General features: G+C 33.1%; 4 protein-coding genes and 1 pseudogene across 4 annotated transcripts; all 5 read left to right on the top strand.

The window, feature by feature from the left end:
* Positions 1-2,113: 2,113 nt before the first annotated feature.
* Positions 2,114-3,776, top strand: LOC115950640 (heterogeneous nuclear ribonucleoprotein 1-like). The gene is made up of 3 exons (XM_031067863.1): positions 2,114-2,289; positions 2,564-2,746; positions 2,908-3,776. Exons 2-3 carry the CDS (start codon positions 2,600-2,602, stop codon positions 3,280-3,282), a joined length of 522 nt encoding a protein of 173 aa, XP_030923723.1. The 5' UTR covers positions 2,114-2,289; positions 2,564-2,599; the 3' UTR covers positions 3,283-3,776.
* An 11,982-nt stretch (positions 3,777-15,758) lies between these two features.
* On the top strand, positions 15,759-20,718 carry LOC115950260 (uncharacterized RNA-binding protein C660.15-like). Its single transcript, XM_031067486.1, has 5 exons — positions 15,759-15,872; positions 16,823-17,053; positions 17,231-17,264; positions 17,339-17,836; positions 20,477-20,718. The coding sequence occupies exons 1-5, from the start codon at positions 15,759-15,761 to the stop codon at positions 20,716-20,718; spliced, it is 1,119 nt and encodes a 372-aa protein (XP_030923346.1).
* Positions 20,719-23,448, top strand: LOC115950259 (heterogeneous nuclear ribonucleoprotein 1-like). The gene is made up of 3 exons (XM_031067485.1): positions 20,719-20,874; positions 22,885-23,076; positions 23,290-23,448. The coding sequence occupies exons 1-3, from the start codon at positions 20,719-20,721 to the stop codon at positions 23,446-23,448; spliced, it is 507 nt and encodes a 168-aa protein (XP_030923345.1).
* Positions 23,449-34,152: 10,704 nt separating this feature from the next.
* Positions 34,153-34,987, top strand: LOC115994409 (annotated as a pseudogene).
* Positions 34,988-47,464: 12,477 nt separating this feature from the next.
* On the top strand, positions 47,465-51,477 carry LOC115950934 (AP2-like ethylene-responsive transcription factor ANT). Its single transcript, XM_031068214.1, has 9 exons — positions 47,465-48,159; positions 48,282-48,948; positions 49,181-49,263; positions 49,433-49,441; positions 49,535-49,623; positions 49,715-49,788; positions 49,888-49,938; positions 50,059-50,135; positions 50,527-51,477. The coding sequence occupies exons 1-9, from the start codon at positions 47,859-47,861 to the stop codon at positions 51,141-51,143; spliced, it is 1,968 nt and encodes a 655-aa protein (XP_030924074.1). The 5' UTR covers positions 47,465-47,858; the 3' UTR covers positions 51,144-51,477.
* The last annotated feature ends 20,612 nt before the right edge of the window (positions 51,478-72,089 follow it).

The following is a 72,089-nucleotide window of genomic DNA, read 5'->3' as shown; positions in this document are numbered from 1 at the left end:
AGCTCTAAACTTGTTTGAAGGAATCTCCTCTAATGTACTATGTGATGATTTATAAAATTATTTATGTGTATTATTTAAACAAGTCATATAACTCATTAAAAAAGTCATGTGATTAAAACTACACGTAAATAATCACTTTAATCGCCACATAATGAGTCGGAGGATGATAACTCCAAATTTGGAGCTAAACTTTTTTCAATCACAATACCCTATAGGTTGACCCCTTTGTCCAATACTATTTTCTTTTTCCAATAGGAGCGATCATAATAGGATGCCCATGTAAACTAATCGTTTGGGTTAGGGCTGTAAACGAGCCGAACTTTGTTGAGTAATGCATGTTCAAGCTTGGCTCGTCAAGAAAAATAAAAAACTCGAGCTTGGCTTAAGCTTTTGACAAGCCTAAAAATAGTGTTTGAGCTTGAGCTCATGGAAAAGCCAAAAAATTTGAGCTTGGCTTGGCTTGGCTTGACTTGATTAATTAGTCAAGTCAAACTCAAGTTTAATATCAAGCTCAAACTCGAGCTTAGGTCAAGTTTTTGAGTTTGAGATCTAAAAAAATTACATTATTAACTGCTTAAATCTCTAAAATTAAGAGAAAAGAAAAAGAAAATAGTATACTCATTTTATCATGCATCTAGTCTTGCTTATGATTAGCTATTATTCAAATTAATAATTTACATAATTAAATTCATTCATTCATCATTTCTTATCTACAGTTTCAGCAATTGTTCAAAACACAATTTTTACATTCATGTTAGATGGTGAAGGACTAGAAAAATGCCTGTTTGTAACTATTATGAATGAGAAAATACTAACATGTTTCATAACTTTACTTTAGATAATTGATAGGGAAGGATCATATGTGGCCTATTTAATTATTTTTATTTTTATTTTTAAATGTAACTATAGTCTAAAGTAGTTCTTGATCAATTTAAAGAGAAGGAAAAAATTGAGGTAATATAAGTAGTGGTCTAATGTTGGCCATGTTATTATTAAGTTATGTGTAATGAGTATATTTAGCTAACACATATAAACTTATAAATGAGTCTATACTTGAATTGTTGTGTATTAAGCTTAATAGCTCACGAGCTTGTTCGTGAACAAATTTTTTTGCTTGGGCTCGGCTTGTTTATTAAACGAGTCTAATGTTATGTTTGGATTGGGCTGAAAACCCACGTCTGCGTCTGCGTTTTTCCCTTTTTTTTTTCATGCATTTGTGAGACTTGTGGCTACTGTTCATGCACTGTTCAATGAACAGTAGCCGCAAAGTTTGACTTTTCTCACTTTTTTCAGCCAATCAGTGCACATCGTGTACTGTTCATGGACTCACAAATTTCACTTTTCAGCAACTTTTTCATTAAAAATGGGTTCCACGGTATTATTCATACATTTAAAAATTATTTTGCTACAGTGTTTTTCAGTTTTTAGTTTTCAGTTGTATCCAAACGTACCCTAAAAGTAAGACTTAAGCTTGGCTTATTTATAAACAAACAAATATGAACAAGCTTTTTATCGAGCTGAGTCGGAGTTGTTTATGATCGGCTTAATTCATTTACAGCCCTAGTTTTGGGTAGTCCCCCCACCCCACCCCCCAAATTTAAGCTCTAATAAAATACAAATTATATTTCTTGAAAAAAAAATTGTAATTTATATTAATGTAATATGCAACACCAACTTGAATAAATCCCTATAATTTGAGAACACCCTCATGGTTGTGTGATCAAACCAAATGAATGCCCTCGAGTTTGATTTTGTTTTAAACCCCACTCAGACAAAATATTATAGTAATTGTCTAAATTGCATTCCTTTTATTTTGGAATGCTATGCCAAAAGAATAGAAGGATTTGAAAAGAATAACTACATGTGCCTAATTAACTCAAATATATGCAGAAATAATTATATATGTATTTGGACCTACTTTCTCCAAAAAAAAAAAAAAAAAAAAAACTAAAACTTGATTAAATTGGATTTAAAAAAGCAAAAACCAAAAATAAATAAAAGGAAGTGCTTGCCACTTAGGTTAATAAACTTCAAGGGTGTTTTCGTAATATTAACCCTAACAATAAATTAACGATAAAAACCTTTTCTCTCGCATTTTGAGCTCTCCCTCACTTTCTCTCTCTTTCTCTTCCCATAATCTGTTTCTTTGTGCTTGTGCCGGCGATCTTTCGAGACTCTTTCGATGATTTCAATTCCCCTCAACTTCTTAGGATTAAATTTGCTCAATTGGGTTTCTTTGAATCCATCGTCATCCTTTTTTTTCCAAGAAAAATAATCAAATACGCACAGGTACTCATTGATTTCTCATTCCTTCTCTCTTTCTCTCTGTCTACGTAACTAGTCAATCTTTATGTTCTATTTAATTCTTTATAAATTTTATTTTAATATTTGAGTTTTTGAATACTATGTTGGACTACATACGCACTTATTTTCTTTCTTGGTTAATTGTAATTTTTATATACAGTACAGGGCTCTCTGTTTTTGGTTCTTTTAGTATTGTTCTTCATTTGATTTTGTTTTAAGTCCCTATTCTAATGTTCCTTGTGTTTTCTTTCATTCTCAGTTTGGATTTTGAAAATGTTTCTGGGGTGGGTTTTCCATGGAATCGGCGAACGGAAGGTTGAGTGAGGATACTCTGAGAAAACACTTCAGCAACTATGGTGAAGTGGAGGAGGCTTTGATTCTCTCTAACAACGATAGGGGTAATGAAAGAGGGTTTGGCTATGTTACCTTTAAAGACCCAGCGGTTCGTTTCTTTTTTCTTTTTTGGTTTCTTTCTGCGTTAATTGTTTTTATTTTTATCCCGGTTTTGATTTCTTTTTTCTATTATTATTGGCTCTTTTCTTTTTGTCTTTCGTTTCATTGAATGTATATATATCACATAGCTACGCCCATTTGATTTTATAGTTAGATGTGAAACCAGCCTTGTGGATAAGTAGTGTGACGAGCCTAAATAGGAATACACCTCCAACGGTTGAGATTGCTGGATCTAGTGATAATAATAAGAAGATTTATGTAGGAGGTCTACTATTACATTTGACATATCGGGAATTGGAGTACTTTGAGAGTATTGGCGCGGTTACTAATGCTAGGGTGGTATATGATGAAGAAAATAAAAAATCGAGGGGCTTTGGATTTGTTACTTTTGATTCCGAGGATGTTGTGCATAATGTGTTGCAGAAAAGTGATCTCGAGATGGAAAATAGGCTTCTAATGGTTGGGAGGACTGACTCTGACAGGAATCAAGGGCTGATATACCCTTACGATTGTAACAACACATGATTGGGTTCTGGTCGTTCTGATTCTGAGACTTATGGCCCTTATCCTCCACCTGCTCCTCAGCCTCCTTATGCACCACCTTATGGGAATTATTCATGGCCTAGTGGGACATTCCCAGATGTAGTTTCTTGGAATGGACTTTAATCTAGTGGAGGTCTGTTGCCTTATGCAAACCCTGCACCCCATGACAATTCAACTAAGGATGACAATCAACCTCAGATGGAGGATAAGTCAAGCATGGGAAACAGTGATGTAAATGACAAATAGAAAGAGAGTGACAATCAAAGTAATGTGATTCTTGTCCATGACCCATTGGTACAATTGGCACCTCCTGCTTTTTTGGTAGTGGATTTACCATTGCCAGAGTTAATGTAGGAAAGGAAAAAGCAATGTGATGCATAGCATTTGAGACTTGTGATGATTGTAAAGGGAAGTTTGTAATTTTTCTACTTGTTCAGTTTCTTCAATTCATTAATCCAACTTTCAATTTTGTTACATTTTTGAACCCTGCTCATCGTCATTCACTTTCTTCAAGTCATTAATTTATCTTGCAATTTTATAACATTCATGTTGATCTCCAATTATTGTTTAGTTCCTAACATTATTTATAACTAGCTGATGTGTGAGTATGTTATACTTGTATATTCATTTTGAAATATTTATAAGAAATTATCTTTTACGACCCATGAATAAGCCAATTTTGCTTTATAATACATTTTTAAATATTATTTAGCAAACCCTACAACCTAGACCTGCTCCACCATCCTGATTTTCCTCAAGTTCAACCTCTCCTAGGCTTATAACAGGTTTGAGGTTTGAATCTAAGAACATGAATCAAAGGCTGATATACACTCATGATTGTAACCATGGCAGCAATCATATAGTATATACATCTGTATAGCTGGTCAAATGCATGTACTCTGTTGTGATGATGGGGATCTTAATTTTATCCAGGTTTCAGACCAATAGAACAAATCAAACTGTAATTAAAGGGAGTAATTGAATTGTATAAAATAGTGACCTCATGTTTGTGCACAGTTGACTGCCTTCAAAAATATTTTGCCTTTTTAGCTGCACTAGAGTTCCACAAACGTCCACAGATTTGTTGGAGTGAGAGGATTTAATTGCCAGAAAAATTGTGACACCATTTTGACAACTTGGAGTAATTGACAGGGTTCTTTAGTTTGTTTAAAAGTTTATTCCATTGTAAAATTGTTCAAAGCCTTCAAGCTTTTTTTGATTTTTTATTTTGACTTGGTTTTTTGTTTTTGTTATTGCTTATTGTGATGTCTTATACTCTTTTCTATAAATTTTTATTGAGTAAAAGAGTATATATTTTAAAATATTGGGAAGTCGACTTCACTTGCCCATGTCTGCTTCAACTTCACCTTAGCCTTGTCGAATGAATTTATGAACGAACGAGCAACTGAATCATTCATAACTTTCTATTTTCTTATTCTTCCTCCACAGGTGAATGAAGTCTACTATACCACTCTGTTTGTTTCAACATTAACATTTTCTGGAAAATAGTTCATTTTCTAAAGAGCATTTTCTGGTAAACTATCTCATTTTCTGGTGTTTGGTATCCACAATTTTATAACATTTCTTGTATAATTTAAAACATGTATAATATGTGTATTGTGTAAACCCACCTAATGTAATCAATATAAATAAATAAAACCAAGAATGAATTTGGTTTTCAAACTAAAATTTTGACAATGGATACAATCAAAATTAGCTATCCAATTTTCATGATCTCAAATGCTCATCTTGTTCCTGTATATGAGTAGTATTTTTGATAAGTAACGTAAGAAATTTTATTAGAAAAAAACCAACGAAGTACATTGGAAGTGTACTATAGTTGCACAAATCAACAGCACAATATATATATATATATATATATATATATATATTAACCATACTTCTCATAATTCAAAATAACCATTATACCCATAAGTTCCATTTTAAATAGTTCAAAAATGCCACATAGGCCAAATGGTTTGATAAATACCAAAAATTGTTATAGAACTGTTGACGGATTTGTGAGGAGAAAAAAAAAATCTTATTAAAAAACAGTGTTATAGAGGGGAGAATAAATAGAGAGAAAACAAGAGAGAAGAGAGGCAGATAGAGAGAGAAATTTGTAGGAAGAGAAGAGGCTAGAGGGGGTGATAGTGTGGGCGTGAGAAGAGAGAAAAAACAAAGGGAAGAGAAGAAATGAGAGAGTTTATTGCAAGAAAAGCTGAATAAGCAAAAGAAAATATTGTTTCCTGAGTCAGAAGAAGTAATATTTATATGAATTATGCGCTGCATGAGAAAGAGATTGTTTTCCATTTTTTTTTTTTTTTTGAAAACAATCTATAGAAAATAAGCCTTATTTTTATAAGAGTTTTCCGTTGACCATTTTTTTTTTTTTTTTTTTTATATTACCAAACACTGGAAAATGTAGAAAACTATCTTTATAGAAGATTTTCCAGCAAAACAAACAGAGCGACAAGTTTGTTGGCTTTTTAATTATTCTTTACTTTAGTTATAAACCCAATGGGCCTTCAATTTGGGGGGGGGGGGGGGGGGTTGTTAATTTAAATTAAAACTCAAAATACAGAAGAGAAGAATAGATATTTCAAGTAATTCAACCACTTCTCTACAATTCTTGTCAAGTGTAGAAGGTCATTTTGTATATAGTAGGCATATAACTGCGAAAGTTGTAAATGTTGAGAACTAAATATCAAGCACCCTTCGTTAATGAATCACAATATCCAAAGACCAACTCTAAACCAATTTAAAAGAATCTCTTTTGACCTATTACATGATGATTTATAAGACTATCTAAGTGTATTATTTAAATAAATCACATGCATGGATGGTCTCTTTAATCGTCACAAAATGGGTTAGAGGACGATAAAATTTTTACAATCACAATACCTTATGGCTTGATCCCTTTTTCCAACTCTATTTTTTTCCTAGTAGGAACGATCCTAATCACACAATTCATTCTCTCTCTCTCTCTCTCTCTCATGAAATGCAAATTATATTGATGTAATTTGCAATGATGTCACGGAAGTTAGAAGAAAGCACACACGATACTCTATTTGATGAACAGAAACTAAACTATTAGTTTTCTGGTAGTGATGTAGGATACGGTTTAATATTTAAATTTTATAATTATTTAATTATTTTTTTATGTAATTATTGTTATTTTTGGTTTTAGGTTATTATTTCCTTATTTTTAGGTGCTTTTAATGTTTTTTAGGTCAAATTTGGTTCCTATTATGGTTAGGTATCAATTAGGAGTTATTTTAGAATATATTTTTTTGTCTGTCAAAAATATATATCTCGCATCAGTTGGTATCAGAGCCTTAATTTACCCCAGTCTGATGGCTAACCGGCAAGACAGTGACCACCACAACAATGACGGCGGCGATGATGTCAACAACCCAATCCTCACTAGGACTGAGTTCCTTAATTTTCGTGATGAGAATCACCAATTTTGTGAAAAGAGTCAGCAAATTATAGGTGAAATCAAGCAAAAGATTGCTACTCTTCTTGCTAGGAAATCATCTCACAATAACAATAATCAATCTATTCAAAGACGCACTCCTAACTACAAGAAAAATCTATTCTTTGATGGAGATATGTGTAAGTTGGATTTTATTGACTGGCTTCTTGATTTGGAAGAGTATTTTAATTTTTGGAAGATTTGTGATGAAGAAAAAGTGTGGCTTGCATCTAATAAATTGGATGATGAAGCAGAGGAATGGTGGGAAAAGATTCAAATCGATGGAAAGCGACGAGGTAAGCATCCAATCTACTCTTGGCAAAGAATGAAAATGGTATTAATTGATTTGTGGTTTCCTAATGACTATTATGATATACTTTATTATACAAGTGTTGATTATAAATCTATATATTCATATGAAAAGCAATATATTCAAAAAATGAAAAGTCAAAACCAAAATTATCACAGCCAAATCTATGTGTCAAATAAAGGAAATGGTTTGCTGGTTGAGAAGAAGCAGCCTATTTCTAAAGAAAATTTTGAAGTGGTTAAAGAAGATCAAGACTTGCAACAAGTTATTGAATTGAAAATTGAAGATACCACTTGTCAAAAGTTTGATGAAGATGTCAAAGAAAAGAAGGTTGTATTGGTTGTGGGTAATGATAGAAATCAAGAGATGGTAATTATTGAGAATATTGTGGAAGATCCAATTGAGGTTAAATATGATGATAAGTCCATCATCCGCAACCCTCAAGTTCTGGTTGATTTGTTAAAGATGACTGCACAATATGTTGATTTTCTTGGAGTAGAAAATTTTAATTTTATTATCAACCATTTGTTGATTGATGTTGCAAATAAATTGAAGGTAGATGAAAAGAAATTTTATGCTACATTTTATGAAAAATTCAAATTTCAAAACCGGATCAAGTTATTGAAGCATTCAAAGTATTTGTTTATTTGGAGTAGAAGATTTCAAATTTCGACCATCAACTCAAGCATGAGTTTGTTTCAAGTGGAAGGGTCTGATGTAGGACATGGTTTAATGAAAAGGCACGTGTGGAAAGTTAGTTACTTTTTCATAAAGCGGTTAACAAAGATTGAAACCTCTTTAATCTTTTTCAATAGTCACCAGAAAATTCTAGAAAATTCCAGAAAATTCAGATTTCAAATTTTCACTTAGAAAATTCTAGAACTTGAATTTTCACTTTATGAAACCATATTCTCCAAACTCAACCATCATTATTACAACATTTCCTTTTATATACCTATATATACAACAATCCCCCACTAGGTTGTAATAATATATGTTTCACTTGATTGATATCCTATCATGCATAATGGAATGTGTCTTTCAACTTAAACCTCCCTTTAGTGTAATTGCTCAAAAAATCATCAGAGTTAATGGTGGCTTGGTGTTTAAACCAAAACTCTTATGTGTTGAAATCGGAAACAACACACATGAGGACATCCACAACACATTTAGAAATCCACTGTTGTTAGCACTATTATGGCCTTGTGCTCCTCCCGGTTTAGTGAACATGTACAAAAGAAAACCCTTTTACTCTTGCTAGAAGCGGCACCACTTCTATGTTCACAAAGGTGAAGTTCCTTCTTATGTCCCTGTTACACGACATTTATACTTTATGAACTTCATTAAGAGTGTAAAACTCATCTTCAATTTCATCATAACAGTCTGCACTAATCCATCTTGAATGAGACACAAATTTAGTGCTCTTACTAACCACGTATCAATAACTTGTTATCACCCTTTAAACCTCTTTAGATTAAATCAATTCGAGTTTGGGTTCCCACTATTGGTGATTCTCTTAAAAGAAGGGTTTTAGTCTCATTCCAATGGATGTTACCCCAACCATATCTCGAGACACTGCTTTGGTTAAAGGGTTTGCCAAATTATTATTTGACCTTATATAGAAAATTGAAATGGTATCAGATTCTATTAATTGTCTTATGTAATCATGTCTTAGACCTATATGTCTAGACTTACCATTATACATTTTACTGTACGCTCTGCCCAAGGTGGCTTCACTATCGCAGTACACCGAAATGGCTAGTATTGGTTGTGGCCACAACTCTATGTCTAACAACATATTTCTTAGCCATTCCGCTTCCTTGTTTGCTGCCGCCAAGTTTATAAATTCTGATTTCATGGTGGAGTGAGAAATACACGTTTGTTTCTTTGATACCTAAGAGATGGCACCCCTCACCAAGAGTGAATATCCAACCAGACGTGGATTTGTTATCACTCACACTAGTAATCCAACTAGCATCTGAATAACCTTCCAACACAGCTGGAAATTCAGAAAAAAAGAGTCCCAAACTTATGGTTTTCTTTAAATAACCAAGAACTCTACCAATTGCTTTCCAGTGATCCACACTTGGATTACTTGTAAATCTAGAAAGTTTGCCCACTGAAAATGATATGTCTAGTCTTGTACAATGCATAGCATACATCATGCTACCCATAGTACTAGTATACTCAAGCTGTGCTATTGCTCTTCTAGTGTTTTCACCCAACTTTATACTCCGATCAAAAGGTGTATTTGTTTCCTTTATATTAAGATGTTCAAATCTTTGAAGCACTTTCTCAACATAATGAGATTGACATAGCGCAAAACCCTCACTATGTCTTTTAATTTTGATTCCCAAAATGGTATCTACTTCATTTAAATATTTCATTTGAAACATAGAAGAAAGATACTTTTTGGTTTCACATACACCTTTCATATTCGTACCAAATATGAGCATATCATCCACATAAAGGCATACAATAACTCCATATTCCTTTGTGAATTTGGAATACGTACATATGTTAGAACTATTATGCATAAAGCCATCCAACAAAATTACTGAGTCAAACTTCTCATGCCATTGTTTTAGAGCTTGTTTTAAGCCATACAAACACTTGACTAACTTGCAAACTTTCTTTTCATTTCTAGGAAGTACAAAACCAGGTTGTTCCATGTAATCTTTCTTATCAAGATCACCATTTAGGAAAGCTGTCTTAACATCCATTTGATGTACAATCAACTTATATATGGATGCAAGTGCTAATCACACACGAATAGACGTGATTCTACCCACCAGTGCATAGGTATCAAAATAGTCTACTCCTTCCCTTTGTTTAAAGCCTTTTGCCACTAACCTTGCTTTAAAGGTTTGAATTGATCCATTAGTATTATATTTTCTTCTAAATACCGATTTACAACCAATTAGTTTAGAACCAGTAGGTAGATCCACTAGGACCCAAGTATTATTGGATAATATTGAGTCCATTTCAACATTTACAACTTCTTTCCAGAAAGCTGAATCTCTAGAAGCCATAGCTTCCTCAAATGTTTCAAGATCTTCCTTTGTATTAAACACTAGGGGTATTTTATTTAGGACCACTTGTCTATTATCTTCAATTAGGTACAATTAAGCTTGATAAGAAATGAAATCTGGACCAAAGCCCTTTACTTTTCTTATCCTTTGACTTTTTCTTTGTTTACTTAGTGAACCACTTTCAATCCTTTTAGTACCACTCAAAATAGTATTAGGATTAGAGTCACCTTGATGTGTTTGAGTAGGTATCAAAATATCCATGGAATCTTTACTGAATTTATCCTTAATAAACTTAACATCTCTTGATTCCACCACTGTATTAGAGTTTAAGTCTAATAATCTATATGCCTTTGAATTTTCAGCATAACCTACAAACACACTTTTCATAGCTCTTGGTCCTAATTTTGTTCTTTTAAGATCAACCACTCTATAAAAGGCTAAACACCCCCACACTTTGATATAATCAAGGTTTGGTTTCCTTCCATTCCATAACTCATATGGAGATACTTTAATTTTCTTGGAAGGTACTCTATGTGCACATGACATGTTGTAAGCAATGCCTCTCCCCATAAATTAAATGGGAGCTCTGCACTTAAGATCATGGCATTTACCATGTCTACAAGAGTCCTATTTTTCCTTTTAGCCAAACCATTTTGTTGGGGGTGTATAAGGGGCTGAACTTTGGTGTATTATACCATGTTCCTCACAAAATGTAGAAAAATCATTAGGAAAATATTCACCACCTCTATCACTTTGTAGGATCTTAATTGTCCTATCCTGATTTTCTACTTCAGTTTTATAGCGTTTGAATATGTCAAAGGATTCATCTTTATTTCTCATTAAATACACATATGTAAATTTAGAGAAATCATCAATGAATGTAATGAAGTATCTTTTACCTCCTCTAGTTAATACGCTGTTCAATTCACATACATCAAAATGTACAAGTTCAAGCATAATAGAATTTCTATCTAACTTAGAAAAAGGTTTTTTTGTCATCTTTGGTGGAATACAAATCTCACATTTCTTTTCATCATCATGCTTATATGAAATCATACCATACTTTGACATAAACTTCAAGTATTTGAAATTTAAATGTCCTAATTTAGCATGCCACAAATATGAAGAATCAACAATATATCTTTATTAATAATACTTAGTTTGTACATGCCATCAGTAGCATATCCCTTTCCTACAAATATCCCATTCTTGGACAAGATTAACTTGTCCGATTCAGGTACAGCTTTTACACCACTCTTACATAACAAATTGGCAGACACAAGATTCTTCTTGATTTTGGATACATGAAAAACATTGGTCAAGATCATCATCTTGCCGGAACTCATCTTCACTTCAACGGTGCCTTTTCCAAGAACCTTTGCTTTATCATGGTTGCCCATTAGCACTTGTTGTTCTATGGAAGACTTATCATAAGTCTTGTATTTCTCCTTCTTGTTGCACACATGCACCGTTGCACCCGAATCGAACCACCAATCAAAAGGATTTGCAATCACAGTCATATGAACTTCAGTGATCATATCAATATGTATGCCACTTACCATAGCAACAATGTCCTCAATGACATTCCTTTCAATGGCATTGCCTTCTTCATCCTTTTACTTGTTCTTTAAGAGTTTACATTCACGAATGTAATGGCCTTTCTTTCCACAATGGAAACATACTCGATTCTTCTTGTCCTTGTTGGGATTCTTGGAGTTGTTCTTCTTGAAATTACTCCTGCTTTTGTTCGCTTTCAAGTGCTTATTGGTCTTACTCGAACTCCCACTTTGAACATTGCTCACATTGTTCACATTCACTTTAAAATCGGTGTTAGTCACATCTCTAACCCGACTTTCCTCTTCAATTGAAAGATGTTGTCCGAATTTTTCTAAAGTGAGATCTTCCGACATATGCAGAAGCTTCTTCCTAAAATTATTCCAATTTGGTGGGAGTTTTGCAATGATTGCACCCATTTGGAATGATTCAGGAATATTGATTAACGAATCACGGAGTTTATTGACCAAAATCTGTAACTCATGCACTTGATCTAAAACTAAGACATTATCAAGCATTTTATAATCAAAATACTTTTGAATAATAAACTTATTTGTACCTATTTTCTCAGTTTTGTACTTTGCCTCCAAAGCATTCCAAATCTACTTTGAAGATTTCATTGATGTGTAGAGATCATAAAGACGATCCGAAAGAGTATTGAGAATGTGCCTTCTGCATATCAATTCATCTTCCTCCCATTTCTTTCTTTGTGCCTTAACCTCATCAATATCTTCATCACTCGCAAGAGGAAAAGGCATCAAATTCAGGTCCAAGACATAGAAAAGTTTTAGTGCAGTAAGTAGGAATTTCATCTTGTCTTTCCATCGAGAGAAATTAGTTCTATCAAAATGATCCAATTTCACTAACTCAAGATTCAACATCTTTAACGCTGAAACATCACTTGCTCCTTCCATCATAGGAAATATTATCTAAGATTTTGGGATTATTACACAAAGTAATAATGGAAGAATAAGATTAACGAAAAAGATTAAAGAAAATAGATAACTTGAAGGCACTATATCATTTTCCTTAGACAATATTTTCCCCCACACTTTTGTTGCTAAAGGGTTATCGCAAATTTGTCTCCAGGATACAACTAAGTTATTGGGTTCTACAGATAGCAATTCTGGAGAATGACCACAGGATTTCTTGTGTTTCTGTGTTTCTCCCCAACTTTTGATTTTTTGAAGTTAGTTTTTCAAGAGAACATAAGCCTCTATTTATACCCATAGGATTATGTTTCATGAAAAAGCCAAATGGAGAGTTAGTTTTTTCATGAAACCTCGTTATGTTTCATGAAAAAGCACATATGGAGAGTTAGTTATTTCATGAAACCTCGTTATGTTTCATGAAAAGGCACGTGTGGAGAGTTAGTTACTTTTTCAAAAAGCGGTTAACAAAGATTGAAACCTCTTCAATCTTTCTCAATAGTCACCAGAAATTTCTAGAAAATTTCAGAAAATTCTAGAAAATTCCAGAAAATTCAGATTTCAAATATTCACTCAGAAAATTCCAGAACTTGAATTTTCACTTTATGAAACCATATTCTCCAAACTCAACCATCATTATTACAACCTATCCTTGTATATACCTATATATACAACACTATATGTCTTGTATTCTCCTAATAGTTGCTATATTCCCTTATTTAGTTATTTAGATAGTTGAGATAAGGATGAGTTAGTAATTAAGCACATGTAGCTCATTTAACACATGACTTAATTCTTAGAGCATATGCTGAATTAACTAGCCAATTATCTTAAGTCATGTGGGCCAATGAGATTAAGGTAATCTCCTATAAATACATGATTGTAATTTCAACATTATATCATTGAAGAATAAACTAATTGATTGTTTAGTGCATTCCCTCTCTCTCTCTCAATATTTCTCTATGTAAGATGACTACCTTGAATTAAGTCAATTTTTCTATAATTCTCATACATTCCCCTACAATTCCCATCCATCCCGATTAGGAACCACATTGGATCTTCAAAAACATGGGAGCAAATGAATTTAGATATGTTTGGTTGGTAAGAAAGGGCTAGAAAAATTAAAAGAAAAAAGAAAATAAGATTTTGATTTTGATTTTTTATTCATTTTAAATGCTGATGTGAAAATTTATTATGTCAATTAGAATTTATTGTTATTATTATTTTAGTTGCCACATAAGCTTCAAGGGTGCCAGCGGTGAGATTAATTCAAAAAGTCAATGTCTAAAGGTCAAATCATATATTATATAGTAAAAATTGGGCTATAACTATAAGTAATGGTTGTGCCAAATAGCTGCACTAAAATTGCAATTTTTTAGTGGGTTCCAGTTAGTTTAACTGATAAAGTTTCTAGTGGTTGAATAAGAGATTTGGGGTTTAATCTCCGCCTACACCAAAAATTGATTGGTGTCTTAGTCTAATGATAAAGAGTTATCATCAAGAGCGGACGTCATAGGTTGAAACTCTTTAAAAAAAAAAATTCAATTTTTTAGATAAGAACTAAAAACTTATTTGTTCTTATCAACTATTGTTAATGTTTTTCTCCCAAAAAACAATCTATAGCTAGTGTTTCAATAAAACATGCAACTTACATTCATATCAACATTTTTCATTTTTTACATTTTCTATGGCTTATTTTTTATTAATAATTTTTTTTTGTTGGTTCTATCCTATTTGATTTTACATTTAAGTATTTACTTTTTTTAAAAAAAATAATTATAAATTCTATCCTATTTGATTTTAGGTTTTGTTGATATGTTATTAATATTTTAAAATTAATAAATAAATATAGGACATTTTTGTTATTATCCAACCTATATTCTAGGATTTGAAATGAAACAGCCACATTAGCATCAACTCAAAATCTATTTTGAACCTAAATAACAAAACCACATAAGTGGTAAAATATCTTCTATGATTCTCACCAACAATTATATTGGAAAAACCGTTACCAAATGTAATTTTTTTTAATGAATTCAGACTTATTAAAGGTACTCTCAACAATGGTTTTACAAATTGGATCAAACTAGTTGGTTCAATCGAGAATTGGACCCTAGTTTGGTCTGATAAAGATAGGGAAAACCAATGGTTCAACTCGTAAAAACTAGGAATTGGACCCTTTTTGACTCTTTGACCATTTCAGTTTTTAAAATCACACTCTTAACCATAGTTTTAAAAACCAGACCGGCCGGTCCGACTGGTTCAATCGGGAACCAGGAGCCAATCCGATTCAATTAAAACCCCCAACAACCGGTCAAAAACCGAGGTTAAACCGGAGATTTCTTTTAAAATGGTTTGATGTCCAATTCAGTTTTTAAAACCATGCTCTTAACTCAAACTTGTCTTTTCAATTTCTTAAATGCATCAAATGGATTGAAAGGATCAAAATGGACCAAAGCGGACAAAATGGAGTGAATTGGACTAAATTGGACTAAAGGGGACCAAATTGGACCGAATGGACTAAATTGGACAGAACTACCAAATGCACCAAACCGGACCAATTTGAAACAAATGAACCGAAATAGACCCAATGGACCGAAGTGGACCAAATGGACCTATTGGACTGAATTGGACCAAAATCATGCAACACATTAGACTGGTACTAGTTTTTTTTTTTTTTTTTTTTAATTTTTTATTATTATTATAACTTAGGGATAAACCAGGTAATTCATTATAAGACAACTTTTGATGATTCCTAAAATATAGGGAAATCTCCAAGTTAAGCTTATCGCTTACTTAACAAATCATAATGACCAAAGATTAGCTCTAAATTTGTTTGAAAGAATTTCCTCCAACCCACTAAGTGGCAATTTATAAGATTATTTATGTGTATTATTTAAACAAATTATATGACTCATTAAAAAAGACATGACTAAAACTACACATAAATAGTCTTTTAAATCGCCACGTAATGAGTTAGAGGTCGATTGCTCCAAATTTGGAGCTAAACTTTTTTCAATCACAATACCATATAGGTTGTCCCTCTCCAACTTATGAGAGTGCTGCGTGGAATTATTCTAGTTTGCCTACCTATTAACCCAATTCAAGGCCTAGTGGAATTGTTTATGGGGCATTCTTGAGTGTAGGAGATTAGAATGGGCTTGAACCTAGTAGAGGTTTCTTGCCCTATGTTTGCACTCCATCACAATTCAACTAAGGATGATAATCCACCTCAGATGAAGGATAAGCAGAGTATGGGAAACAATGATGTAAATGACAAATAGAAAGAGGCTGACAATCAAAGTAATGTGATATTTGTCAATGACCCATTGATTCAATTGTCACTTCCTAGTATATTTTTCGCTGACGTCCATAGTTTGATTTCCCATCCCATGTAAAAAAGAAGAAGAAGTAATGTGATACATAGCATTTGAGACTTGTGATGATTATAATGAAAGATTATAATTTTTCTAATTATTCAGTTTCTTCTGTTCATTATTTCAACATTCAATTTTGTTACATTTTTTAGTCCTCTCATCATTCAATTTCTTCAAGTCATTAATTTATCTTACAATTTTATAACATTTGAAAGGATTTCAAAAGAATTTACGAAGTGTTGCTTAATTAACTCCATTAAGTATGTATGGAAAATGCTTGCCGTTAAGGCTTAAGCTTAAACCTCAAGGGCGTTTTCATAATATAATCCCTGACTATAAATTAACGAGAATAACCTTTTCCCTCGCATTTTGAGATCTCGCACTTTCTGACACAGAAAATTTTCACTTCAAGAAACGACTAAATTGCGTTCTATCTTTTTCTTCTCCGATCAATCTCTTTATTTATGCATGTGCTAGCCTTTTGGTGCTGATTGCTCATTTGGGTTTCTTTGATTTCATCCTCATATTTTTCTTTCCAAGAAAAAATAATCAAAGAGGTACTCGTTGATTTCTCTCTCCGTAAATACTAAATCTTTGTGTTCTATTTGATTCTTTATAAAATTTTCTTTCAATGTTTGAGTTTTTGATTACTATCTTGGACTACATACATTCGCTAGAGAGTCCCTGAGATAAGTATTTTCTAAATTCCAAATATTGTTCTTGCGTAATACATACTCTCTGTTTTTTTGTTCTTTTGGTATTGTTCTTCATTTGATTTTGTTTTAAACCCCTTTTCTAATGTTTCTTGTGGTTTCTTTCATTCCCAGTTGGGATTTTGATAGGATTTCTATTGTGGGTTTTCCATGGAATCGACGAGTGGAAGGTTGAGTGAGGATGATTTGAGAAGACACTTCGCCAACTATGGGGAAGTGGAGCATGCTGTGGTTCTCTCTGACGAAGATGGAAGAGGGTTTGGCTGTGTTACTTTCACAGACCAAGATATTTTTAATGTAGTCCTGCAAGGAAAATTTTCGGTACGTACTCGTTTGAGAGGACACTTCGGCGAATATGAGGTTTGTTTCTTTGTTCTTGTATAATATTCTATCTTCTTGTTGTGGTTCTTTCTGCATTAATTTTATCATGCTTATATCCAGATTTTGATTTCTTCATTCTTTGGTTATCAGTGTGTTTTTTTTTTTTTTGTTTTTCGTTTCATTATGTGTATAAGGTACGCCAATATGATTTTACAGGTAGATGTGGAAGCAGCCCTGTGCATTAGTGAGAGTAACCAGATCAGAATAACCACTCAGAACAACTGCACAATAATGGAACTAGTACTAATAAGAAGATTTTTGTAGGTCGTCTTCCAAGTGATCTGACTGAGCTGGAATTCAAGGACTACTTTGAGAGTTTTGGCACGGTTACTGATGCTAGCTTTGTGTATGACAAGAAAAACCACAAACCGAGGGGCTTTGGATTTGTTAGTTTTGATTCAGAAGAAGCTGTGGATAATGTGCTGCAGAAAGGGTTTCACAAACTGAAAAATCTGACTGTGGAGGTTAAGAGAGCAAAATCGAAGGAGGACAGGAATCAGGAACTGTACAATAATGGAACTAGTATTCATAAGATTTTTGTAAAAGGTATTCCAAATGATCTGACAGAGCCGGAATTCAAGAAATACTTTGATAGTTTTGGCACGGTTACTGAGGCTTTCTTTATGTATAACCCACAAACCAACAAACGGAGGGGCTTTGGATTTGTTAGTTTCGATTCAGAGGAAGCTGTGGAAAGGGCATTGCAGAATAGGAGTCACAAAATGGAAAATTGGACTTTGGAGGTTGAGAGGGCTGAACCTTGTAAGTATGGGAAACGATTATGTAAATGACAAATGGAAAGAGAGTGACAATCAAAGTAGTCTAATACTTATCAATGATCCATTGGTACAATTGGCACCTCCTGGCGGGTGTACTTTATGGTGACAATCCAAAGTTCAATTTAATATTGATAAAGTTAATGTAATGTGAGAGCATCTCCAATTGAGCATGCATAGCTAAAATATAGAGAGTGAAACTGGAAAAAAGAGAAAAACTGTGCTCCAACAATCTCTCTAAAACCGGTTTTTTTTTTTGCTCATGAACAGTAGCTCATCAAGTCTTATGAGCTACTGTTCATTCTTCAAATCCTTTTTTTCTATTATAATAATTAGGTGTTGAATAAAAAAAATGTTGGAAAATGTGTAGTTGTTAAAAAAAGAATAAATAATGAATGAAGAAATAATATTTAAATGAGATAGAGAGTCTGTTGGAAAGTGTATTTGAATTTGAAAAAGTTGGTAGATAAAGGTAAAAGTCACTGTTCATTCTCCAAACAATACAAAAATTTGTTGATTTTGTTGGTGATACTCTAATACATAGCATTTGAGACTTGTGATGATTGTAGATGGAAGTTTGTAATATTTCTACTTATACAGTTTCTTCAATTCATTAATTCAGCATTCAAATTTTGAATCCTGCTAATCATCATTCACTTTCTTCAAGTCATTAATTTATCTTGCAATTTTATTAATTTAACATTCAATTTTGTTTTCAAATAGTTGTCTCATTCACATCTCAATCCTTCAAAAGACATTTGAAGTCACATCTAAACACTTGGTTAATTGAATTAATTACCTGATGTCAATCTATAACCCAACACTTTGACCATTTCGGTTTTTAAAATCATGTTTTCAACTCAAACTTGTCTTTTCCCATTCTTATGGAATGGATTGAAAGCACCAAAATGGACCAATGCAGACAAAATGGAGTGAATTGGACCAATGTGGATTGAATGGACCAAATTGGACTAAAGTGGACTACATTCAATGGACCGAGTAGACTGAATGAACAAAATTGGACTGAATTAACTGAATTGGATCAAACATACCGAATGTACCAAAGTAGATCAATTTGGACTACATGGACCAAAATAGACCTAATGGACAAAAGTGGGCCGAATTGACCAAATAGACCTAATGGACTGAATTAGACCAAAACTGTGCAACACATGGGACTAGTACTAGTTTATATTAATTCCTTATTTTTATTAGAACTTAGGGATAGACCAGGTGATTCATCATAAGACAACTTTCTAATGATTCCAAAAAATTTGGGAAATCTTCAAGCTAAGCCTATCGTTTACTTAACAAATCACAATGGTCAAAGATTAGCTCTAAACCTGTTTGAAAGAATTTCCTCCAACCCACTATGTGGTGATTTATATGATTATTCATGTGTATTATTTAAACAAGTCATACGACTCACTAAAAAAAGTCGTATGACTAAAATTACACATAAATAGTATCTTTAATCGCCACGTAATGAGTTAGAGGACGATAGCTCTAAATTTGGAGCTAAAATTGTTTCAGTCACAATACCATATAGGTTGACCCCTCTCCAACTTATGAGGGCGTTGCATGGAATTATTCCAATTTGCTCACTTATTAACCCTATTCAGGGCTTAGTGGAGTTGGTTATAGGGCATTCCCATGTGTAGGAGATTAGAATGGGATTGAACCTAGTGGAGCTCTGTTGCCTTATGCAAACCCTGCACTCCATCAAAATTCAACTAAGGATGATAATCCACCTCAGATGTAGGATAAGTTGAGTATGGAAAAAATGATGTATATGACAATTAGAAAGAGGTTGACAATCAAAGTAATGTGATACTTGTCAATGACCCATTTGATTCAACTGGCACCTCGCATCTTTTGTTGACATTCATAGTTTGATTTCCCATTCCCCAAGTTAATATATAAAAAAATAAATAAAAATAAAAATAAAAAGAAGAAGAAGAAGGAGAGAGAGAGAGAGAGAGAGTTATGTGATACATAGCAATAGCATTTGAGACTTGTGATGATTGTGATGGAAGATTGTAATTTTTCTACTTATTCAGTTTCTTCTGTTCATTAATTTAACATTCAATTTTGTTACATTTTTGAGTCCTGCTCAACATTCAATTTCTTCAAGTCATTAATTTATTGGTAAATTACAACTTACCCACATGTGACTTGGTCAAAATTTAAATTGTCTACATGTGGTTTGAAATTTGATACTTTACCCAGCTTAGCTTAGTTAGAGTTTCGTAACCTACCTCCATTAAAAACAGGGCTAAACATGTACTTTGTTCCACTTTTATGTCTTTCATTTCCAAAAACACAAAATACATCAAAATACAAGAGAAAATAAGATCAAAAGCTAGTTGGTAAAATTTTTTATTCAATATCTTAGCATTTCAAACTTGCTTTTACATTCACTGCTTCAAATGCACAAAAATCCTAAACTAGAAACTTCCAAATCAACTTTAGACCCAAGCACACCTAATGTCTTTGCCATTGCTCAAAAGGAATGTGTGGATTCTTTCTTTTCGAAGAATTCTTTTATCGGCTATGAAAATTTGCATAAACTTGGAATTTCCCAGCCTGTTCAATTCTTGCAGATATCCTGAATGTATACCTTTAGTCTCTATGTTTGTTCACCCCTCAATGATTGAGATGTTGGATGCCGCTACTGAGGATGCTCTTAAGCGTGGTAGTTGGATTGATGCTCTTTTTGTATCACTTGCATCATTTGAACCCCAGGACGCTTTTAAAATTATTTTCCCCTGTCCATCTGTTCAACTGGCTCTCAAGTCTAATAAAGTACTCGTTTTTGGGGAGTCTTATGTATTTAGCAATGGCTTTGTCAAGGCTGTGTATGATTGAATGGAGAAAGAGAAGGAACACTTTAGTGTTTCAGGGTCTTCTGGTATTATACTATCTGATGATTCACAATTTCTCAACGCAGATAAAGTTGGACATGATCTAAGCAGATCAATTGAGTCATATGACACTGGTAGTGAGACTGGTAATAGTAAACAGGTTGTCGAGAAAGGACCAAAAAAAAGCACCATCAACTCACAATTTACAACCCAAATTTGCAAAAACCTAGCAACTTCTTGTTCATAAGAAAACCAAACCCATCATTCTCATCTTAATAAGGATTTCTTCCCCATATATAGCTTTTGATACATGGACCATCACGATTCAATAGCTTTTGATTTGCTTGTAGGAAGTTTGTTTATGGACTGAATTGAAGAATGATAGTCCATAATCAGTTGAGTTGGTTGATGACTTTAGTTTAGGCAAAGGAAGCTTCTTCTTTTATCTTTACCAACATCCTTTTGATCTTATTTTATCTTGTATTTTTATGTTTTTTGTGTTTGTAGGGGAGAGAGACATAAAAATTAAGCAAAATTATATATTTAACCATGTTTTTAACGAAGGTGGGTTATGGAACTCTAACTGAACTAATCTCAGGTGAGTAAAATGTCAAATTTCAAATCACAGGTAAGTAACTTAAATTTCAGTCAAACTACAAGTGGATAAGTTGTAATTTGTGCTTAATTTATCTTGCAATTTGTGCTTAATTTCAACTTGTTTATCCAAGAGTTAAACCTTTTTAGACATACACCACTGTTAGTTTCTTTAAAAATTTTTCCCCTCTCCTCTTGTGTATCTGTTAAAATACTTAGTATTATAAAAATAAAAATAAAAGGACTTCAAAAGAATTTACAAAATGTTGCGTAATTAACTCCATTAAATATGTATGGAAAGAATTTTTTTTTATTTTTTAAATAGATCTGGCTTTTTCACTAAAATTTGGTTTAAAAGAAATAAAAAGAAAAAGGAAAAGGGGGCCTTGCCGTTAAGGCTTAAAATTTCTTTAAAATTTTTTCTCCTCTCCCCTTGTATATCTGTTAAAATACTTAGTATTATAAAAATAAAATAAAAAGGACTTCAAAAGAATTTACAAAGTGTTGCCTAATTAACTCCATTAAATATGTATGGAAAGAATTTTTTTTTATTTTTTAAATAGATCTGGCTTTTTCACTAAAATTTGGTTTAAAAGAAATAAAAAGAAAAAGGAAAAGGGGGCCTTGCCGTTAAGGCTTAAAATTTCTTTAAAATTTTTTCTCCTCTCCCCTTGTATATCTGTTAAAATACTTAGTATTATAAAAATAAAATAAAAAGGACTTCAAAAGAATTTACAAAGTGTTGCCTAATTAACTCCATTAAATATGTATGGAAAGAATTTTTTTTTTTTTTTTTTAAATAGATCTGGCTTTTTCACTAAAATTTGGTTAAAAAGAAATAAAAAGAAAAAGGAAAAGGGAGGCCTTGCCGTTAAGGCTTAAGCCAAACCTCAAGGGTGTTTTGGTAATATAATCCCTAACTATATATTAACGAGAATAACCTTTTCCCTCGCATTTTCTCTCAGAGAAAATTTTCACTTCAAGAAAGGACTAAATTGCGTTCTATCTTTTTCTTCTCCAATCAATCTCTTTATATATACTTGTGCTAGCCATTTGGTGCCGATTGCTCATTTGGGTTTCTTTGATTTAATCCTCATTTTTTTTCTTTCCAAGAAAAATAATGAAAGAGGTACTCATTGATTTCTCTCTCCGTAAATATTCAATCTTTGTGTTCTATTTGATTCTTTATAAAATTTTCTTTCAATGGTTGAGTTTTTGAATACTATCTTGGACTACATACATACGCTAGATAGTCCCTGAGATAAGTATTTTCTAAATTCCAAATACAGTTCTTGCGTAATTGTGCATTCTTTGTTCTCCTAATGTTAATCTTTGTACTCTTCTGTATCATTTTATATATAATTTTTTTTTTAATGTTTGAGTTTTTTCTTACTATCTTGGACTAGAAGATAATCTAGATTGTCCATCCCTGTCTCTCAGATATTTTGTAAAGGATTCAAAATATTGTTCTTGCTTAATTGTGCATTAGTATAGGCCTCTTTGTTTTTTTGTTCTTTTAGTATTGTTCTTCATTTGATTTTGGGGTTTCTTTCATTCCCAGATGGGATTTTGATAGGATTTCTATTGTGGGTTTTCCATGGAATCGACGAGTGGAAGGTTGAGTGAGGCTGATTTGAGAGGATACTTCGGCAAGTATGGGGAAGTGATGCATGCTTTGGTTCTCTCAGACAAAGATCGAAGAGGGTTTGGCTGTGTTACTTTCAAAGACCTAGAAACTATTAATATAGTCATTCGAGAAGAATCTTCGGTACGTACTTGTTTGAGAGGACACTTCGGCGAATATGAGCTTTGTTTCTTTGTTCTTGTATAATATTCTATCTTGTTATATTGTGGTTCTTTCTGCATTAATTTTATCACGCTTATATCCAGATTTTGATTTCTTCATTCTTTTGTTATCAGTGTGTTTCTTTCTGCTTTTCGTTTCATTATGTGTATAAGGTACGCCAATCTGATTTTACAGGTAGATGTGAAACCACCCCTGTGCATTAGTGAGAGTATCCAAGAACAGAATAACCACTCAGAACAACTGCACAATAATGGAACTAGTATTAATAAGAAGATTTTTGTAGGTCGTCTTCCAAGTGATCTGACTGAGCTGGAATTCAAGGACTACTTTTGAGAGTTTTGGCACGGTTACTGATGCTAGCTTTGTGTATGACAAGAAAAACCACAAACCGAGGGGCTTTGGATTTGTTAGTTTTGATTCAGAAGAAGCTGTGGATAATGTGCTGCAGAAAGGGTTTCACAAACTGAAAAATCGGACTGTGGAGGTTAAGAAGGCAAAATCTTAGGACAGGAATCAGGAACTGCACAATAATGGAACTAGTATTCATAAGATTTTTGTAAAAGGTATTCCAAATGATCTGAGCCGGAATTCAAGAAATATTTTGATAGTTTTGGCACGGTTACTGAGGCTTTCTTTATGTATAACCAACAAACGGAGGGGCTTTGGATTTGTTAGTTTCGATTCAGAGGAAGCTGTGGAAAGGGCATTGCGGAATAGGAGTCACAAACTGTAAAGTTGGACTTTGGAGGTTGAGAGGGCTGAACCTTACAAGTATGGGAAACGATAATATAAATGACAAATGGAAAGAGAATGACAATCAAAATAGTCTAATACTTGACATGATCCATTGGTACAATTGGCACCTCCTGGCGGGTGTACTTTATGGAGACATCCAAACTTCAATTTACCATTGCCAAAGTGATGTAGAACAGACAGCACATGTCTTCCTGGAGCAGCAGGGACGTAGGAAGTCACAACGCAAGATCAAAGGAGGTGCCAATAGAGGCCGTCGGGGTAACAGTGTCGGAATTGTATGAAATTTGACAGGTTGAAGGGAAACGGCGTTCTGATCCAAACTCATGATGCCATAAATGTTGCCAAAATTTAGGCGAATTCCTTCATTAAGGCCCTGAAAACAGTGTTTTTGCTATTTATAGTAATATTTGTTTTTCCTTAATAACTTTTAGTTTAAAAGTCAGAATAAGGTCTCGTCTGTTTTGAGACGACCCTTAAAGTCAGTAGTTTATAATTTTGCATTTAACTCAATTTTGCTATTTTTTGTAAAATTCGGTATTTTTGTGACTTAATCACGTAATTAGTGCGAATTAGGGTTTTTAGGCGTTTTTCTCAATATTTATATGTTTTGTAGTCATCAGTGGCAAATCAGACTATTATCAATAAACACAATCATTTTGTCAAAATTTTCTTCTGGTGGATTCCATTTTTATTCTCCTTGTGGATTCTGGGAAACCCTTCATGGATTCGAGGTTTACTACCAGGAACTAATAGTTTAGTTTCTGTTCCATCAAGAGAGCATCGTGTGTGCTTTCTTTAGGCTTCTGCGACATCACAAAGTTAATGTAATGTGATACATAGCATTTGAGACTTGTGATGATTGTAAATAGAAGTTTGTAATATTTCTACTTAATTATTCAGTTTCTTCAATTCATTAATTCAACATTCAGTTTTGTTAGAAATTTTTTAGTCCTGCTAATCATCATTCACTTTCTTCAAATCATTAATTTATCTTGCAATTTTATTAATTTAACATTCAACTAGGTTCTAATCCTGCCCACACAAAAAATTAATTGGTATTTTGGCTTAATGGAAAAGGTGATCATCAAAGATACGTTGTTTACCATATATAGAAAAAGAATATGTTAATCGAGTATTTCATGAACAAACTTGAACTTTGTTCAATAAGAAAATGAATTAAATTCAAACATATAATCTATATTATTGATATACTTGAGCTCAATCTGTATTGAAAATTTTAATAGTCGGATTGGAGTAATCACATTATGTGGTTTATCCTAGCAAAATTGTAAGCAAGTCTTAGTATGTTACCAAATATTGCTTTGCCCCTAAAAGAAACAGAGTTGATTGCTATCAAATTTCATGCAAACCAGTTCATTAGTTTAAGTCGGCCCTCACTCTGTAAGCCTAGTTTTGGTATGAAGCCGTTGGGCTATGGGCTTCTTGTTCAAGCCCATCTCCCAAGCTTTATAATTTAAGCTTGAGACCGAGCCCATCACGTCAATGACGACCAGATCCTCCATTAGTTCCATTAAGATTTTGATTCAGGTCGACCAAAAATTTATTATGCTCGAAATTTTTAGAGCATCTGATTAAATCAGGATGACTTTAGTCTCTCTATTTCACACCCATTGTAATTATAAGTAGGAATTCTTCGGAATAGCCTAAAGATGATGAAGCAATATATAAATCTTCATACGTATGAGGCAAAAGAATGTTTATGGTAAGTAATCATGTTAATTTTGCTTCGTTTTTGTCTGAATACAATACATGAAAGCTTGTAAATAGTGTACATATTTTAATCAAACAAAATAAATCTAATATATTTTCATAAAAAAATAATGAAGATCAACTGATAAATGCGAGTGTAAGATAATTTTAAACGTACATATAGTCCAGTTAAAAGCATTTTCGGAAAATTATTATATATCTTTTATTTCATTAAAATGTGTGTCATCTCACAAAATTCCATTGGATTAAACTTTTCTTTTATAGAGTTTTTTGGTTAACTCCACCTTCTAAAATATTATCCATTGAAATAAGTAGATTTCATTTTTTTTTCACATTATCAATTGTGGGGCCCAAATGATTTATGGGCCAGGCCCATTTACCCGGGGAGAATCCGAAGGCCCAAGCCAAGGAGGGCTATGGCCCAAACTCGACAAGATAGCCTTTGGATACCCCCGAAGGCAGTTCAGTCCTCAGCAGACCCAAAGTATCCCCAGAAAGAAGGGTAAAAACGGTATAGGACTGAAACTTGGAAGAAAGATCTAAAATATCCAGGGAAAGCTGCTGTTACTGCCATTTAATGCTCTGAACCTGACAGAGCCGCATTCTTTGGCTTTTACAACCATTCCCAATGACTTTGGGTATAGACTGACGGGACTAGTATCAGCCTTGGAAAGGTTGACCCTATACGTGGATGAAGGATAGTGGACGCAGGCGAGTATAAAAGGAAAAATAAGGAACCTAGAGAGGGGGTTGGGAAAAATGGCCAAAAACCAGAGCCTCCCAGCCCACCTCCAGGAGAAAGACTCCAGGGGTGAAGGAAAACTTAAACTTGTACGAACACCACGAAAAACCCACCGTCTGTCGATCAAGGCCTAGCCTTCCAAACCCACGCTCTACAAATGATATTGTTAGGGCCTTTTCACGCGCGAACCCGACACTGTTACGGTCCGCCATGAATCGTGTCCTTACATCAATAATTTAAAAATAAATATTGAAATGGTAATAGTTAATATTTATATTTTTTGTTTTTGATAATTTAATAGTTGAAAGTAGAGGATTTGAACTCTAGATATTTTCATTAGAAAAACTAAAGAAGTGCTTATTAAGCTAAAAAGGTCCTTAAAATAGACAACATTTGTTTAAATATAGCAAAATTTAATCAATCGTATATTAGGAAGGTTTGTTACTAGAACGATGGCAAGAAATAATCTTGACCACTAGTATTATAAAAGAAATGTAAAGATTAAAATAATCTTATATTTGTATCCTTAAATCCTAAAAAACAAATTAAATGAATAAGTTGAAAACTACAACTCTAAAGTTTAGGAGTGTTTGGATTTTACCCTCTGAAATTTTATTTCATTTACATCAATAGTCTCTCCATCCATATTTCTTTGAGATAATTTACCCCACGAAATAATGGGAAATGTCATTTTATTGAATACACTTAACAAAAAATATGGATGAAAGGACTATTGATGCAAATGAAATAGAATTTCATAGGATAAAATCCAAATTCTAAAATTTCAAATGTAAAATTCAAACAACTCCAAACTTTGGGGATATTGTAGTTTAAGAGGGTTATGTTCAACTTATTCATTTTTTTTTTTTTTAGGATTTAAGGATATATATATTATAAGATTATTTTAATCTTTACTTTTTTTTTTATAATCAATAAAATGATGTCACGCCATTTTAAACCCCTGTTAATATCATCCCAATTTTAGGTGAATTAACGGGAAATGTCAAGTTGGCTACTATGTTTTTTTTTTTTTTTTTTTTTTTTTTCTTAAATGAAAACGATAGCAGCTACCATGTCATTAAGTTAAGCCAATTGGGTGGCTGTCATTTTCAATTCAATATATCCTCCTAACCAAAAACAGAGTTGATTAAAGGAATATTGATATCTTTAAATTATTTGTTAATGGATTTTTTAAAAACAATTCTAATGCTTAAATATTAAAAACTTTCAGAAAAGAGAAAATTACTTTTTTCATTTCTCATACAAAATTTTTAAAAATATCTCTTCAACCACAGGTTAACCTTTTTTTTTTTTTTAATTTAAAGCCCCAATTAAAGGCCACAAATAAACATATTAATTTCGTGTGCTGTGAATGATGAAGACAGAGAGCAAAAGCGGAAAGTAAATTAATCCATTTTTCCGGGACCTTGTAGCTGACACGAAAGACACCAGTTGAACTTGAAATCAAGGTTTAATTGGATTCTTCTTTGAAAGAAACTAGAGAAACCCCACCAGCCCCCTCTTGTTAGCTATATTCAAAACTTTGTACAAAACTTTCTCTGTTTATAATCTTATAGACCCTGCAGAATGTGGATATTTTTGTGATTGGACTCTAATGACTTCAGTAAGTGAATGGAAAAATGGGTTTGGCTATTGCCTGCTTTCCTCCTATATCTTTCGGTTTTCTCTGTCCATGAAAGCAAATCTAGTGGGTCTCTTTGATTAAGGCTGCAAGTCTAATATGTGTAATTGTGTATCATCTATAGGGGTAGTCCCAGGCTACCAGCCTTTTCCAACCTCAATGACCTCGTAACCATGCGAACAAATAAATAATCCTATATGCATTTTTCTTCAAAAGGAAAAAAGAAAAAGGAAATTACTGGATGATGCATTGACCATAGTAGGGCTCTAGAGAGAGACAGTGTATAATTTTGAACGTGACATGTCACATTTGAGAGAGAGAGAGAGAGAGAGGTGTAAAATAGAATAGGTAAAGTCAAGTTAATGGGACTGTGTTGCAGAAAAATGGCATTGGATTCATGGAGGAGGCACGTTAAAGGTGAGAAAGGTGCTCTCTCTCTCTCAAAAAGGAAAGAGTAGACCTCGTAGACCTTTTTAGTCCCCATGCATACAGTATGGCACAAATAAGGCTATGTGGTCGCTCTCAGTTAGGTTGATATTGATGTTTACTTTTTCTCTTGACCCGTTGGCCATTTCTATGATTTTGTTTATAATGTGTATATATGGATATGATATTGTTTCTAATATTTATAACTTTATATACGTATCTCAGCCAAAAAAGAAAAAAAAAAGTTTATATACGTACGTGGGTATTATGGCTTAATGGCAATGCTTAGTTTTCTCTTTGAAGAGAAGCTAGGTTTGAATAAAATAAAAAAAGAGAAGTTAGGTTTGAATCCCCTCCTTCCTCTCAGCAAAAAAAATAAAAATAAAAATCCCCTCCTTCCCTCGCTTGTTATAAACAAAGATATATATATATATACACACACACATATAGCCACTTTAAACTTAAATCTTGACTTCATTGTTACTATCAAGACTCATTCTAAGTAGACTATGTAATATAATTACAAGTTGGAACTCGTCTTAGCATCATTCGTGCTAAGATTGTTGATACTCTAATCCAATTTAATATCTGACTCCTTTCTTTGGAGAACCATTACATGATTACACTCATTACTGGCAATTGGTTGTCAAACTAGTATATTTCTTAGTCACTTGTGCATGCGTGCATCTCCTAAACCATTCATCAAATAAGTTAGTTCATATCTGCCCCACAATTGACTCATTGACTCATTATGTTGTAGTTTTGCGCATACTTCAATATCTTGAGGACACTATTTTCCTTGATCTACACTTCTCTGCTCGGGTTACCCACCGATTGACAGTCCATCATTGGCTACTACTTCCTCCTTGGCTCTTTTTGATCTCCTAGCGAAGTAAGAACCAAACGGTTGCGGCCCGTTCTAGTACCATGGTTGAATATCATGCCTAACTGAGGCCACATCTAAATCTTTTGATTACATTGATTACTTGATTACTAAAGGATTTAGGCGTGCCTACCTTCTTTGCCACTCATACCTATTGCCACAACTAGAATGTCATTTAGATTGATGTCTTCCATGTACGGACTAAGCACATAATATATTGACCATCATTTTATTTGACATTACTTATTTCAGGGTTCTCTCCAATTGATCTATTTTCCATCTCAAGATCGATTTGTAAACATCTTTATCGAGTCACATCCCTCGACATGCTTTCAAATTCAAGTTAGCCTTTCATGGGCCAAAATGGGGATATATCCCTTTCAACTAAACTTTTCAGCAAAATGCCCCATGTCTGAAACTATTTAGGGATATGCCCCTGTTTTAAACTTGATTTTCTAAAAATCGAGTTTCAAAACAAGAACATATCCCTAAATAATTTCAAACATGGGGCATTTTGCTAGAAAGTTTGGTTGAAAAGGGTAAAACTCAATTTTGGCCATCTTTCATGCTCCTTGAGTTTGAGAAGGGGTGTTGTTGTACAAGCCCAAGGGGCTTTAGGCCCATTGAGCTTTATTTTCTTAAACTTGTATTACTTGTGCTGCGCAAATAGTGTAGCACTCGTACTTTACTTTACTTATATATTGGTCTATAAAAAGCAGGGTCTTATAGTGTTTTATTAATTGAACAGAGCTAACAATCTCTAATAGACCGCATTAAAATTTGAGTTATGTAATGTGAACTCTAGTATTTCTTCGTAAACCAAAACTAATAAATTTGACTCCATCTGCCTGCCCTCCTTCCCCAAAAAAAGAAGAGATAAATGATAAATTTGATATTCTTGAACAAGATTTGGTTGAAAACAATTTCCAACCTAGCTTTTGAAGGGCTTGGATTGCATTAATTGGACCTCGTCTCTCTTACTTGTGAGAGAGACCGCACTTCTTGAGAGGGTGCTCTCAAAAAAATAGATTTTGGTACTTTTAAGGTACGGTACCTCTCTTTTTGGATAAGTGATGTGGAGTCGCCACTTATTTTTTATACAAAAAAATATAAAAAAATAATTGCAAATTACATGATCAAAATACTTTATTGTCATTGATTGGATAAAGAAAAGTACAAATTTGGTAAATTAAACCTTACAACGCTTTGGGTCCTAGTTACAATCTATGTAAAAGAATACAAAGCTTTTGGTCCTAGTTACGATCTACCAAAAATAAAGAAAGACAAAACACTAATCTACCTATCCAAAAATCCTAAACTCAGGGACTAGGTCACAAAATGGGAAAGTGTTAGGCACCCATGCCGCCCAAACAAAACCTGGTCTTCTAAACTGTAATGACCAATATACCATTTTTTGCATGATATTGAATGATATGTTGACCATACATGACAGACACGTGACTTAAATTAATTCAAATAAATTTACCTTATGGATGTGTCCTCTCTTTTTAGAAAATTCAGATTCATTTTGTGTATAAAAGAAAATTTAATTTGTAAAGAAAGATCAGATTTGTTTTTATCAACAAAAGGAATAAGATTTTGCAAAAAAAAGTATCAGATCTGTTTTTGTATAAAAGTTATTAAAAAAAAAAAAGTGGTTTTATCAAGAAAAATCATATCTATTTTTATGTAAAAGAAAGAATGAGATTTTTGCTAAAAAGTATTAGATCTGTTTTGTGTAAAGTTAAAAAAAAAATGATTTTGTCAAGAAAATCATATCTTTTTTATGTAAAAGAAAAAAAAAGACTTTTTGAAAGAGGATCCACATTCATACGATGAATTTATTACACAGGCATCACGTTCATTAAAAAAAAAAATACAACCTAATTTTCAGTCCTTTCATTGAATTTCAAAATCTGCAATTTTGTGTCAAAGAAAACTTTTTCTAAAAAAATCAGATCTATATTTAATGAAAATGCAGATCAATTTTGTGCTTTTAAGAAAAAACCAAATCTGTATTTAATGAAAATACAGATCAGTTTTATGTTAAAAAATCAGATCTGAAAAATTCAAATTAGTTTTTGGTTTAGAAAAATCAAATCTGAAAGATCAAATTAGTTTTTGGTTTAGAAAAAATTCAGATCTGAAAGATCATATCAATTTTTGGTTTTTAAAGAAATCTTTGATAAACATTAGCAGACTTTGAAATTTAAGAAAGAAAACCACAATAAACAATAATCTAAGACTATGTTAAAGAAAAAGTCAAGCAGAACATGGTAATTGTACATTAAGAGCAAGAAATAATAAAACATGTTAAACATATTCATGCATCATCAACAAAACTAAGGGAGAAGAAAAGAAAAGAAAAGAAAAGAAAAAAATAAAATACCTCTTGCATGAGCATGCTCTTCTAGTTGAAAGAATATTTTAGGATTCAAAGAAATTTATTCAACTCTTTGAAGCCTAAAATACTTTACTTACAAAAAAAATAAAAAAATAATTCATAAGGTAAGAGCCTCCAGAACGTCTTTAACGTAAGGGGATTTGAAAAATCAAAAGAGAAGAGTCAGAAAGGGGGGGGGTCAAAAAGTGTAAAAAGTCTGCTGAATTTTGAGAGGCATCCTCTATTTACAGAGATTGGAAGACTTCGAAAAATTAGCTGAATGATCAAATACGAATTGGAAGGCATCCTCATCTCTAAAAAATCGAAAAGAGTAGGGCTTATCTCAATCTAAGAGTCCTCGGGCTGAGCTAAAGATTTGGGCCAATCGGCACTTTTCTTGTGCCGATCGGCTCTCCAAGAGGGCCATCTTGGGTGCCAAACCCACGTTTGAATTTTGGTCCAATTTGGACTCCTTTTTTAAGGTTTTTTGAGCCGGGAATTGCACTTAGACTTATTTCTAATATGCATTCTAAAAACTAATCCCCTTTTCTGGATATTCAGGTTTTTAAAATGATAATTATCTTTTAAATAAACACTCCAAAAAAGTCTTGATTATCCACAATTTCTTTGTTATCTAATTATCCACTTTGTTCCCATGCAAGCAAGTTTATTTTTGACACTAACTAACAACCAATCACAAAATTATTTAATTAATTTTAATTGTACAATCAATCATAATTAATTTAAATTAATCATGCGTGGTTGGTTCCACCCAAACAAAATGCATGCAGACCGTGCAAACTTGATCATACGATATCTTTCAATTCGACGGTCCAATTTGGAAATCGGACATACCGTCATGACCATTAGAACTTCAAAATCATTTTTATGATATACAATGAATGAATTAATGCATGTAATGAAACTATAAATTTTGGGTATATGAATGGCCACTCTAGCCATCTTCCTTGATTAAATTATGGGTGCAAAATCGAGTGTCTACGTTATTAAATCTAAACCACCCAAAATGGCTCCCATTGGCCATAGGCCCATACTCTTATGCAAAGGGAAACGAAGCTACAGAGATGCATCAAATATTGTAAATTCCAAAGCTGAAATCGTTTCCGACTATAGCATACAAGCCACAGCTATAGTCGGCTAATCTTGATCGATAAAGTATATTCTTTGGAGCATATTCAACAGGCTAGACTGAAATCCATAAACAAGAAATACATTGGCGGATATATCATAATTCCTTTCCGAACCTATATAAGAATGAGCAACAAACTATCCAAGGCCAAAATTAGGAATTAACATTGGTTTTCAAACAATATAATTAGTAGGCATTGTTTTTAAACTATATTTTTTACTAGCATCTCGAGTCTAAAAGACTTGATTTAGGGCCTATAATTCGAGTCTCAAAGACTCAATTTTCATGGTCTGATCACGCCTGATGTGGCATTTTTTTCACGTGGCGTCTACCTGAAAATCGAGTCTCTAAGACTCGATTTATAAGCCCTTTACAAAACAAGAATAATGCACACCCTTTACACCTTCTCATCTCATCAGAGAAAAAAAAAAGTCCAGATTGGAGTGGGTGGCTTCAGATTGGTGTGGGACCATGGGTGGGTGGGTTTCAAGTCGACGTGGGTGGCTTCAGCTCGGCGTGGGACCATGGGTGGGTGGGGCGTCGGTGCTTGTCGGTGCTCGTGGCTAGCCGTGGGTCGGGTTCAGATCGTCGTGGGTCGCCGTGGGTTGAAAAGGCTGAGTTGAAAAAGCCGAAGGCAGCGTATCCGGCGGACTGTTCGTTGTGGAAAGTGATGAAACGAATTCCAAGAGATATGGCGCGATTGACGAATGAGGTTACGGGAATTCCAACCACGTCGAACATGTGCTCCACGCCGAAGTGGGCGAGGGACTTGGCTACTAACAGGTTTCCATCGATGGTTTGGTCTACTTCTGCCATTGGAGATTAGCTGAAGTTTTTTTGGTATTGTGTGTATTGGCAACTGTGGGTTATGGTGTATTTATAAGTAGAGCTGGCTGTGAATTTTGTCACTAAAATATTAGTATTTGCTAACTGAGATCCAAGTAATTTTGAAGAAGGGAGTCAAATTTATGGCAAAGGTTTGTCAGTCAAACATTTTGGTGGTTAAACGGCCAAAATGGAGTAGGTCAGTAGAGTAGGTCCCACATAAAAGTTACAAAATTTGAGGGAAAATGAAAACTCCACTAAATCGAGTCTCTAAGACTCGATTTACAGGTGGACGCCATGTAGAAAAAGTGTCAACTCAGACTCGATCAGAATATGAAAACCGACCCTCAAAGACTCGATTTATAGTCCAAAATCGAGCTTCTTAGACTCGAGATGCTAGTAAAGAATATAATTTGAAAACGTAGTCTACTAATTATAATGTTTGAAAATCATGGTTAATTTCCCATTTTGGCCAACTATCCAATTACAAGAAAAACAAATGGGTGACAATAGGGTTGTTTTGGTCACTAGCTATGCTAAAGGTGGCATTGGTTATGAGTATTGCAAGGCATTTGCCGAGCAAAATTGCCATGTCTTTGCCTCCGACATCTCCCAACGTATGCATGACATGTTAGACCTCTCATCTTACAATATTGAAACACTTGAGCTCGATGTTGCTTCTGATGAGAGTGTAGCAACAGCAGTCAACAATATTATATCCAAGTGTGGCCGCATTGAAATTCTAATCAATAATGCTGGAATTGGAAGTGCCCTTTAGCTGAGCTTCCACTTGACACAATTAGGAAGGCGCTTATGAAATTAACACATTGGGGCAACTAAGACTGGTGCAACAAGTAGTGCCTTACATGGCTTCAAGGCAAAGTGGGAGCATTGTAAATGTTGGGATCGTTGTGGGGAGAGTGCCAACTCCGTGGGCAGGGTCCAATTGTGCTAGCAAGGCTGCAGTGCATGCAATGTCAAACACTTTGCGGGTTGAATTAAGGCCATTTGGTGTAAATGTTGTGCTAGTAGTGCCCGGAGCCGTGAGATCAAACCTTGGTCGTGCTAACACGGACAGAGTGGGGAACTATGATTGGAAACTTTATAAGGAATTCAAGGAGGCCATTGCAGAGCGAGCTAGGGCTTCACAAGGTGGTAAGGCAACGGATGCTACAATATTTGCAAGACATGTAGTGAAGAAAGTTTTGAGTCCTAGACCACCAAAGCAAATTATATTTGGGCACATGACAGGTTTGTTTGCCATGCTTTCATGGTCTCCACTTTGGGTGAGAGATCACTTTTTTGCAACTCGTTTCAACCTAAAGAAGGTCTAAGAATTCATCCTTATAACGTTTGTTATATCTTTATCTTGATTTAAAGTGTGTGATGTAAGAATTTGAAATATTATGTAACATAAAGAGAAAATAAGAAAGAATCAGACATTAACATGGTTCGGCTACTAATTAAGACCTATGTCCACAACACCAAAAACTTAAGAGTTACCTTTTTAATTCACCTTGATTGATAACACATTACAAGGGAACTTATGCTTATAATGAGATTTATGGAATTTGAAATAGATCAAGTTATTACTTGTATATTTTGATTTTGAATTTTGTATCAACATAATTGTTTGCTCAAATCTCTTGATTTACTCCAAGCAATCAATCCTTTAATTGTGTCTTCAATTTGTGGAAAGTGTTTTCAACACTCTCTCTTGAGTTGTGTATTAATCTTTGATGAAATGCTCAACTTGCAAAAATTAAGTCTAAAGCTTGAAAGTTGTGTTGGGAAATTTAGACTCCAATTGATGGAATTAACAAGTTTTAAACCCAAGTTATTAATTAGATTTATTATGAATAAAACTTGTTAAAACAAATAAACATCAATATCATGTCAAAATCATGCACAACGGAAAATTAAATAAGACAAGATATGATGACCCAAGAAAACTAATGAAACAAACTAGTTTTACAGTAAAAAAACCTAGGGGGAAACCTTCCGAAAAGCAATCCACTATAGTAAAGAGAAGTTTCAGAACTAGTACAAAACCTTTGTCCATAGACTCTACAATGCTCGTAGATGAACTTACAGCAGAAACCTTTTATCGCTTCAAAACCTCTAAACTCTTCAATATATGAACATCACCATTTTGCATGGATCTCAATACGTGATTAACCAATGATGCACGGCTCCCAGCACGTGACTAACACACGAACTTGAAGAAGATTTTTGGTTGCAAAGTTCTTTACTTCATCAACAATGAAGATTAAGAAGCACTTGGTTATAAAAGCTTAAGGCGTAAAAACGCAGTAACTTCTTTCAGAAAGAATAAAGCTTCGGTCACCTTTTGCATGTGTTCTCCTTGTATTCTATTGTGTGGCGGCCTTTAAAATAAGTCTTATATTTGTCTAGGGTTGTGAGAAAAGAAACCCTACATAAATACATAAGCATGGACCGAAAATCAAATTTGAAAATCTAAATTTCATATCTATTGCGAACTATCGAGTTAGCTATCGAGATTTAATGAATGAACACTTCTTCACTTGCAAGCTATCGAGAGCTATCAAGAGCTATCGAGTTTTAATGAATCAGCAATTCTTCACTTGTTTCTTGAACGAATTTGCATGGTTTCAATACTTGACTTGAACTCTTGTTCCTTGAAGTACTAAACCCATCTTAGATCTACCCAAATACAAGTAAAGTGCATTTTGTTAAAAGATTAACCAATTCCATAATGACATATGTTCCTAACATGATTTACATATGTCCTAACAAGTTGAAATTTATCTTCCAAAATTTTTGTACTTCATCCTTTTATAGTTTGAATTAAAACAAACCAATTTTGATGTTCCAAGATCGCATAAAAATATCGATGTTAGACTATAGAGGAAGAAGAAAATAAATTAATATGAGATCAATTACTCAAATTTAGGTCCACAACACCGAAAGCTAAAAGGGTTATATCTTTCATTCACTTAATTTATTAACATATTACAAGGGAATTCATATTTAAAATGAGATCACTACAAGAAAAAATATTTATTACAACGAAAAAGAAATGTTGCAATAACATCTGTGTCAAATCAATAGTTGATGCGAGTTGTTGCAATAGAATTTGAGGTAATAAATTTGTATAACAAGTTTGTGGAAAGATTTACACTCAAATTCTCCTTGTGTAGAGAATCGAATAATACTACTCAAATATAAGATTCTTGACTCATGTATTAACTTTTTGAATGACAAAAAAAAAAAAAACATGAAATTCTATAATAAGTTGCTATAGCATTAGAACAATATATGGAACTATTGTGGTACTTGTGTATAGGAGTTTGAAACAATCAGCTTCTTTCCCCCATTTATATATTTTTATTCCTTATTTATGTATTGCATTAAGAGTGCTTGAGGTGTACTTTTGTGTTATAGATTGGTGTAATGCATAGCTAGTTAGGGTGCCCTCCACATCCATTATTTCTAAAGAAAGAAAAAAAAAAGATTTAAAAAATAAATAGAAAAAGCGAGTAAGACAGTCCCAAAGTTGGACCTCTGCTTTGATGCGCTAGAAGAGGATATTTCACATACAGACAGAGAGTAACGCAGCCTGGAGCATCTGCTTTCGTGCACTAGAAAAGGAAATTCAATAGGCAGTAAGAGCTTGGAAAAATCCCATTTCTTCAAGCATCTGACCGACCAAAAGCCACAGGATCGAACTATTACTTGGACTTTAGGAACAAACCATGCATTTGATTTGAAAATTTACTAGATTCTGGAGGAATATTTTCAATTTGACGTTGGACGGTGCCATGTCTCAAATCTCAAGTTTGAGTATTAGACCCTAGCTGTAATTTGTAAACAAACCAATTAAGCTTTAGATAGCATAGAACCATGCAAGTTTGACAAAATATAAGGAAACAGTATAACGTAATTGTGAATTTGTTATAAAAATTAAAAAAATTAAAAAAAAAAAAAACATATTCAATAGAAATTTATTAAATGATAAAATATTTCACAGTAAAAAAAAAATATATTGAAAAAATCTGGGTCAAAATGCAAAATCATCCTTGGGATATGGGTTTATTGCAAAAACACCCCTTGAGATTTCAATTATTTCTTATAACTCAATGAGGTTTATATATTCTCCGAATTGACCACTAATACTTACTTACGCTAGCTTTTTGTGGATGGAAAAATGGACGTAATTACCACGTGACCACATTAAGAAAACTTACCAATTAATTCACATATATTATTAATCACATGATGGTCATGTGATTTTTCTGTTCATAAAGGCTAATGGAAGTTTGTCTCATTAGTTAATTTGATAGATATAAAAATATCATGAAGTTATAAGAAATAATTAAAATCTTATGTGGTGTTTTTGCAATTAACCCAAACTTGAAGGGGTATTTTTTGCATTTAGACCTGAAAAGTTCTGTCAAATGTAATTGGAACTCAACCTAATCATGTCACCCTCATAAAATATAATCAATCATACTTTATGTCTTTATCTAAATAGTAAATATTTGAGTAAAGTACGTTTTTTCTCCATTAAAGTTTGAGATTGTTTTTATTTTGATCATTTATGTTTTAAAATTTTTGTTTTGATCTTTTACATTTGATTCCATTTCATGGTGCCTACTTTTGCTAATAATTTGACCATTAAATGTCATTCATGTTTATCTATTTATAACAAAAATAGACAACATGGTCAACTTGATAACGAAATCAAACATGAAGCATCAAAGTAACAATTTGGAAATATAAAGGACTGAAATAAAAATAACCCCCAATTTTAAATAACAAAAATTGTACTTTAATTTAAATATTCAATATTCGCCTTGGTTTAAAACTTTGAAGTTGGATGACATCTATGTTTTTTCTCTGAATCCAAGTCCTAAAGGGCATAACGGTCTGTGCGTTGAAGACAAAAGGGTTAAGCACATTGCTAATAAAGGATTAGTGACATCAAAAGAAGACAGTGCAGAGTTAAAAGGCATCACCAACACTTCCCCATCTGCTTCCCACCTAAAAATATTAAAGAAAGCAAATTTTCCCGAGGGAGTACGGAGCACTTTTATTAGGTCAGTCATGCAACTATTTGTAGCAAAATCTTTTTGGCCTCAGTGCTATGGTGGGTGGATTTACTCATCATTACTTCAATCACAAAAGAGTCTCTCCACAATCCACATATATTCTCTACCTCTTTCACTCCCAAACACTTTCAACCAAATCATTCCCTTCAGAAAATCTGTCTCCATGAACTTTGTCATGCATATTTGCATGCAAAACTATGATGAGTTTAGTTTATCAAGGTCAGTCTGGATTGAAAATTGAAGCTCCCTACAATATAAATAATTAAGGGAAACTCGCACTGATTGCATGGCCCAAGTTTAATTTTCTGCATCCCTCAAAAAAATAATAATAATAATAATAAATTCTGCACTTATAAGCAAAAAGAGATTAATTTGAAGAATATTGTTAATGAGGGGATCCATCTTGGATGCTATTTTTCATCATAGAAAATATATTCTAGGAGGAAAATTAAATCCAAATTTTAAATACTATATATTCATATATTATTTGGGATCTGGGCCTCCTAACAGAAGTTAATACTTCTACATGGGTTAACGTGGATGTCATTTTAATCATAGAGAGGAAGAAATTAAGAAAAACTTATATTTAAAATAATAATAATAAACTGAAAATTTGGACTTTTTTTTCATTAACAACCTCATAATTCAACCGGCATCTTTTATTTCCAAAGAGAAACATTTATAGTTCAAATCCCTCCTATATCTATCAAATGATAAAAAAATATATTTCCCTTTTTTTCTTTCACATTTGTCAACAATTAAATGTTTCCATGTATTCTCAAATACATTACTAAAATATGCTGCCTACTTTGGGTTAGTCTTGAAATGTAACAACATTCAGCAAAACTAATTCGGCTTTTTAGGACTTCCCCAGAAGTGTGCTAACTAATTTTAGTGGCATCACAAAAATTTTGTGGAGTCTCTGTTTTTTTAATTAAAAAAAACGTTTATGTTTGTTATTCTGTCAATCCTTCTGAGGGTTTGTTAAAAGCGTTTAATTGTTCAGTCACAACTTAGAACAGTTGAAGCGTTTACAACTTGAACAGATATATAAATATCGTGGGTTTTAATTTAGTTCAATTAATAAAAAAATTTGTATTCGAATAAGAAATATGAATTTTAAATTTGTGTCTTAACTTGATAATAAAAAACAATCATCAACGTTATAAAACAAACACAATAAATTTAAACTTCTATTGTATCTATTAAAAGTAACCTAAATTTTGACCCAAAAAAAAAAAAACACATTATGGCCTAATCTCAAGAGAGATATAAACTTTTAGTAAATTAAAATGTTAAATAATTAAGTATCCGTTTGAAATCATTATCACTGTCATTAGACCTTTTCCACTGAGCAAGCCATTTTCTTGAACGAAGAGGAAGCAAATTCCAGCGAGTTGGAAATAAAATGCGTTTCCACGTACAATGTTCTTATTTGGGCCATTAACTAATCATTCAGCAACGTTCTTTATGCAATAGGATCAAGATAGTCTCAACTTTTCTTGTAGCGAAGTATGATTTTTTTTTTTTTTTTTAAATGAACTTAATAAATTTGTCCAATTTATGCACAAAATTTTCTAAAAATTTATCGATTTTGTTTTCTATAAGAAGTATTCTAAGTATCTCAACCAAAAAAAAAGTATATGCTAAAACCCAATAATGCAATGGATTTTTATTTATTTATTAAAAAAAAAAGTGCAATGGATTTGTACAATTTAAGCACCCAAAAAAATAATAACAATAATTATATATAATGGCGATGCCAATGCCATAGTACCTTTTGAGAGGTTAGCTTAGTGACTTTTTAGGATGAGGATTACTACTATTATCAGAATCTCTTATTACAAGTTGTATCACAACTCACAATGACCCACCTCTCACTTTTTGTCTCTCACCGGGCGTTGACTATATGAAAGGCTAGGCAAATCGAATAGAAACTCCCCCCGCCGCCCACACCGCCCCCCCCGCGAGTTATTCATTTTAACTCATATATGGCTGCGATCCACTTGGGTTGGGTCGAAGTATTAAAATTTAAAAACCTTTTAATATGTTTACTTTTATTTGACTCGAACTCATTATTAAGTAAATTTTATATCAAAACTGGATTCATTAATTTTTCAAACAAGTTCAAATTTGTTCAGATTCTACTTAACTCTCAAGTCGAGTCAAATCAAGAAGTAAAATTTAAATGTTGATTAATTTATTTAAATTTTTTTTGGTCAACCAAGTAGATTATATATTTATATTTATTTCATTTATTTTTCAAAATACATATAAGTTTGTTCATGAGTTGTTACATTTACTTCTTCTCAAAAAAAAAAAAAAAATTGTTACATTTACTTGTCAGGAAATACCATGATTTATATTTTGCACTCTCTTGAAAATCCATGGAAATGATAATTTACTTAATTATAATTTATATTTTATAGTTGTATTAAATTTAATTGACTTAGCTCACAAGATACTAATTAAATTCAAACACATAGTTATACTAAATTAAATGGTTATTTATTGTTATATTGAATTCAATACAAATATCACTGCCCACTTATATTCATAACACTCATTTTTTGATGATAACTCACTTAGTATTGTACCTAAGTTGTCCGTTGAATTCATTATATCATGTGTTAATGCATTTATTTCTTATGAATTAATCATCTATAGGTGATACACATCTATATGAGACACACTAATTATTTATATCCAAGGAATTATGGGGCATGCATATCAAAAACACTGAGAACATGTAACCCAATGATGGGTTTAAAATATTAATCCAATAAAAAGTTATCAAGTGAGGTAATATTATTACTACACTGGGTATAACTTGATCTTGACTCAATATACATGTGTGTGGACAAAATTAAGTTACACCAAATGTAACTCTTTGTTAATATTACGACACTCAATAACTTTTGATTAGTTTAATATATTCAAAATCGCATGGTTAGATTGCAAATTTTCAATGTCTTTAACACGTATGTTGAATTTCATATTACTTGGATGTTCTTTACTATTTGTTCTGTAAACTCATTGTTTATAATTTTTAAAATATATAAGAAAAAAAAAACTTAAAGTATAAAGAGGCACATTATATAATGGTTGTCTTGACCAATGAAGGACAAAGAGTAAGGCACAATACATCAAGCTCTACAATTAAATTCAAAGACATAATGTTATTGAATTTAATTATTTTTGGAAAAGATAACACTCTTTGTGTATCATTAATTGGTTAACACAACCATGTTTTTGAATTTAATTAGAAAACCTAATGTACATATCTAAGTCACTATAGTTAGTAGTTACTATATCTAAAATTTTCCCATATATATAAAGCACGAACAAGGTTGTAGACTTGTAGTAGCCAAAATTTGTGTTATGCTATTAAAAAAAATTTAATGAGGTAAATGAATTTATTTATTATGAAAATTATTTCATATCTTACAAGAACATAATACTAATAATTACGGCCGTTTGAAATATTAGGGATCAAATTTGACACACAAAACAAACATTAGGCACTAAAATAATAATTAAACCTTTAATATATCACGTTGGGACTATTTTATTTTGGTAATTGAGGCTAAATATATTAAACAATGATCACGTTTGGGACATGGTTGCATAAAGAATACTTCAATAAGCGTTTTTTTGAGAAGAATACTTCAATAATTAAGTTCGGTGTAAAAGTAGGACTAAGATACACCATTTTGTTCCTTTTTTTCTATTTTATTGTCTTTTATGCTGGACTTTCCTTTTTTTTCTTTCTTTTCTGGTGCACTTGTTACAAACAACTTCGATCCCCTCCCTTTTCCTTTTTGTCTCGACTAAGGCCACCACATGCATGCCCCAAAGTACATTCATTAAATCGCAAACGTACAGAATGGTTATTTTTGAGAAGAGAATTGAAGTTTACGTTGCAGAATTGCTCTACCAGTCTACTCCAAAAGCAAAAAAACAAAAACAAAACAAAAAACAAAACAACTATTAGTGTGATTGCATTGATAGATTATGTCAGGATTTTTTGAGTAACCCTTTCATATAGAGCCTTGCTTTTCTTCTTATTATTGAGCATATACACACAGAGAAAGCACTTTTAGGGTAATGACCACACAATATATAGACTGTAGAGCCCAAGGAATGAAATACATGGACATAAGTTCTGATGGTTGCAATTAATTCATACAAGAACGGATTCTGATAGCAATTTTTATTTTTTATTTTTCAATTTTCTTGGAGCATTCCTAGCAGCCTAGTCAAATGCTATTAATTTTTAACTAAACATGTTAGTTAACTAGCATTCCTAGCAGCCTAGTCAAATTTAATATTTAACTAAACATGTTAGTTAACTAACCAAAAAACACCCCATGTCAGGGTCAACAAATTATTTACAAAAATATTAAGCAATGAACAGTACCTAAATAACAGTATTGAAATATAAATACAAATATATAATAAAATAAAATAAACACACACACACACACATATATATATATATATATATGTGTATTTACACATGGACAATTACACTAGCCTCCCCCCCCCCCCCTTCTTTTTATCTCATATCCATCTAGCCAATGTCTGATTCACCTCTCAAGAATTGCAAAATATCTCCCTTCTACCTCAGCCCAATTTGTCATGCTCCTATCTTACATGAGATTTTCCCGTCTTGAAGCAAGAATGGAGGCTGTGTTTGGCTCTATGTAAAATGTTTTACAAGTGTAAAATATTTATCAGGTGAAAATATTTTACGTAAAGGAAAATATTTTCTGCTGTTTGACTGCGGTGTGGAAATTACGTTGGAAAATTATTTCTTGTGTTTGGTCTCACATGTAAAAAAAACTATTTCCAGAAAATGTAAGCACAAGCTAGTCACCACTACTAAGGACAAGCATAACCCACCACCAACCACTCAAAATCCAGACCAGGAAGAGGAAAAAAACCGCCACCTCTACTTCATTGCCACCAAAACACCACCACAACAACAACAACAAAATTAGAGATCAAAGAAAAAGAAAATCAGATAGAGAAGAGTGGGGGGTTTGGCTTGGGTTAGAGAGAAAAAAGTGAGATGAGAGGGAGAAGACCATCGTGGAATGGTGTTGCCTGGGGCTTGTTGTAGAGGAGACATGGAGGCTCCACCTTGTCAGATTGAAGAGAAGAAGAGAGGGAGGGTGAGACCGATCCAGATCGAGAGACATTATGGGTTTTGGTTTTAGAGAGAAGTTGAGGTTGAGATGTAAGGCCACCGCCAGTGGTGGTAAGGTGATCGGAGTTAGGGCCACGAACGGTTCCTGAGCCTCTCTCTCTCTCTCTCTCTCTCTCTCTCTCTCTCTCTCTCTCTCTCTCTCTCTCCGGGGGTAGTTGTTGTGAGTGAGATCGGAAATGACTTGAAAGTAAAATGAGTATGTAAAACATTTTACGAGTCTAAGGGCTCTATTTTACGATTAACTGAAATTTATTTTTAGTTTGACCGTATTTTCATGTGTACCCAAACATTCTCAAGGGTTTCCCAATTTCCTTTACACCTGAAACAAACACAACCAAAGTAGAGACGGGCACCTATGATTGACCTTGCCCTGATGTTGTCCCTACCACTCCACATTTTAAAAATAAGTGGGATAAATAATGTAAAATTGGAACACAAACATTTTGGTGGAAAAATAATTCAAAATAGTTTACTCGCATTACTGGTTGAAGGATTAAATGAATGGTCCAATTGGAGCAATTGATAATTTTTTCATGAGCCTTGTGGTTCAATGATGTTCTTTGTTTCTTTACGTAGGTAAAACTTATGTTTGAATCCCCCTACCCCCTGTCCTTAAAAAAATAAAAATCACTTAGAGTGTACTAGCATAATACTCTCTCTCTCTCTCTCTCTCTCTCTCTCTCTCTCTCTCTCTCTCTCTCTCTCTCTCTCTCTCTCTCTCTCTCTCTCTCTCTCTCTATATATATATATATATGTTAACGTGGGTATTCAGAAATTTTCGAGTATTTAACTATTTATCAAGTGTGTGTACTCTTGTTTCACACAATAAGTTTGATCTCTTTGCACTCGTATATAATTCCTTATGAAGCTTTTTAAATCTTAGGATGACGAAAAGTGGTTAATATTTAATAATAATAATAATATCGTTTAATTATAATTTTGGTCCATGAAAGTTGCTTTATGTGTCAAAATGGTCCCTAATGTTTGAAAAATGAAAATTTAGACCCTAACATTTCGGTATCGTTTCAAAATAGTCTATGGGGGTCAGAAACTCAATAAAATAAACATCAACGAGTCTAAGAACGGTTTAATTCTTAGGTAACTTACTTGCATAATTCATTTATCACAAGAGCAGGATGGAAATTCCATAGTGGGAAGATCAAACAACTGATTTTGCAAAGCAAGATTCAAGAATGAGAAGATAAGTAATACAATTTCTTTCCTGAGGTGCAGGGATTTAACAAGAAAAGAAAAATCTCATTATATCTCTCTTCTCTAGGCTTTTTTCTTGATATTTATCAACCTCCTTTCTGTGGTAGCCTTCACCCTTTTTATAAGCTTTTTTCATTCCCTTATCTTTCTAGCTGGCCTGCCTCCAGCCAGATTTTTTTGGAGATAATTGTCACATCCTCCCTTGGTTCTCCCCCAATTTTCATCTTGAAACAGTACTTTTGGGGGGTTGTTTGCACTATTCAGGTTGTCTTATACGTATTTAATGTGGAAGAGATTAAGTAGAGAACCTCTCATTAATGCGGAGGTGACGACCTCTGTGATTCTTATACTTTTAGGAGGTTTTCCTAAGTAGTCTTGGTAAGAGTGTCACCCCGACCAGAAAAATAAAAAGGGTGGGGTCAATCTCCCGTGGTACTTCTTTTGTTCATCAAGGAATCACTCGTGCTTATGATCTCGGAAAGGCATCTCAAGGTTGGTGGCATGCTTGGGACTTCGCAGAAATAGTCTTGGGAGATTTCCCTTTACTACTTAAGCATGTTTTTCTGAGCATCTGAGCTTTTAACATAGTATCAGAGTAGGAGTATTAGAAGTACGTGATTAAACGATTAAATTCTCACGACTTAGGCATCACCACATGAGGGGGAGTGTTAGACGTATGTGGTACTTCTTTTGTTCACCAAGGAATCACCCGTGCTTATGATCTCGGAAAGGCATCTCAAGGTTTGTGGCATGCCTAGGACTTTGCAGGAATAGTCTTAGGAGATTTCCTTTTACTACTTAAGCATGATTTTATGAGCATATGGGTTTTTAACATAGTATCAGAGTAGGAGTGTTAGAAGTATGTAATTAAACGTTTAAATTCTCACGTGTTGGGCATCACCACATAGGGGGGAAGTGTTAGAAGTATGTGGTTAAATGATTAAATTTACCATATCCTAATAGTTTAAGTTTTAGAACAATTTAACATTAACCATGTTAGGTACTATTTCGAACAGTATCAAAATATTAGGGACTAAAGAAGAAGAAGAATTTGGGACCAAGATTCAATAGAATTTTGTACAGAAATAACTCTCCAATTTTTTGTTAAACAAACCTTGATGTTTATTACACATTTGGCTAGGACCAAGATTCAATAGAATTTTGTACAGAAATAACTCTCCAATTTATTGTTAAACAAACCTTGATGCTTATTACACATTTGGCAATGAAATAAACCTGTTCTCTTTATTTATTTTTATTTTTTATTTTTTTTAGAATAATGCTATAAACACAAACTATTTTACAGTATTTTTACAAACGGTCATATGATCAATTTCTTCCTGGTTTTCATCTAGACCATTAACATTACTTTTTCATCTACCACTAATCGCTCACTCCATCTACCATTTGTAATTTTTTTTTTTGGTAAAATTGTTGGTACATTATTCTTTTTTTTAAATGGAATTTAGCAAGCTTTGTCGTTATCACTTACAGAAAACAGAAGAGCCTGGCATGAAAAAAGGGGAAAAATCAAAATCAAAATCAAAATCGAAGTTAAACAAAATCGAGCTTAAATGGTCCTGTCTTCTTCATTTTTAGGCTGGTATTAATGTCATCACCTCATTTTGCAAAGAAGAATAGTAGTAGACGCTCGCTGCACTGCACTGCAGGCCAAGGAAGGACAGTCAACTCAAAGCGTGGTGACTTTGCCTTAGTCACAACAACACTTGTCGTGGTATCCAAGCAGGGTTTTGAAAACGGTGTCGTGGAGCCTTGTCTTATATGCATATATCTGTATCACAGATATTAGATAGCTATCCTCTTGCTGCTGCATAGTTGTAGGTCAGTACAGATGCTACGTACAGTTGTGAAGTGGACTGGAGGGACAGTTTGTCTCTGCCCGTGAATCTAATTTAAGATTTGAAGGTCCTCACTCCTCACTCCTCAGACCCACGAGGCTGAGAGAGACCATCACAGCAAAAACCAGTATTACGTACATACCATTAATATGGTGCATTCACTAAACCCATTAACTAAAAATATATATATATATATATTCAGAGAGACTTTGGTTATGACTGCAGGGTTTTTTTGGGTATCGAACAGCCTCTCCAAATGAGAAAATGAGGCATCTTGGGTTGGGGTGCAGGTTTTTCATTTTTTTTCGTTTATTTTGTTTGTATTTTGTATTTGGGATATTGATATTTAATGAGGCTTTAACTTTTGAGAGAGGGGGGGGGGGGGTCTTAAATTAAATAAATAAATAAAAATAAAAAGTAAAAGAAAGACCAAAGGAGCGTATGGTAGTAAAGCAAAAGAAGAGGTCTTTCTCATACACAGATCCCTATGAATTACGGGAAGGTTGCCAAGGCATTGCTTGCTGGAACTCATTCTTTTTGTTCAGTTTAAAGGAAGTAGCTTTGTTCTCTTTAGAAATCTTTTCAGAGAGAGGGAGAGAGACAGAGCTTGCAGGTGTTGGATTTGTTCAGATGAGCGGTTAGATTTTGTCCAACCAATCTGTAGGTAGCAAACAAAAAAAAAAAACCAGTTTAAAAATGGAGGGAAGCAATAGATGTTGCTATGATTAGTTTCTTTGTTTCCCAATCATTGAGTTGCCTTGTCTTAAGAGAAACTTGCTAAGAATCTCTACTTAGAACTTAGTGGGAAAAGGAGCAACACTGAGAGAAGATGAAATCCATGGAAAATGATGATAACAACAACAATAATAATAAGTGGTTGGGTTTTTCTCTCTCTCCTCACATGACCATGGAGGTTCCTTCTGGCCCTTCTAACCAGCACCAAACACACCCCTCTACTGGTGCAGTCCCAGCGAACTTCTTCAATTCCTCACCTCACCTTAACTATGGTATTTACTATGGAGCTGAAGGAGAAAATGCTAGCTTTTATTCTCCCTTGTCTATGATGCCACTTAAGTCTGATGGGTCTCTTTGTATAATGGAAGCTCTCAACAGGTCACAACAACCACAAGGTTAGTTCATAGTCCAAACCTCTATTATTCTTTTCTTTTAAAGCTTTGGTTTTTGTCTTGGGAAATATGTTATTCTTAAACTTCTGGACTCTTCTGTGTTTGACTTTTTTTTTTTTGTGAAGCAATGGTATCAACTTCAACTCCAAAGCTAGAGGACTTCTTTGGCGGTGCAACCATGGGGACCCATCATTTTGACAACAATGACAGAGAAGCTATGGTTCTTAGCTTAGATAGTATGTTCTACAGTCAAAACCCAGACCAACAGCCTAACAACCAAAATTGCTTGGATCATTTTCAACCGAACTCTAGGAACCAAGAACAGCCACAGCAGATTCAGGAGCAACAGTATTCATATTACTCTGGCTTTAGAAGCCATGATATGATGTTAGGTGAGGCTAGGGAGAACCAGTTTGCAGATTGCAGTCTCCAGCTTCCAACAGTGGCAGATGATGGGGTTCCTGGCATGAAGAACTGGATCTCGAGGAACTATTCAGCTAATCATTCAGTGGAGCAGAAGATGATCGGTTGCATGGGTGACAATGGAGGTGAATCTGGGACCATTGGTGCTGTGGCATATGGGGATTTACAGTCTCTGAGCCTTTCCATGAGTCCTGGCTCCCAATCAAGCAGTGTTACAGGTTCACAGCATGTCTCACCCACTGTGACTGATTGTACAGCCATGGATACAAAGAAACGAGGGCCTGAAAAGGTGGATCAAAAGCCAATTGTTCATAGGAAGTCCTTGGATACATTTGGGCAGAGAACCTCCCAATATAGAGGTGTTACAAGGTTAGTTCTTTCCTGTTTCTTTGATCCCTTTGATATCTTAGTATGTCATATCTATTTTTTATTGTTCCAATTGAAAAGCTTCCCTTGCTTTGCATATTGCTCTGCTCTTTCTTTAATAGACTTTGCTGCCTAATTCTCTAACTGTGTCATCTTCAAATTAAAAAAAAATATATATATATATTTTTTAAATTATGTCCTTATTTTCTTATGATTTTTAATTCTGTTTCATTAGGCATAGATGGACTGGTAGATATGAAGCCCATTTGTGGGACAACAGTTGCAAGAAAGAAGGCCAGAGCAGGAAAGGAAGACAAGGTTAGGAAAGAAAACACAACCTATCTATATCCATGTCTATCTTACTTTCAATGCCTCCGCAATTTTTGGTCACCTTGTGCTGTTTTCCTGACACATTCCACATGTGACTGATTTTTTGTGTTTCTTGTTGGGTTGGGGATGTCATTTCCAATGAAACGATGATTCTTAGTTTACCTGGGTAAGCCTTATTACTCATGTACAATGACTAAGTGAATTAACATATTCTGTCATTTTATTGTTTCGTCAAGTCATTCCAAAAATTCAATTTCAGGGGGTTATGACTTGGAAGAGAAAGCAGCAAGAGCTTATGATCTTGCGGCACTCAAGTATTGGGGACCCTCCACTCATATTAATTTCCCTGTAATGATTCTTTTCGCTTTATCTTCCACTCTGTTTATATTGAGGTAGTCTATTCTTTATTTTACTAATTGAAACCATGTTGTTTTGGTAGTTGGAAAATTATGAAAAAGAACTTGAAGAAATGAAGAACATGACCAGACAGGAGTATGTTGCTCATCTAAGAAGGTAATTACTTTTTTGATTGTACTACCAGTGCATGCACTAGTTTTTTTATTTTTCTTTTTTACCCTCATTCATTAATGTATTCAACTTTATCCTATGCAGGAAAAGCAGTGGATTCTCTAGGGGAGCTTCAATGTACAGAGGAGTAACAAGGTTCTACTAGCCTGCTTTTATGTAGTAGTATTGTAATTTTTGTATTATGCTTACCTTATATTATATCTAAGATGAATTCCTTTTCCCTGAAATCTCTGTTTTTGCTTTCATATTTGGCAGACACCATCAACATGGACGATGGCAGGCTCGTATTGGCAGGGTTGCGGGGAACAAGGATCTTTATCTGGGGACATTTAGTGAGTTCCTTTGAATCTTGAATTTCCAAAAGTAAAATATATAATCATTTATTGAATTATTCGAGTGAGTTATGCAATTGTGTAATATTCAGAGTATAAAACCAAGAGATTTTAGCCATTTGAACCCATATCCTGTGAAAGTAGAAAGCCAATCTTTGAGGCACTCTCAGCGACAATAAAGCTGATCAAGAGCCACTTTAATGTTTGTACAGGATTTCTGGTCAGTGGGACTAAGCCTTTGCTAAGGCTGTTCTTAAAGACAAACACAAAGAAACCTTTATCTCAGTGCTATATCCTCATCTACTGTATTAGAACATAAAGTCCTGTGTATCTCTTATAAATCCAAGTTACAAAAAAACTAATTCTAGTCCTTAATGATCTGAAATTTTAGGCACCCAAGAGGAGGCAGCCGAAGCCTACGACATTGCAGCTATTAAGTTTCGGGGGGTTAATGCTGTTACTAACTTTGACATAACACGGTACAATGTGGAACGCATCATGGCAAGCAGTACCCTCCTTGCTGGAGAACAAGCTAAACGAAACAAAGAGACAGGATCGACAATTGAGGTTTTGAACAATCCTTCTATTGATAGTAGCAACGGGGAAGCCTTTCTATCACAGAAGAACAATGAATGTGAATCAGATTGGAAAACGGTTATCAATCAGTCCTCCCAGGAACTTAATTACAAGCCACTAAAATTTGAAAATTACAGAACTCAGTCTTTCTCAATGTCCTCACACAATATGATTCAGCAAGAGGTAGAAGACTCAACGAAGATGGGAGCTCATGTGTCAAATGCTTCATCTTTGGTGACTAGTGTAAGCAGCTCAAGAGAAGGCAGCCCTGATAAAACTAGTCTACCAGTGCTCCTTGGATTGCCCCCAACTGCGTCCAAGTTGTTCACTAGTCCAACTGGTGCTGTCAATTCTTGGATCCCATCAGCTCAACTAAGGCCTGCACACTCGCTGCCTCACATGCCAGTTTTTGCTGCTTGGTCAGACACATAGGCTGTTGATAAAACTAGCATATGTTTTTGCATGACACAACGAGAGAGAGGTTTCATGAGGGTTATCTTAGTGGAGATAATTGGGTTTAATGGAGGTTTAGCCTTCTTTTCGGAACAAGAATTTTAAAATATTCAAAGTCATCTTTTTAGTCTTATCTTATGTAGTAGGTCTTTATAAAAAGGAAAATGGTGGAGGGAAAGTTTTAAAGATATTATGATGAAGTCTATATGGAATGATTGTAGCAATATGGGATGGATGACCTACACACCCATAATTTGGTCCAGCTTTATTGATCATATTAAGTACAGAACCCGCTCAGATTATGTCCCAGCAATGCATAGATTTGATCTTTTGCTTTGAGCCTTTGACCATATAATCTCTCTCATCTCATCACCATATAGTTTCTTCACGTTCATAACATCATCATTGCTTATATTCCCTTTTTTTATCTAATCTTTCTCAAAAGGTAACAGATATTCCATTCTTATGGTTCAGGGTAAAGTGAGTTGGTGGTGGAAATGCATTCATACAGGACTTTTGGTGGTTTAATTTATGATAACATGGCCCATCATGGCCCATGGTTACTAGGAATTGTCTGCATTTTGTGGAAAAGTACCGCTTGTTGGAAACCATTCAGGTCTTTCAAAGCCAACCTACTCTTAAATAATGATGCTGGGCAAAAAAGCATTCTCATGTCCTAATGTGGGCTGCTATGACCAATCAAACTCCACCATGGATGTGTTCACACGTGATTTGTGATCTGCCCCTTTCACGTAAATGGGCGGGCTTAATTTCATGATTTATTCATTATGTGCTAGCTTCACTATAATGAGCCGCATGAATGAAAATTGGTGAGATAGTAGAAGCCTAAATACTTATTGTGACTTGACTCTATGAGAGTGTAAGAAAAAATAGTGAGTTTATGCAAAATAAAAATAGAAAATTAGAAGAAACAATTTCATGAGAAAGACAAAGATTATTGTGAAATTTAGACTTCAATTGTTACTAATAATTAATTAATCAATTTTATGTGAAGTTTCATACAACCATATTGTAAATATAACTTTTTTATAAACTAAATAAATCTATTTTTGAAAAATTAAGGTCAAGAAACCCTAGGGTATGCGTACGCATACATGCGTATGTGCATGCATGTCCTCAAGCTGCGTACGTAGCTCTTATGCATGTGTACGCATACACATGCTTGCGCACAGATGCTAGGGTTCCAGAAACTTTGAAAGATAAGTTTTTCAGCATTAAGTGTGAGGTTTAGAATGAATTTCACATCATTTGGGAGCCATTCGAAACCCCCATTTTTCAACTATATAAAGCCATACATAGTAGCTTTTCAAAAAACACAGAAAATCCTAAGGGAAAATAGAAATAGTGAATCAAAAAGGGGGTTTTTAACAAAATATCCTCAAATCAATATTTTCTTATTGGGGTCTTTTCTGGCATTGATTTTCGATTTTTAAGATTACTAATTACTTTTGTATTTGATTATGAATAGATTTGATTGAGGGGAACAGTCAAAATCAAGCTAAGGAGCTTTTGTTTTTTAGGTAATATTCTAAGTCCTTTCTCTTTTCTTTTTCAGTTTTGATCTCCATTTCCTTGTTTCTTTTGTTTGTTTTTGCTATAATATGTTTATTTAGTTTAGGTTTACATAGTTTTTCTATCCTTATGTTAGGTTGTTAGATTTGACAGTTTTAGTCTCTGCTCTGATTTGTGTTCTTGTTGTTTCTGGGTTAGCATTTTCAAGGCGTATATGTGTACGCATGCTTTCTGCATGCATACGCATACTCGAAGTATGCGTACGCATATAGCTTGGCTACATACATAATCCCTGTGTATGTGCACGCATAGTCATGCCCAAAAACCCTAATTCAACTTTTTTCTTGTTTCTCTTTCATTGTTTCTTTTATTTAACATGCTTCTCCCTTGTCTGGTTTTGTGCTTTTGAGTCTCTACTTCCATGCCGTTTGCCTTGTTTGTTCCTCACATGCTAGATTAGTGTTTTATCTGTTAGGACATATGTGATTCACTTGTTAGAAACATATGTCACTATTTTGTGTAATTGGCTAATCCTTTGACAAAACGCACTTTACTTATAATTGAGTAGATCTAGGTGTTTTTAATACTTCAAGAAACAAGGTTTCAAGATCAAGTATTGAAGTCATCAAGTCTGTCCAAGAAACAAGCTGAATAGTGCAAATTAATTAAAACTCGACAGGTGGCTCGACAACTGCATCTATTGAGCTTAAGAAAGCTATTTCAGCCCATGTTCTTGACACTTGCTCGATAGCTGGTTGACACCTCCTATCTGTCGAGGTTTAAGAAAGAAACAGAAATTCTAATATGTTTTCTTGGAATTCGTGAATGTGTCTTTGGGCTTTCTTTTCTCATAAACCTAGACATATAAAATGATTATTTTAAGAGCCGTCAAAGTGTTCACAAGTTGCATAAGTGTTGAGCAAAATTTGTGTATGTGCACCATAGAATTTTGTAACCAAGCATCTTCTTGATCTTCATTGTTGAGATGAACTGAAAAACTTTACAGCCAACAACCTTCTCTAGTTGGTGATTGAAGTCGCATACTGGGATCCGCACATTGGTTAGTCATGTAGTTGGGAGCCGTGCATCGAAAGGAAAAATTGTTACTACAGAACAAGTCCAATTGGGTATTGGGGTAAGGGTTCAACTATAGGTTGATATAAGGTACTGAGATTCCTTTACTTGTAACCGCTTGTTGTGATAATAGTGGAATTTCGAGAGTGGTGACCTGAAAATCACTTGGTGGGGTTTTTGTCGTTAGGTTTTCCCCATTCGTAAACAAATCACCGTGTCAGATTTATTTTCCGCTGCATACTTAGTTTATTAGTGATTTGTTTATGCTACCACGCGTTTGTATGTTAATTAACTTAATTAATTTACTTGGTTAAATTAATTGGTTAATTTATCACAAGGGGTCAATTTGTTTTTGGCCTATCATTATCTTCCAATTTTGTTTCTTCGCCATGAACATGCATATGATTTGAACACGTATTAATATATAGGTGCTGTCATGCAGTGAGGTAAGATATGCGTTCACATGAACATGCATTGATTTGAATATGTTCTTGTTTTCGATGATGAACATGGATAATGTTTGCTTGTTTGTCTTTTCCTTAATAGTGAGATGCAATAACATGTTTGTATGATTCTGCCATGATGTGCTTCTGCCTTGAGGGTTTATGATGTGATGAGAAGCATGATAGATGTATGTTAGGGTTTGGGATGAGAATGCCATGTTATATGCTTAGATGTATGCTAGTGTGTGTGTGAGTTTATGATGCAATATTGAACATGCCTTTAATAGAATTAAGACGTATGATACAATGAGTGGAAGCCGACCCACGAGTCAGGCGCTCTTGGGTGCCCAATACTTTCCCAAGCTGTACCTAAATTCCGAACACATACTCTAGTAGTAAGATCAGTCCTTCCACGAAATGGCGCTATATATATGATTCCTAGACCTAAACTAGGTGGTGACTCCAATTATCTTTTCTCCACCCCGGTCCACTCGGCTGATGCATACTTCCCCTTTCCATTGTGCCCACAATTGGTAAAATAGCTTTTTTGCTAAAATACAATCACCATTGTGAATGTTTTTACTATTTTTATTAAGTTTTTGAGTTGGACAGTGGCTTACTGGGTTAGGCTAGCTAGGCTGATTAATGAGGAGAGGGCCTAAGGTTTTGGAAGAGTGGGGTCCAACTGTAAAAAGGAAAAATATAATAAGTAGAAAAAAAATTTTGGGCCAAGGGGGCTCGGACCCCCTTGAGTCCATCCTTGTTCCTTACAAAAGACCCACGGAAGGATGGAAGAGTTGGGTTAGGGTCCCTAATTTGGAGAAATACACACCCAATGGACTAAATGATGAGCAAGCTCATTACATGATCAATAACAAAAAGAGAATTTCTTATACTTAAATGATAGAAGAAAAGAATTGATAGTATTTTAACCCTAATTTCCGTCCTTATTTAATGGTACATTTTTACCCTATGAAAAATTGGGGGACAGGAAAGGTTGTCAATTTGGGACATAGCATTTCAATATTAGAATGAGCAAAGAAGTGATCCAGAGCAGGATCCATCAACAAGATTTGCCTAAAAACAGCACATAGTCAATGCGGCAACAAACTGGCTGGCAAATGCTTTATATACCCACTGTTTCTTTTCACTAATAGTTACTGTTCTTTTGACTCGCTGACATGAAACCACAATTTTTTTTGGCTAATGAAACCACATAATTGAATTTGGTATTTTGAGCAATGAACATGGCGGGAAAATGAGGTGGTTAGTTAGAGCATCCACCATGGCATTTGATTCTTATGATCAGGACACGATCGTGACAAAAGAATAACCATGGTTTTTGAGTGAGACAAGTGCTCCATCATGAACTCCACCATTACTTCAACACATTTTTGGTTGATTTAGCAACGTCACATCTTTTAATCATATAATCTAATTTTTGCATTGTTTTTAGCTAGCTACGGAGGTTTCATCAAATGAGCATGCTTTTCAGTGAATTTAATGCTTTTGAATGAAAAGAAGGTAATTGAGTAGATAGAGTTTGCATTGACATGATTGTGAATTTGTTCTCAGAATTATGATGCACATACAAAGCTCACTAGTCGCTACTATGATCAATAGGTCACAACTTTACAACTTGGTGAGTTGCTCTACAGCTTGGACAATGAGAGAAATCCATTTATGGAATTTAATGTCAAAAGGGAAATCTTATAGACCCATATAGGCACACTAATTTTGACAGACATAAAACCCTTGCCTGGTGGGGAAATCTTGAAAGCATTGTCCTTATTCATTAAAGTCATTTTCATTTAATTTGAATGCCTTTAATCAAGTGGGATATGCCATAGTGCCATGTTCTCTGAAAAGGAAAGGTAGTCTCCAAATCAATGTCCCAATCAGTTCAAAAAAACAAGGAGGTATTCTCTAATTGATGGATTGGATTATGTTTAATTTTGGTCTCATGTATTCCTCTTTTAAGTTGGGAGTAATTGGAAAAATAAAAATAAATAAATAAAAAGTACCCGGTGGATGATAAAAATTTGAGAGGTAAAACACTGAAATTGTATAAAGAAAAAATTAAACACAAAAAAAAAAAAAAAAGACGGTTAATTATAGCATATTAGGATCATCTAAAGCTCTTAAGGTAACTCTACCATGAAGTTCTTAAAATCTTATTCATCCTATTAGGTTCTAAAAGTTTATAACAATTGGTAAACTATGGGCATAAACTTGTCTAGATATAGATTCCTAAATCTATAGGTATGATTAGACAATACTCAAGATGTTGCAAGTCAGAGAAAAAAAAAAAAAAAAAAGAGCTGCAGGTTCAAGAATTCAAAACATGCTAGGTTCGACCAATCGAGAAGAAGGCTCGACTGATCGAGAAGCATTTCTGCATAATTTAATTTTGGCCCAACAATCTATTAATCCCATTAAGTGATTAGGGTTTCAAATCTAATTCTCCTAGTATTTAAAGGAAACTCTAAGGCACGTTTTGAAGAGACTTTGGAGCTTCTCTTTTGAGATCTAAAATGTACTATGCCTTCTTTTTTAAAAGTCACTATCAGAATTCCATCTATACATCTTTAGAACCGATAAATCTGAAGTTGCTGCAACAAGATCATACATAGTTGATGATTTAAAGTTTTGAGTGAGATTTCAAAGTCACAAACGTGGGTGTTTGTGTGCGACAAATTCAGATAGAAGAGTCCATGAATTTTGAGCTGCACGTGGTCGTGTGAGTAACTACTACAAGAGGTAGCTTTAGATTTAGGGAAGAAAAAAAAATCTACTGTAATCTTCCATTCTATCATAGTGAATTTGTTGCCTTGAGGATAGATTAGGTTAAATTCTCCCCAGGTTTTTTCCTTTGAAACTGTTGGTTTTATTGGTTTTCCTAGGTAATCATATTGGTTGTCTTTTTTACTTTTCCACACTTTGTGATATGATTATTTGTATTTAACCTAGATCTCATAATAAACTTAAGTATCAACTTGGTTAATTAATTAGGTTAAACAATCTAAGTGTACAGGGGTCTAAATGAACAAACACATCCATTTTAAAATGAGTGGATTAGATTTTGCCACATTATTAATAACTTAAATAATACAAAAATAATAATAGTTAATGCTATTTAAAATATTAACTACGTGATAAAATCTAATTCACTTTTTTTTATATATAATCTAATCCACATTTTTAAATGAATAGATAGGATTTTAGGAACTCCATGATGGAGTTACCCTAAAAACTTTAAAGGTTCTTCTAATTACAACTATCCACCCAAAATTATGGGATCATGTCTTAAGCCTATCATAAACTACATTTTTTTGTAATTAATATCTTAATTCGAGAATAATTTTTAATGTCACTTCACCATTCAAAATTAATGTCACAATTAACAAATGAGTAGGCCAATCGGATGGAACCATGTATTAATATGTCAATTTTTTTCTTCTTCTAATTTTTTTGATTATTTGACAGTGGAGAAAAGGAGATTTAAACACTGAACGTCTCTATTGGAAATGCCTAAAGGTGCCAATTAATCCATGAGGGTCTTAGCATATGTCAAAATTATTAGATTAGTTCTATAACAACAACAACCGAGCTTATTCCCAAAATTTTGGAGTTGACTAGCTATAGATATTCATTAGACTAGTAGTCCAAGTTAGCCACATTTATTCAAAATTATTTGATTAGTTCTCAATAATTTATAATATTCACCTTAATCATTGCACTAATATGTTAATTATAATAATAATTTTGGATGATATTGTGCATACTGACTTTGAGTAAGAGTTTATAAAAATTTGTAATTTAAAATAATTATAACCCCTAATATACTTTTTTTCTCTCTCATCCATATTTTGAGTACGTTTATAATATTGTTATTATTTCAATATATTAAGCTAATCCCTGATTTGTTAAATATAATATTACTAAATCTAACTAATATTCTCAAGAACTAGCATGATTTATTCTTAATACTTACTGTAATATAGTATGTAAACAAATTTTAATCATCACATTTAATTTGATTCCCTTAAAGATAAATTATTGGTTTCTCCATTAATAAAATGTGCACTAGAGGCTCATGGTATAATTTAAGATTATAGCTAAAATTAAACGGAACAGAAGATAAATGAGAAGAAAAAACAGCAAGAATCGCAAGGTCAAAACTCAAAAGGAACCAAAGTGGCCGTGGAATGATTGTGAAAGTTAAGAGAAAATTGTCCTTAACATAATAAAGATGTACGGGTTTAGTGGAGGTTCTTGAAGATTTAGTGAGTCACGTCAAAAAACAAAAAACAAAAAAAAGCCTCTATTATGGCATTATTTACTTTATTCGAATTACTCAATATGAAGTTCGTGCAAATGCAATAGGAAGGATTTTGGTAATATTATGATAGTGCTTGATGTAAAAGCTAACAACATTGCATGCCATTATTCAAAAGCATTAATCATGAGATGTCGGTAGAAACTTTTCTTGGACGATTATAAGACTAGCAATCAGAAAGATGAGAGAGGAAGGATACTTCATTTTGTCATCACCGTTTTGATGTGATTTGCCTTTTACAAATTTCTCCACTGTTTAAAAGCTTGTTACTGTCATAGCAGCTTTACAGGTTGCCTATAAATCTCAAGCCATTATTGCCGTAATAGTAACAGTATTGTGTTTCAGAAGTTAATTAATCCAACCAAGTTCTACTATGTAATTTGAAAATCTAAAGTTTGAATTACATATTTTTTTTATGTTCCTAACACGTGTTAAATTTCATGTTAATCGAATATTAATTACTGTTCGATTCATAAACTTTTTTTTATTATATAATTTTAAGTTAGAAAAACTTGAAATTTGAACATTTGATTGATGATAAAATAAAAATATATTGAGTAGAGTTATAGTCCTTCTCGGTTAAAATCATAAAATGTGTGCAGACAACAACTTGTCACAAACCCTCCTGTTCATTTTTGTTGATTCTCCCATGCTACGTTCTATCGAGTTCACTAGTAACATCACCTCCGACTCCAACTAATAGTAAGAAGACTTAACTCTAAAGATTCAACGCATTCCTTTATGTCCTCATCTCAATCAATCAAAGGGTCCACTGGGATCTTTGTTACATAAGGCCCTCAAAGGACTTACAAATTCATGCAAGGCCTAACTCTTTTGGGTCATCCCATTCCCATTCTCACTAATGTGTTTTCTTCTTCTTATATAATGGCAGCACATGCATTAGCAGTTTAAGCACACACCATCAACACTAATCATTATCATTTTTTGGTAGATTAAATCATGATTGGATTGTGGATTAACAGTAGAAAGGACTAGTAATAAAAAACATGACGCTATTTAATGACGATCGTAGTCTCTTCAAAACAGCACATATTTAACTATTCGATGTATGCATGCATGATCATTTTCCTTCATGTAATAATGATATTGCTTTGCAGATATTTTCATAATATAAAAAAAGTACATTTAATTAAACGAGCTTTCTTAAGTATATAATATGATCTTTGTAGCTAATTGTCATGATGTTAACAACAAGGAGAATAAAATAAATAATTCAATCCCAAGTTCCCAACAAGCTATGATGCAACGCGCTTACCAGCTAACCCAAATAAATAAGAGTAATGCTAAGAATTCTTTTTCACAACTGCTAATATAAACTGTTATGATTAGAGACGAGTGAATAACTTTCTCTATTGAGTTTATTACTGACATTATTTTTATCATGCAATATCAATAATTGTGAACAAAATTGTAAAAAATATTGTGCAATTAAGCTTATTGAATAAATAATTGATTGTCCATACCATAAATTTCTTTCTTCTTCTTCTTCCTTATTTATTTATTTATTTTTGTCTCAAGCCCTTTCCATAAATTTCATAATCCTTTTACATGTGCTTAATAAATGTTAGTAACAACGTGGGTCAAAGAGCAAGAGCTAGTAAGGAAGAACCAGCCAAACAGAGATTGAAGAGAGAAAAAGAAAATCAATATTATTCGAGTTTTTTTTTTTTTTTTTTTTGGGGGTGGGATCATCATAGAATTAACAGGAATTTTTACTTGAAAGTGAACGGGCCGTGACTAAAATTCAAATCCGAAAGAGATGAAGTTGTTTTCCCACAAAGAGGACCACGAGACAAGGGGTTGGGCCCAAGGATAAAGTGTGAGTTTGACCTTGTTGGTCTGGCCCTAAACTTTTCACCTGAAACCCAACCACCACAACTGGAAGCAGTATAAGGACAAGTACCCATTATTTAAAATGGCCATATAATGTGAGCAATGTTGTAGGGGGTTGGGATCTTTTAAAGTTTTTAGGATATGTTAGTTTTTTACTTTTTATTTTATTTCTTTTATATTCGTAGAATTCTTAAAATCTTAATTATCTATTAGAAAATTATTGGATTGGATTTTATTACATCATTAACGATTTAAATAGATATAAAATAGGTGATAATTATTAATTAACCTCTATTTAAATATTAATGATATGATAAAATCTAATCAATCATTTTAAAAATTGATGGAAAATTTTTTAGGATTTCCATGGAGTAGTTACTGTAATAACTCTAGAAGATTCTCATACATGTTGTAGCAATTCCAAAATCGCTTCTACAATAGAAAGTTCTTCATATACAGAGGATGTGATTGTGGTCATTAATGACTCTACAGTGACAAAGGCTGCTCGGCAACCCCACCTGTCCTAATGAAAATTTTGAGTTTAAATTGCTGAATTCATGGTCAGTTCAATAACTTAACAAATTGGTGAAGGCTGACTTTACTCACCAGTATGCAGCAAATTCTTGCCTCTATTTTCCTGCCGTTTTAGCAAATGAGGTATTCCATATTTGAAGAAATTATAAGATTCTCATTGTGGACAAATGATATGGTCCATCATTCCAGTAAAATACTCTCACTTGTTTAAAATTGTGGAGTTTTAAATAAAAACTAAATATTGACTTAGCAATTTTAAATAGGTGGAAGTCTTTTACTGGAATGGTGGACAAATGACGTGATATACCATGAAGACTGTATAATTTCTCTCATATTTGATTATCTTAATAAAATTTTCTAACTTTTTTTTAAAAAGAAAATAATTATTTAATTTAAAAAAAAAAAAAAACTAAACTAAACTTTTTTTTAAAGCCATTTTGGGCCTATACCATAAAAGTTCCAAAATCTAATCCCCCAAGATAATTATTGTTTTTGAAATAAATACATGCAAGTCAGACATTTTGAAACAAGAAATCCATTAACAGTACGATCCAAGGCCACAGGAGAAAGCAGGTAGAGTCGTAGAGATAAAGGGCTCCCACGTTTTTCAAAACACATATGAGTCCCTTGATGTGCACTTTGGGCAATGCCTTGAGGTTTTTGACATAGGCTCATAGCTAATAAAGAGCTCGTTTTCATTGCATGCTGTTCAACTCAAGCCATTTTTGTTGGAGATGCGGCTCCAAGTGGTGGATGGTGGTTAGGTTTGTTGCAACAAGGTTCAATGGGGATAGCGCTGAGAGAGAGAGAGAGAGATTTCCGAAGAAAAAAAAATAGTGAAGTGAAATGTATAAGTAAATCTCTACTCTTTAAGAGTCAAAATCCAACTTTCAAGTGGATCATTTTTTTTTTCCTTCCAAAAACGCTACATTAGTCACAACTGTAGCCATATCAGCAAATGTGGCATGAAACTCGTCTCTTGAAAAGCCAAGTTTCAAGTGGATCTCTTTCTAAAAAAAGCTATTTTTTAATATATGTTTGAAACAATACTGTTTGGCCAAATAATTCAAAATATAGAGTATTATTCATCAAATATGTTTGGAAAAAGTTGATATTATATCTTTACGCATCACCCTATAATTCGTCTTTGGTTATACCATTTGCAAAATTGTTAGGATTGTACAAATTAGGTCTACTATTTGTAGAAATTTGTGATTGAGTGGTAGAGAAAAAAGGAATAGAGGTTACATAATTCAGCCTTATAGCTTAGATCCATGGGATATTAGCCCAAAGGGTTAGAATTTCTCATACAATTTATTTGAGAATACATTACAATGAAATTCACATTATAATTGAGGTTTACACAAAAAAGTATATTAAAATTTTAATTTAAATTGAATATTGATGGCTTCAATCCCATGATTTTCTCTAGCAATCAATCAATTAATTTATTAACCAATCCCATAATTTTATCTAGCAATGAATATCTTGATGATTTAGTCTTCAATGATATGAAAAGTAAATTATACTTTAAAAGAATCCCTCTCAAATTGGCATTAATCTTTGATGAAATGCACAGCTTGCAAATATTGAATCCAAATGTCCTTTAAAAAAAAGAAGAAGAATCATTGAATCCAGAGTTTGATTTGTCTTCCAAAGCTCTCTACCTTTTTCTAGTACAATAAAATTGGCTAACAAAAGTGAAACTAGGTATGACCCAATATAGTGCTTCAATGGCACAAGAAAATAACAACTCCATTAAAATGATGACTCCCCTTTAATGAGAAATCCTCCTATAAAGATGTCACAATGATATTTATGTGATGAAATATTTTGCTATGAAAATGTATAGGAGTGAGAATTGCATTGGCAAAATTACCAATACGCATGAAGAAATGGTAAATTTCCTGTTAAAAAAAAAAAGAAAAAGAAATGAGGTAAACAATAAAAGATGATTGACAATGTGATTATATTAGATCTGACCAATAAGAGAAAACAAAAACATATGAACGCTCTGATAACATCTAGAAATTTGTGATTGAATGATAGAAAAAATAGAAGAGAAAAGACATATGATAATATGTGGTTTGACATTGGGACCTACATCCACCGTCCATGGGATAAAAACAAATAACTATATTTTCTCATACACTTTCTCAATATATTACAATGAAATCTGTAATTAATGGGGGATTAAACACAAAAGTCATTGGCAATTTGAATTTGAATTACATGTTGATTGCTTTGCTCCCATGATTTTCTCTAGCAACCAATTCTTTGATATATTAACCAATCCCGTGATTTATTCTAGCCATCAATATCTTGGTTTGGTCTTCAATTATATGAAAAGTGAATTTGGAATTTAGAAAGGAAAGACCAATCCAGAATAAATAATTTCATCTAATATACATTTGTTGGTAAGTATCCAATAGTATGTAAAAGGGCCTAGGTGCTCGCAGTCACATACACCAAACCTGGTTGGTCAGGCATGAAAGCAACTAGAATTGTCTTGACATGATCATAAGCTTTGATTACTCAAGAAAAGACAAAAAACCAAGTCCACAAATGGGGGGCATAAATCCAACTATCCGTGTGGCCATAGGCCCAGCTGATATATGGGTCAATATGTGACTATCCAACAGGCCAATCCTGGCAAGTTAAAGCAGTCTTAATAAGACCAAGGCTGAAATATGAGAGAAGAAATTAAAGATGGTGAAATCCCACTAACTATCTTAGCTATCTTTTCCATGCCAACACGAAATTGCTTGTAGTTGTAGTTGTGGACAAACCAGGTCTACATTATGAGAGTCAATTCTTTGAGCTGGCTAGATCAGTAGTTAAAGCCGCACGTTGGGTGACTACGAAGACAAACCAACGAATGCCACGTACATGCATATGGGAACCATCATTATTCCCCATTATATTCAACAAAAACCAGTCATTTCGTTGCCACTTGCCAAGTAGCTATTTGTTTTCTTTAAGCCAAGAAATGTCAGTTATTAAATCATAATAGAAGTCTAATAATTTTCGAATTCATATTGAATTTGCATTTTAGTTCTCTCTCCATTTGAAAGTGTGTGCGGGCTAAGGATAACGAAGGCACACTCACATTCACACTCTTACGAATAAGACAATTATATGCCAATCAAACGTTATTATAAATGATATATAGTATAATCGCACTCAATAAATCTCATAAATCAAATTTGCGTACTCTTATAAACAACACTCATATATCTCAAAAACACAACATAAACAAAATTTCCCACAAACACAAACTAATTCACAAATTCCGCATACACCAACTCACTAATTCACACATGTCATATCTTTCAATCCCAAATATTGTATCACACCACTCCTCTCACAAGTCACAATACTATCATAGACAATGAAAACCTAATTATGTCATAAATAAAAAACTTTTTCCTTCTATCCTAAGAAAATCTTTTTTCTTCGTACTAAGAAATTTCTTTGTCTTCCATGTCGATGAAACTAGATCTAAATAGTAATTTGAGACGATCTTTAATAATAAAAAAATGCTTATTACCTATTTGGACACAAAGACAAGTATGTTAGGGTCATATTTTCTATGTAATTAGTTTATCATTTGACAAAACGCACTTTACTTATAATTGGTTAGATCTAAGTTGGGTTTAATGTATCAAGAAGTATGTTGTTCAGACATATCAAGTGGTTTCATTAAAGACATGGAGATTGATCCAAGAAACAAGTGAAGAAAAGTTGTTTCATTAAGTCTCGACACAAGCTCAACAGATACTACTATCGAGGATTAAAGGAGAAGCTCGACACAAGCTTGGTCTATTGAGATCTACAATTTCAGAACTTCTAGATCTGAAATTTGGCTCATGATGATTTGTTTGATTAAGGATTCTTTTCTCACAACCCTAGCCATATATAAGACTTATTTTAAAAGTCATCAAGTACAAAAATAGAGACCTAAAACTCATATACTCTGTGTAAAGCTACTGCATTTGTACGCCTTAGGGTTTTGTAACCAAATACTTTATGATCTTCATCGTTTATGAAATGAAGAATTTTGCAGCCAATAACAATCATTCAAGTTGTTAAAGTTAGTTCGTACTAGGATCTGTGCAAAGAAGTTAGTTACATACTGGGATTCGTGCAAAGAAGTTAGTCACAGATTGGAGATTTGTGTAATAAAGGAAAGAATGCTGCTACAAGATCAAGTCCAATTGGGTATTGGAGTGAAAGTTCAACTGTAGGTTGGTATTTTAAGATAGGCCAGGGTAATGGTAAGATACCTCATACTCATACGCCTTAGAGTTTTGTAACTAAGTACTTCATAATCTTCATCGTTTATGAAGTGAAAAACTTTGCAGTCAATAACAATCATTCAAGTTGCTGGAGTTAGTAACATATACGGATCCGTGCAAAAGAGTTAGTCACAGATTGGAGATTGGAAAAAATGTTGCTACAAGATCAAGTTCAATTAGGTATTAGAGTGAAGGTTCAACTGTAGGTTGGTATTTTGGGATAGGCCAGGGTAGTGGTAAGATAATTATACTTGTAATTGCTTGATTATTGATTAGTGGATTCTTGGGAGTAGTGTGACCTTAAATTCATCTAGTAGAGTTTTTGCCTTGCGAGAGGTTTTCCTCATTTGTCAATAAATCACTGTATCAATTTAATTTCTGCTGTATTTAGTTTATTTGATACTTTATTAATACCTCAACGTTTTGCATGTAATTTAATTTAATTAATCAATATGGATAATTGAATTAATTAACCAATTTGGATAATTGAATTAATTATCTGAGTTCAATTTATCTTAACCCAAAAGAGTAAGTTGCAAAGTAGCTAAACATTATGGCCTGCTAACAATATCTTGCTGTTTGCCCACCAAATTTTCAATGCACAGAAGAAAACACACAAAGACTCACAAAAGATTACGTACTTATCTTAAGGAGGGGCCTAAAATGTCTTAAATGACAACTACCACAATGAAGCTTTTGGTTGTTAGCCCTTTTGGACATTCTCTCTTACTTATGTAGAAAAAGGTGGTTATGTGTCTTTGCTTCATCTACAAATCACCGTCATAACAGACCAAAAAGAAAAGGTTTGTCGAGCATAATTCCACCAAAGTCCAATTCAAACACACTGTAGATTTTGAAAGCTTAAATCAAAAGCTGAATAAGACTTTGTCCCACCCACGCTTAAAAAATCTCATATTGTTCTTTGTCTGAGGGCCCATATGATAAAAATAAAAAATAAAAAAAAAAGTTGTGCCTTTATTTAAATTGCTTAAATAGAAAGACAGAATATAAGTAAAAATTCACAACAATTGTGAGTGTCATGAAATGTTGTTATGTTCCAAGCTGTACTCAACACAAATTTGCTGTACAAAATGTGTATGAAATGTTGTTATGTCCCTAGCGTTACTCAACACAAATTTGCTGCACAAAATTTGTACTTTCATGACGCTCTATTTTTTTTTTTTCTTTTTAACAATCTCACGTGGCTTAATTTATTTGCCAGATGAACCGCAACAACCACCTTTCACTAAAACAAGACTAAAAAGCAAATTATTGAATTAACAAGATAGAGATCGGGATGATGCCCACGTCCACTTTGTTATCTCACGGATTTATCAAGTCAAGTATTTAACCATTTTCTTTCTGATCATGGAAGATATTTGACCCATATAATATTGTTTTTGTTATTAGCCAAAGGTATCAAGTAAAATCAAAATTTAATAATAATAATAATAAATAAATAAATAAATAAACCTTTTTAAATATCTAATAGATTGATATTGAGTATTTTAATTGTATGATCATATAAATCAAATTTCTGTTCATGCATATGTTCTTCAAATGGTATCTGATTGGAATAATTTTGTCTCATCTTGTTAGGAGGATTTTTATTTTTGGCTGAATAAGTCAAGATAAATTTAGACTCACTTGATTTTTTTTTTTTTTTAATTACAATTATTAGAGAGAGGATGAATTTGAATCTAAATTCTCCTTCTCCAAAGAACCCAACAATACCACTTAATATTATACTATTTGGAATTCTTATCTTGATTATTTGTGACGTGGCATCTTAATAAGATAGCTAAAAATTCGAGTTTAGTCACGTCCATTTATCTACAGTAGTTGGGTGAAAGGAATTTAATAAAATCCTGTACGTGTTGTTCTTAAATGATATCCATAACACATGTGCCACTTAAATTATTGAAGTTGCTGTCTGCCAGTGCCAGCACTCTCTTAACAAGTCAATTATGATCACCATTATTTTAAGAAAGGCCTGGACTCTAGATAATAAAGCCATAAAGGTACTAAATTTAAATAAACATAAATTACACATCAAAATTGTCATGTTCCAAATCATGTTAAAGCCACATTCCCCCCAAATTATTGTGCTTACGCCCACCATATAAACACAATTAATAAAGCTATAATATTTCAACCTAAGTACCCCCAAAGTGCTGAAACACGTGTCACATCCATCTCTCTCTCTCTCTCTCTCTCAAATGCAATATATATATATATATATATATATATAATTGTCTAGTACATACCCAGAAAGGTTGTATTGAATTGACTAGTTAGGACCAATATGCTATCAACCATAGCATTGATATTAATTTGTCTGAGGGGCCAGGTTTGGGCTAAGTTGTTTGTGAACTGAGTGAGAGGTGGAAAAGCCACAAGAATATATAGAAGGGCCTCAACATTTGTTTATGCTCTAAGGCTTTCGTTTGTGCCACTCAAAGTTAATGGGCCCTTTTAAATTCATTGAAGATCCTTTCCGCTTTCACTTTCTGCATTTTTATTAGTCTCTTCTACAAAGCTTTGGATTTTACATCCCAACAATATGTTGGTGTGTAGGCTTGTGCAGAGGCAGCCAAGGAACCGAAGGTCGAAACTATAATGGGACCACCGTATAGTCCTTAAATGAAGCCAATTCTACAGAGATTTATGAACTATGAAGGTCATTACTGAAAGTTAACAATTTTGTTCTGTGGGGAAGCATTGTTTTTTTCGAACCACAGATTGCATAAAAGAAGATAGAACCCCTTAGAGAATTGAATTGCTATACACATCTTGGGCCTTTGCGCAACACCTAGATATCTCAGCCCATTTATACCATATCCAACTCTTGTTCTTTATTCAAGTTTATGGGGAAAAAAAAAATATTGTTAAAATTGTTACAAAAAAAACTTACAAATTGATACAACAAGAGTATAATTTGTGCCATTTAATAACAAATAAATAAATATTTATATAACTTTTTTTGGAATTGTAACACATCAATTCGTAAGGTCTATGTAAGGGTTTTTTACTTTTTTTTTTATTTATCTATTTATTATTAATTATTTTCCATACCATCACTCAAAAACATTGGCAACACTATCCATTTAGTCCGCAATTTGAAACCTAGAAGATAGGATGAGAAGATTCACGCACCCAATATATGAATACTAAAATAAATAAATAAATCTTTAATAGAAAACGTTTTGGGATAATTTGTCCTCCCATTTAAACCCTACAATTTCCTCCCATTTTTAGAAGTTGTAAGACACGTAACATTTTTTTTTTTTTTTTTGTATACAAAACTTTTCTTATTTTTATTTTTATTTTTAATAGAAAACTTTTTTTTTTTTTTTATTTTTTAAACCCAGACCCTTATCCCCCACACCCCATTAAAACTTATACTTGTGAAGTGATTATCGCGCTAAGGATCCGCGGTGGTGAGACACATGACATTTATTTGATTTCATGTCACGTGGTTTACGTTGTTTAAGAAGATAAGATTTTCTTGTACCACATGTCTCACATTTAGATAAATATGTATGATTGGTTCATTTTTTTTTTAATTATAAAATAATAAAATATATACTTATAGGCCTCCTAATCCCGGTTAAAGTTGTTATACATCAATAAATAAATTTAATTCTTTTAACTGTATAATTTTTATAAGAAATTCTAAGGTTCATTATATTCATTTAGATAAAGTCACAATCTCATCAGTGATGAATTATAATATACTAATTATTTAGAAATTTGAATGTTCATAAAATTATAATAAACCCAAATATTATAGCAATTAGCCAATTATCTAAAATTAGAGTGAAAACAATTTTTTTTTCTTTTATTCCCTAATAAAAACGATAGTTGAAGAACGATAAGTTAGAGTTTTTTTTTTTTGGTCAATGTTCTTGACTTAAGTTTGTTGAAGTATATTTTTGTAGTTTTCATTGGCTTATAAAAAATTTAGCTTGCATCTTTAATTAAATTTATAATACTATTTTTATTTGATGCCCCAAAGATATATTCATAGTTTCGCAACTAATACTGTGATGTTTACCCACACCACCACCCCCCCCCCCCCAAAAAAAAAAAAACTAATACTGTGAGAAGAGGTATTAATATATTTGATGTATAATATAATTTTTGGATTGGAGGGATAGATATCACTTTTTTTTATGGATTATATTAGTTTAATGGGCTCTAAGTAAGTCATGGCCGAAGAATAAACCGTCACTTAATCATCAAGGGGTCATTTGGTATGGGATTTTGAGCATTTTTTAAAAACCATTACACGTATTTTCACTTATATGTATTTTTAAAAACTACAAACAACGTTATTAAAACAACATTAACAAACAGACCCTAAATTTCAAAATGTGCTAAAGGTCAAATTGCAAATTTGTGAAGACCATTAAAAATGAAAAAGGAAAAAGCGGTTCTTATTTCTATGGCCAAAAATGAATCTTGCTCAAATAATGACATAGGTTGTAACCGAATGGACTTCTTTAATCATTATTATGTGGAGAGCAACGTCAAATGTTGTTTCCAACAAAAAAAAATATATATATATATATATATATAAATATATAATGATTTAATTTATGAGTATGTTTCAGTTAGTTCAACTGATAAAGTCTCTAATAATTGTATCCCCGCCTACACCAAAAACTGATTGGTGTCTTGATCTGATGATAAAAAGCTACCATCAGAAATGGACGCCATAGGTTGAAACTATCTAAAAAAAAAAATTATGAGCAACTTTTATGTTCATAATATTTGTCACAACAAAACTCAGGTGACAATATGTTCTAGTTTTTATCCGAATCCACCATTAACATCATTTTTTTACATACCTTTAATACCTTGCCACATTAATTTATTAAAAGAAAGCCCCATGTCAAGACAACATCATTCCATCTCCAACCACAAACTACACGAATAACAACAGAGATAAGAATGGATCCCTAAATATCTTCGCTGTTATTATTTAATTTATATATCTTGTTAACTATTCTCTTGGATGAGTGTAATTCCCCTGTTCTATACAATGGGTGTGACCCCAAAACGTTGGCCATAAGTTTTGAACCCAATATCTCATAGATCTCATAAGTCTTTAGGTAAAATTAGGCCACCTCATTGGAATTGCATGCCAGTACATCTTGGTCACGCACCAAGGTGGAATCAATGTAACATCTCCAGCCTTAGTACCTAATTAAGATAATCATAAACAATGGAAAATCTCATCTCGATCTGTGTTAATTGGTATGGGAAACTATAAATCTATTTCTTCGAACAAGGTAGTCTGATTGCATCCAATGCCACATGACACATGACATCATTTTATTTGTTGAGAAAATGACATGTGTCATTGTTGTATACATCCTCAAATTTGCTATCTAAATTTTAAAATATATTAGTATTTTACCTGTATAATGTACCTAAAAAGTAATATGTACCTTTCAAAAAAAAAAAAAAAAGTAATATGTAGTTTAAAAAAATTCAAAATAATATAAGTGAAATTGAACAATAAACAGATCTAGTCTGTGTGTTAAGCAAGTTCACAATCATATAATGCAAAACTAAGTTTTTATTACAAAAACAACAATGAATATTTTAAAATAAATAATAAACTCTTTTTGAATTTCTTGAAACTTTTGGTTATTGAATGTTAATCAAAATAGCATTTTTTTTATGGGGACAAAAAAATAAAATAAATTATCTTAATAATTTTTAAACTTATGGTCCATTATATGGCAAAAGCACAATGTACTACGTGTAAAATAATCTTGAATAAAATAAATAATAATTTTTTTTAAAATTATCAAAATTTGGTATCAAAATTTTAATTAAAGACATATTTTTAAATTTCTTGAAATTTTGATAATAGAAATTCACTTAAAAGAAACTATATTAATAACTTAAATGTTCTTGTAATACAACACACGATTATTTATATATATATATATATATATATGGTGCAACTTCAATGATTATAGAATATAATATACTAATATGATAGGATGAGCCTCTACTTACCAGGGAAAAAAAAATACTCTAGTACATAAACACTTTAGGAGTGTGCATTAAGAATAAAAAAAAAGGATGATTTAAGAGAGAAAAAAGAGAGAGAGAGAGAGAGAGAGAGAGATAAGATGTTTTAAGAGGAAAAAAAAAAGAGAGAGAGAAGAAAAGAAAAGGCCCATCCATAAAAATAAATAAAAAATTGTGTAAACGGATGATTTTAACTTTTTTTGGGAGTGGGCTCTGTGTCAATCAAGAAGAGTCTATGTTTGACTTAAAAAAGAAAAAGAAAAAAAAAAGAATAATGAATGAAAAGCAATCAACACGAATTAGGACAAATCCCACCAATATTGTTTTCATTCGCTTGGACTTTTCAATCTAACAAAATTTGGCCATGTGTAATCTGATTTGATGATGATTAAAACAAAATTAGTCATCTTCCAAGCACGCCAACTTTGATGTTACCAGATTGCCACGCCAAAGAATAAAAAAAAATGTTTGCACAAACTTTTTTTTTTTTTTTCTAAGTTTTTTGTGAGGGTGATATATAATTTTTTGGTCATTTTTATATTAAATTTATAGTTTTAAAAATAAAAAATCAGAATCTTTTTCGATTTTTTTTACCATTTCGATTTTTATAACCATGATTAAATATGCAACAAAAAGTTAAAAATTAGCTTCTCAAAGAGGTAAAAATTAGATTATTTGAAAATAAAAACTGAGACAAGTGGGTGAGATATGAGTGTGAATTTGATGACGCCCAAATAGGAAGTCTCTGAGTACGGGAGGTTTGTGAGCCTCAGAGCAATTCTAAGTTATAATAAGCACT

Source organism: Quercus lobata, chromosome 6 (assembly GCF_001633185.2).
Source record: "Quercus lobata isolate SW786 chromosome 6, ValleyOak3.0 Primary Assembly, whole genome shotgun sequence".
Lineage (NCBI taxonomy): Eukaryota > Viridiplantae > Streptophyta > Magnoliopsida > Fagales > Fagaceae > Quercus > Quercus lobata.
The sequence above is the reverse complement of the archived record's forward strand: the minus strand, read 5'-3'. Positions and strand labels throughout refer to the sequence as shown.

What these genes read in the sequence shown, in the direction of transcription:
- LOC115950259 (XM_031067485.1), top strand. Translation starts at nt 20,719, where the DNA reads ATGGAGAAAGAGAAGGAACACTTTAGTGTTTCAGGGTCTTCTGGTATT. An exon ending in AGACTGGTAATAGTAAACAG is followed by an intron (nt 20,875 to 22,884) that starts GTTGTCGAGAAA and finishes GGATTTTGATAG; the next exon opens with GATTTCTATTGTGGGTTTTC. An exon ending in TCATTCGAGAAGAATCTTCG is followed by an intron (nt 23,077 to 23,289) that starts GTACGTACTTGT and finishes CTGATTTTACAG; the next exon opens with GTAGATGTGAAACCACCCCT.
- LOC115950640 (XM_031067863.1), top strand. Translation starts at nt 2,600, where the DNA reads ATGGAATCGGCGAACGGAAGGTTGAGTGAGGATACTCTGAGAAAACAC. An exon ending in TTACCTTTAAAGACCCAGCG is followed by an intron (nt 2,747 to 2,907) that starts GTTCGTTTCTTT and finishes TTGATTTTATAG; the next exon opens with TTAGATGTGAAACCAGCCTT.
- LOC115950934 (XM_031068214.1), top strand. Translation starts at nt 47,859, where the DNA reads ATGAAATCCATGGAAAATGATGATAACAACAACAATAATAATAAGTGG. An exon ending in CCACTCATATTAATTTCCCT is followed by an intron (nt 49,624 to 49,714) that starts GTAATGATTCTT and finishes TTGTTTTGGTAG; the next exon opens with TTGGAAAATTATGAAAAAGA. An exon ending in TATGTTGCTCATCTAAGAAG is followed by an intron (nt 49,789 to 49,887) that starts GTAATTACTTTT and finishes TATCCTATGCAG; the next exon opens with GAAAAGCAGTGGATTCTCTA.
- LOC115950260 (XM_031067486.1), top strand. Translation starts at nt 15,759, where the DNA reads ATGGGCTTGAACCTAGTAGAGGTTTCTTGCCCTATGTTTGCACTCCAT. An exon ending in AGCCCTGTGCATTAGTGAGA is followed by an intron (nt 17,265 to 17,338) that starts GTAACCAGATCA and finishes AGATTTTTGTAG; the next exon opens with GTCGTCTTCCAAGTGATCTG. An exon ending in GGTTGAGAGGGCTGAACCTT is followed by an intron (nt 17,837 to 20,476) that starts GTAAGTATGGGA and finishes GTATACCTTTAG; the next exon opens with TCTCTATGTTTGTTCACCCC.